The sequence below is a fragment of the Eptesicus fuscus genome, chromosome 1 (genome assembly GCF_027574615.1).
Source record: "Eptesicus fuscus isolate TK198812 chromosome 1, DD_ASM_mEF_20220401, whole genome shotgun sequence".
NCBI lineage: Eukaryota > Metazoa > Chordata > Mammalia > Chiroptera > Vespertilionidae > Eptesicus > Eptesicus fuscus.
Genome location: NC_072473.1, coordinates 99,868,024 through 99,940,112, shown reverse-complemented (window position 1 = coordinate 99,940,112; position 72,089 = coordinate 99,868,024). Strand labels below are relative to the sequence as shown.

At 40.7% G+C, this 72,089-nt stretch overlaps 1 protein-coding gene across 1 annotated transcript; it reads left to right on the top strand.

Annotated features, from left to right (window-relative positions):
• Positions 1-40,565: 40,565 nt before the first annotated feature.
• LOC114227657 (phospholipid scramblase 3-like) lies at positions 40,566-40,939 on the top strand. The gene is made up of 2 exons (XM_054717431.1): positions 40,566-40,774; positions 40,810-40,939. Exons 1-2 carry the CDS (start codon positions 40,566-40,568, stop codon positions 40,937-40,939), a joined length of 339 nt encoding a protein of 112 aa, XP_054573406.1.
• Positions 40,940-72,089: the final 31,150 nt, after the last annotated feature.

Genomic DNA, 72,089 nt, shown 5'->3' with positions numbered 1-72,089 from the left:
ATAAGAAAGCATAAAAATTCAATCTAATCAACATTCAAGCAAACAACAACAAAAGGCCTGAGAGAAAAATAATTTTTTTAAGGTAGCGTAGAGAGAGGTATATATGGACTTGGAGTAGGGGGTTGGGAATTAGATATATAAGTAGGGTGAAATTTTAGCAGAGGTTAGACTGAAAATGTAGTGAAAATCTAAAGCCAGAAAGGGTTAAGATAAACAGGAGACCAAAAGGGGAAAGGTTAGGAGCAGAGTGATGGCATAATGTTAGCGTTGAGATAGGGTAAAACGATTGTAAGGGAAAGATGCAAATAGAATGTAGGACACTAATCCCAAAATAAAAGAAAGAGAAAATCAAATGACATTTAAAAAAAAAGTAAAATAATAGTAATAATAATGCTGATTGAAAATGAAAATGTAATAATTAAAAAGGTGAAAATCGAGTGAGAAAAAGAAAAAAAAATTAGTTTCTTTAGTAAAAGATGCAAAAAATGAAAATAAAAAATAAAAAATTAGAATAAAAAATTAAAAAAAATAATTTAAAATAAAAAATAGGAAGACTAAAATGTGTAGTAGCAGCTGTCATTCACTTCCTCTATTATTCTGTTTGGTACGCCTGTTTCCAAGTCTGGGCGGTATTTCAGTTCAGCTTCGTTCCACTGCTCCTCAGTGTTGGAAGCCAGTCCTGCTTTTTAAGCCGGCCGTGTCTTAATTTCTCGTATTTATTTTTTATTACACCAGAGGCAATTAGCGTTTCAGCCCCTGGGTGGCAGTGTTTCTGAATTGACTTCCAGGCCTCTCTAGCTTTTTTTTTTTTTCCCCCTCTATGGCACTCACTACAGGTTTGTGGAGGTGTGCGCCTCAGAGCTGCCTCTCCGATGGTCACACCCAGCTCTGCTCCCCAGGTTCCGGAAAAACAACTTCCCCCTGCAGCCTTTCAGGGTATTCCCCAACTGGGTTTTCCTATGTATTGGGCTTAGTAATCAGAGTCAGAAAGAGCCCAAGTATGCTGACAGTGGGTTTGCGCACAAGACTAAGGAGCCTGCACTCCTTTGAAAATTCTTAGTCTGACCCTCCTCATCAGATTAAAATGAGTTGCTTTTAAGAGATCACTTCTGTTAGCAGCTCAGAGGACCCCCTTCCACATTTACGGGTCACGGCAGCTCCAACTGCCACAGATTTTTCTAGGCACAGACCTCCCGGGTCCTGCCGGTCCTGCGGCTCATGCGCTTCCCTCTCCCACCGTGGGGACGATAAACCACACCTTATTTCAGGCTAAATCTGACCTTTCCATGGTGCAGTGAAGAGTTCCTTTGAATCCGAATGTTTGTGCCGATAGGGGACCGGTGGTCTGGTGCTCACAGCTGTTCAGTGTTTGCAGTTGTCACGGAAAGTCAGGTTTCCAATAAAATCCTCCTTTCCTTGCAAGATGGCGAGGCCCCCGGTGATCCCGCAGCTCCGGGAGGGGACCCAGCCCCTGTGGGTGATGCATGGTCAGGGGAACCCTGCCCAGCACTCCCCTGCCTTCTCCTGGAGTTTAGCTGTCCCTTAGTTTGCCAACATACACTCCCCCTGCGAACCACTGCCGCTCCTACTCTCCGCCCCAGAACCAGACTCCAAACATGACTCTATTCAGCCGCCATTTTGACTGTAATGGAGTTACCAATGAGATAATATTCCTTAAAGTATCTTGGCACAGTGCCTGAAAAACAATCAAGATTTAGTATATGCCATATGATATTGAGACTTGTCCCTGGCAATATATGGCAGTGTGCAAATCATTTCTCCACTTTAGACCTGCACAACATTATCTGTAATATGAGGGGTTGGAAGCCTGTAAGTAATACTGCTTTAGGAATTTAATATTCCTATTTTGGATCATTTTCTAAATTTTAACTGTTCCAAGATAAAGTGCAGTACTTTGCCTCTTACAGTGATTTGCCATGTAAATAACAAGGGAACCATAGAAACACATATAATTGCCGCATTTTTGAAAGCTTTTTAAAATGAATTTTCCAAAGTTTTGTATAGACAATATACTCCTTGACTGTTTCCTTTGGGTGTAGTTTTATTTGCTTTGTTTCAAGTGCTCTTTTGTGTTAGACATGATTTTCTCTAGTAGAAAATGTACTGGCAGGTCTTGAAATTTATACTCAATAATGTGCTCTTTAGAGATTTTCCTTATCTACTCTTATTGACATCAAAGCCAGATGCCTAATCTACAATTCCCAGATTCAGTCTAGCTTCGTTTTCAAAAAAAGATCAGTAGTCAGCAATCATCCAAGCCAATGCCTGAGAAGCTGTTGGTAATAATATGTTGCATCTTTTTGTAGAGGGAGTCCAGCTGGGTCCCTCTACAGAACTTCACAATGAAGGCCATCTGAGGCTCACACTTTCCTTGAAATTTAATTTCTTAAAATTGCCATCATTTGCTTTCAATAGACTTGTTGCTGTATAAAATATCTGTTCTTTACATCAAAAAAGTCACATCTGGGCAGTTTTTATTGAACCCTTATGCATGACATTCTTTTCCACATCTGTGGTATCTGTCAATGACACAAATGACCACACAGTTCCAAGACTTTAGCCACATATACAGGTTACGGTATGGCAAAAATGGAGAGTAATAAAAAATGATAGTGCCCTAATCTATAGAATATTCTGTAAGGATATGGGGCTGGAATTGTACCTTTTTGAAATTATGTATATATATTTTTTGTTTATTCATTCATTCATTTTTTAAAGATTTTAAAATTGATTTTTAGAGAGAGAGGAAGGGAGAGGAAGAGGGAAACATCGATATGAGAAGAAAACATTGATATGCTGCCTTGTGTATGCCCCTGACTAGGGATTGAGCCCCCAACCTGGGTATGTGCCCTGACCAGGAACCGAACCAGCAGCCTTTGGTACATGGAGAAACACCTAACTAGCCAAGTCACACTGGCCAAGGCATTCATTCGTTTTTCTAAAACACATATCTAATTGTGCCACTACTTGCTTAAGTAACTCAATCCCTTTGCCTCTGCCCCCTGTTCCAATATTATCACCACAAATATATCGATAAGATAGAATCAAATCTCATTAGTATTGGCCTAAATAGTTTTTTCCCATATCTCCCAACCTACTTTCTTACCTCAATATTTGCCAAACTCTCTAAGCTCCATCCACACAAAGATTCACTCTATTTTCCACTGATATCCCAATGCATAGCATATTATCTTCCCTTTGCTTGAAATGACTCCCACTTAGCTGTTTACTCCATGATTGCCCTAGAAAGTTATGTGAACAATTTTGTGTTCTAACATATGATGCATACTTCTCTACAATGGCCCTTATAACTAGCTGAAATTATAATAATATGTATTTATTGTTCTAGTAACAACAAATATGTCTTACTTATCTTGATGTCTCCAGCAGCACTGTTAACCACTAATAAAATAATGAAAATATCAAACATAAATTGCAACTGTTCATGAATATCATATCAACCTATGGTTTATAAAAGTGTAAAGAGATAAGTACCAGGTAAGGATAAGTCATGGACATAAGTCAAATAGAATAATAATTACATATGGGCAATAAGGCCAATATTGAAACTATTGCAGCAGGGATTTGGTCAAAATTCAGAAATTGGAAGAACAATTTGTTAAATCCAGACATTAAACTCAGACAGATTTTACACCCTTAACACAAATTTACTCAACATGAATCATAGGCCTAAATTTAAAATGCAAAACTATAGAACTCCTAGAAGATAACATAGGAGAATACCTAAATGACTTTGAGTGTAGCAATGAATTTTAAAATACAACACAAAAGACATGATTCACAAAATAAATAATTAATAAACTGGACTTCATTAAAATTAAAATATTCTCTGTGAAAAATAATGTCAAGAGAATTAAAAAACAATCCACAGATGGAGAAAATATGTGTCTTTGCAAAAGACCTATCTGATAAGTGACTGCTATCCAAAATCTATGAAGAATACTTAAAATTCAACAATAAAGAAACAACTGGTTTTAAAAAATGGTCCGAAGACTTTAACAGACACATCAACGAAGAAGATATACAGATGGCAAATATACAAAAGCATATGAAAAGTTGTCCATTTCATATGTCATCAAGGAAATACAAGCTTAAACAACAAAAAAAGATACCACTACACACCTATGGCCAAAATACAGAACCCTGTCAATACTAAATGCTGACAAGGATATAGAATATCAGGAGCTCTCATTCATTTCTGATGGGAAGGCAACATGGTACAGCCACTTTGGAAGACAGTGTAGTGGTGTTGTTTCTATAAACTAAACATATTCTTGCCATATGATCCAACAATTATACTCCCTAGTATCTGTCCAAAGGGGTTGAACATATATCTATGCAAAAACCTATGCATGGATGTTTATAGCAAGCTTTATTCATAATTGCCCAAACTTGGAAGCAACCAAGATGTACTTAAGTAGGGGAATTGTCTACTGTAATATATGCAGACAATAGAATATCATTAAGCCCTGACAAGAAATGAGCTATCAAACTCTGAAAATACATAGACAGACCTTAAATGCTTATTACTAAGTGAAAGAAGCCAGTCTGAAAAGGCTACATACTGTATGATTTCAACTATGTGACATTCTGAGAAAGGCAAAACTATAGACACAGTACAAAATTAGTGGTTGACAGGGGTCAGAATAGTGAGGAGGTATGAATAGGTGAGTACACACAGAGGATATTTAGGATAGTGAAAGGATTCTGTGTGATACTATAATGGTGGATACATGTCCTTATACATTTATCCAAACCTACAGAACCCTAATGTAAACTAAGTAGTTTGGGTGCTAATGATGGTGATGTTGATAACAGCTACCTAAAATATAACACTAAAATAAGCCTTACCATTGGATCCCAGGATTTGACATTTTTAGACATTGTTTGTAGTACAGAATATTGTTATTGTAATTTTTAACAGTTATAAATGAACTACAATTAAAAGTTGCCATATGTTTATTCCCTTACAAATGACTGAAGGAATCCTTTCTTCTTTTTGGTTGATATTATGTATTTGTTTTCTTAGGTAATGATGACATGTTTCTCTGCTGTACATCACATTATCAAAACTAATCCCCTGGGCACAGCCCTTATCTGAGAATAGAGCAGCATTACAGAGACTCAGTTCAATCGCTTCCTTTTCTCAGAAGATTTAGATCATAAACTGAGGGATAATTAATCATCCTGAGGACTCAATACCTTTATTCAGTCTTTAAAATGTGCACATCATCATCTTGTGTGGCTTTGGTATCTTAAAAAAAAATGTTGTCCACTTTTCTATACCGAGAAAGGTAGTCTCAGAAACCATGTACTGCTCTGATATTCTGTCCTCCAGGGGATCTTCACATGTATTGATTTAGTTTCTGGAGTTCCAAAAGACCATCTACATTTTGGAGGATATATAATGCTCTCTTTTGTTTAGGATATAACTGATATTGTTTCTGGATGCAGAATAGGGGATTTGGTCTGGTGTGAGACAGTTCTTCTTGAGTGTCTGAAAGTCATATTGGAACATGGATCCAAGGCTTGCGCTAAGTCTGACCTGCTCTCCCTGGCACTGAAGTGTGTTGTGGCTGTCTGTCACCAGAGCAGCTGACCTGCAGCTTTGCCACACGACTTCTCCTTCTACCCCCTTTCCAAAAAGTAGAAGGGAATGAACATTTCTTGAAACTCCTGATACCCTAGTATCAACACATACATGCACACTGATAATTCTGTGTTGTAAAAGTTATTGCCATTGTATATAATAAGGAAACTGAGGCACAGGAAGGTGAAACTTGTCAAGAATCATTTGCCCTAGTTCTCAGGGCTGGAAAGTGGTGGAATTAGATGTGTAACTAGTTCCCTCAGGCTCCAAAGCCCTGTTCCGCTTCAAGCGCATCTCACTAATCAATAGCTTATGTACTGTGCTTATGAGGGAGCCTTATAAGGAGTGCATAAACAAATGTTCTGGAAAGGAAAAAGGGGAGGAAAAAAAGCAGAAGTAATTCGCTCCCTGTCTTGTTTAGGATCTTCCTGTGAATTTGTGGATAAATTTGTGTTAACTTTCGTGGTTTCCTATTCCACATCCAAATTATTTATTTTCCTGTGTAAATTACTTTAAAAAAAACTTAGGTGAATACTGTGAGTAATTACCCTTGCAGCTTCTTTTTATAGTTTCAAAGAACTCCACAATCTTTAATTACTCCCCTACATCCGGAAGTCAAGGCAAGAATTATTGCCTTCATTGAACCAAAGGAAACTGAGAGGTCAAGAAGTCCCCTGTGGTCCCACAGCAAACAAATGATATAGTGACTCAAGAACTGGAAATCATACTTCCACATTTCAACTCTATATTTAGACATTGGCCTTTTATTTTCTGGTATAAGAAGGATGGTGCTGCTAAGGATATTGAGTTATTATTCTGCCTATCACTCAAAGGAAGGCATCTTTCTTAGAGACAGGAGAAACAAGAAAAGATTAACAGAGAGAAAGAGAACTAAAGAGATGGGCAAAGAGACAACTTTCGGGCAAAGTGAATGAACTGTAATATTCCTTGTGTAGGGGGAAAGGGGTGTAAGGAGCTTTGTGGAAGAAGGGAAAACTCGAGCTAAGTAGGAGAAATGTTGACCAGGGGGCAAGCAAGATGGCCAGCAGGCCACACTTTTCTTCACATCACAGTTGCTACTACCCAGCAGACAAGCATAAAAAGGGATGGCTATACAAAACAGACACAGATGTAAGATTTCACAATGTTGACTTGAGTGAATCTTTGCCCATCACCACTGAAGTGTTCCTTAAACATCTCCAGGAACTATGAAGAAAAAAAGCAAAATTAAAAAGGCACATCATTTAAGAAGGGGAAAAATATGATGAGGGTCTATTCAGTAGGCAACAAACCTGGCCACAATTAGATAATACACAATTATTTCACATTCAGGAGCCAGCTTATGACCCAGTGACACATAGTATGCACTCATCAAATAGTTTACTAAAATAAAAGAATGTTTGAAATATTGAATAAATTAATTATTTTGTTATTCCCAAATGAATTACATTACCAGAGTAATACTTGCATTCTCAAATATTTCCCACCTTATCTGCCTCCACAAAATGGTTATTGCCTAAAAAAGTTATAGTATATTCATTCAACAGAATACAATGTGGTAAATTTATATGTAATATCTTGGGGGAAATATCTAAAATATATTAAGTTAAAAATAAATTGCAAAGAGTATGCCTAATATGAGCCTGTATGTATTTGTAAAGAATTGGTATTCATTTTATGGGTAGAATATGTTTGAGAGTATATGCATATAACTCAAATGGGAACCGAACACTGGCTGATCATCCTACTACATTTCCCTTATGGGTTTATTTTATTAATTTTCAAATTGACTTCTGACATTGTCTTTTCTCAAGTACCTTATAATACCCCTCTGAGCTAATGACTTGACTTGATATTTTATTGAGAAAATGGAAGCCCATGGATGAGATTGTACCAGTCCACAATCAAACCTATCAAGTTACCTCTGCTTTCTATGCCCATTTTGCTGCCTTCCCTCTTTTCTGCTACAATGGAGGGTTTTTATTGCCATCAACCCTCATCCTCACCATTTGTGCACTGAATTCCATCCCCTCTTGATTTCTCAAAGATCTTATTTCAGTTGCCATTCATTCATATTCATTCATTTTTATTACCTCTCTCTCAACAGTGAGATGAACTCCATGTCTGTGCTAATCTACCTGGCCCTCAACCTGGCACACCATTCCATTGGGGAAAATAAAACATGGGAAGTCAGTGCTCTTTCTGTTTTAGCTTCTTGCTTATACTATCACATCAAGTGATTAAAAATTGGATTGATATTTTAGTTTTGGTTATTGTATTAATCAATGACTCCAACACTTGTTTATTTCTCTCTCCAGCTCAGATGAATTCCTAACAATAGCATTATATGAAAGACAAGGGAAGTAGAGAACCAAAATACCTTTAAAATGAAAAATACAGTTGGTGAATGCATAGTACTCTGTATTGGTTACTGTAGCTACCAATACAGAGATATGACAATTGATTTTCTATAATGATACAAAAATTTTCAATGGGGAAAATACATTTAAAAATGGTGTTGGAAATATTGGACATTCATATGCAAACAATGAGCCCTACACATTACATAAAAATTAAGTCATAGATCTGAATATAAAATGTAAAACTATAAAATCTCTAAAAGAAAACACTAGAGAAAATACTTGTTACATATAGTTAGGCAAAGAGTTTTTAGGTTTTATAACACCATAAGCACAATCAAAAGAAAAAATATGCTAAATTGGAATTCATTAAAATTAAAAACTTTGTCTCTGAGAATGACACTGTTAAAAAATGGAAGGGAAAGCCACAGAAAAATGTACCACACATGTAACAAAGGACTTGTATCCAGAATATATAAAGAACTCACTACATCAACAATTAGAAAACAAAACAACAAATTAACAAATGAGCAAAATACTTAAAGGGACAATTCACTGAAGAGAAAATATAACTGACACATAATCACATAAAAATATGTTCTACATTATTAATAATTAGGTAAATGCAAATTAAAATCATGATGATATAGTTCTACACACATATTAGAATACATAAAATTAATAATTATGACAAAACCAAATGCTGATAAAAGTGCAGGGAAATTGGACCTTTTATTTATTGCTGGTGAGAATGCAAAATGGCACACCCATTAAGAAAAACATCTGGCAGCTTATATAAAGTTGAACATGAATTTATAATATAACCCAGGAATTTCACTGCAAGGTATTTACCTAAAGAAACAAAAAAAAATGTTCATATAAATTATTGTTCACAAATATTTATAGAAGCTGTATTTATAATCCCTAAGCACTGGAAATATTCCAAATGACCTTCAAGGGATAGATGGATAAACAAATTGCAGTATATCTACACACTGGAATACTACACAGCAACACAAAACAAACTATTGACACACATACACAACACATATAACAATTTGGATAAATATCAAATGAATAATGCTGAGTGAAAGAAGCCAGTCTCAAAAGAAAACACATATAATTTCAACTATATAGCATTATTTAATAGTAGGAGCCTAGCGCGATATTGCGTGACCCACCCACCCACCTGCTGCCCTGCCTTGACACCCGAACCTCTCCACGCAGAGCTCCAGCGCACCTGGCCCAACCCCCAACCCCTCTGGCCTTCTTTGGCAGCTTCAAACCCTGCCCTCAGTCCCTCCAGTTGCCTTGGGCTGGTCCCGCCTTCTCCCAGTGCCTCCCCGCTTCTGCCCAGTCCCTGGAGCAACGCAGTGGCTCCACCTCATTATGGCACTGGAGGAGAGCATGGAAACCTCCCACCTGCTGTGCTATGCTCCTTCCCCAGGCAGGCGAGCAGCGGGGCACTCTGAGTGCGAGCGGTGGGTGGCGAAGGACTGGTGAGGGGGGCGCTATGGGCTCTCACCCCCGCCCTCTCGGGCACGGGATGGCCCCGCCTCCTCCAGGCACCTCCCCACTTCCACCCTGTCTCTGGGAGCAACACCCTGCTGCACATGCTCAGGCAGCCTCCTCCTTAGTGGTCATGACTGTTGCAGCATCCTGGCTAATTAGCATATTACCTCTTTAGATATATATAAAGCTATTGTGATGGAGAATAGATCAATAGTTAATAGGAGTTAGAGTAAAAAGAGGATGTAACTGCAAAGGGGGAGCACAAGGGAATTTTGGAGGTGAGGGAACTGTTCTGTATTTGATTGTGATGGTGGTTACACAAATCTATAGATGTGTTAAAATCCAAAGAGCTGTTAGGTAAAATATATTTTATATTACAGTAATTTAAAAATAAAATGTCAAAAGTGAGTTATTACTCTTCCTCATTCAATCAGCGTCATTTAGATTTAAATGCCACTTATTACAGGGCTGAATTTTTTAAATAAATTCAGCTAAAATTACTTAAACTAATGTAGGATCCATTCAGGCAATTATTACTTACTAGAGGCCTGGTGCACAAAATTTGTGCACTTGGGAGATGTCCCTCAGCCTGGCCTGCGCCCTCTTGAAATCTGGGACCCCTCGGGAGCTGTCCGCCTGCCAGCACCCAGACAACCCTCTCCCAGTCCAGGGCTCTTGCAATCTGGGACCCTTTGCTCCTTACTGCCTGCCTACAGTGGAGGTGGGAGAGGCTTCTGCCACCACTGCTGTGCTTGCCAGCCATGAGCCCACCTTCAGGCTGAGTGGTGCTCCCCCTGTGGAAGTATATTGGACCATCAGGGAGCAGTTCCTGCATTTAGCGTCTGCCCCCTGGTGGCCAGTGCACATCATAGCGACCGGTCATTCCACCATTGGGTTGATTTGCATATTGGGGTTTTATTATATAGGATATTCATTTTGATGGATTAAAAAAACAACCAATTATGTAAGCTTTCTTTCAAAAACTTAGTCATTTCAACATCCCCACACCTCTACCATGCAGCCTCAAGCAAGAGTTATTGGTCAAGGGGGATTAGTCATAAGATCCCCTCAACGAATTTTGCATAGATATTTCAACATATATGTTTTTTGTTACACATTCTTACAAGTTATTTTGTTTCTTCCATTTTGTTATGAGCCCACAAAAGCTCTTCTGTGAACTTTTTTTTTTTTTTCATAAAGTTGAAGTGAACAACTTCACAGCTTTGTTCTCCTCAACACTACTGAGGAAAGAGTATTCTAAACTAAGGCTGACATTTAAAATTGCACTAGTTATTACCTTGCATTGCATTCACATACATAATAAGTAGTTTAAAGCTAATAATTAATTTAATAAAACTTCACCATGAACCTACTAGCTGTCACTTGCTGTGTTAAGTGATGGGAATATAGAGATGAACAAATTATGGATCCTGACCAGAGGGATATAAAAATCTAATGTAGGGTATAAAATAGTGATATGAACAGAAACTACCAGTGGATAAGCTATTCTTGGGATATAATTTTGTCACTTCTTTAATCTCAAAGGGCACTGGTGAACATACCTATTAAATGCTTCTTGATTGAGTGTCAGTCAAATTCAAATAAGCTGTTCACATGGTAGTTTTCACCAGGTTCATGATTTATTAACTAAACCCTTCTGAGATTTATTTACATCATTACAGTGTTTCCCTCAAAGCCCAATAGGATGTACATGTGAGAACAAATGTCAATATATAACTTAGCATATGTCCCTTTATTATTGGACTCCTCTCACCCATTCAGTTTTATAGGAATTAGATATGCCTTTATTTTTTCCTTTAGAAAGTCATGTCCTTGATAAAATATAGTCTACTGATATAAAATAAACATAGTTCATTTAAGATGCATTCAACTAGCCCTTTGTTACAGTCCAAGCCCTGTGCTTGATACCAGGGTCATGCAGATAAAGAATACAATTATCCTTTAAGTGGCTCAAGATCTAGTGAAGAAAATTAGACACACATTTACAGGAAAGAAGTACACATATATACAACATGTAGAGGTAAAATAAAAGAGATTGTGATCAAATCTTCTGAGTGGGAGGCAAAGCAGGACTTGAAAATTTATAGTCTAATGTCTTGAAAGACATTGCAGCACTTGACATTGTGGATATCTATCACAGAAACTTTCTTTTAGCTTCTGGATACCACATTGACCTGATTCTTAGCTGGTCTTTATTGGTCCTCTCTCTATTCTCCTTTTCTCCTGCTATCTCTGATCTTTAAATGCTACTGTCTCCTAGTGTAATGGACTGAAAGTTTGTGTCCTCCCAAAAATTTATATGTTGAAATTATATTACCCTCAATTAGCAGGTGAGGTCTGTCTTTGGAAGGTAGTAAGCTCATGAGGGTGGAGCCCTCATGAGTGAGATTGGTGCCCTTATAAAAGAGCTCTCTTTCTCTGATTGTCCTACAGGTCACTATGACGTGCACTGACCACCACGAGGCAGATGCTCAACGCAGGAGCTACCGAGCTCTCTTTCTCATATAAAGATAATGTGAAATGGGCAGTCTGCAACCTGGAAGAAGGCCCTCACCAGAACATGACTATACTAGCACACTGGTCTCAGACTTCCAGCCTCCAGAACTGTGAGAATTAAATTTCTGTTGTGTATAAGTCACCTGGTCTATGGTACCTACAGAAATCTCCTTGGAAGTTTCAGCCAATCCTATTGCCCATAGTACCATATTTATTATCTCCTTCCCTAACTTCTTCATGGGTATGGTATGTATATCTAATTGTCTGCTATATATCTTATACATTCACTCATGTATCTATGTGTCTGAAATTATGTATCTTAGTATAGTGGTGAACAAAAGCAGATGTAATCATTGTCACATAGATATTGCAAAAGCTTCTAAATCTCAGCATACTCAAACCTGAACACGTGCATTTTTTTCTCCTAAAGCAGGGGTGAGCAACAGTTTCTCTGCCAAGGGCCATTTGGATATTTATAACATCATTTGCAGGCCAAACACAATTATGAACTTAAAAATTAGCCTGGTGTATTTAGTCAAACATTTAATTAACTCATCCATAATGCCTTGGCAGGACCAGACCAAATGATTTCATGTTCCCCACCCCTGTCCCAAAGGAATAGTAACAGTTAACATTTATAGAGTAGTTATTGAGAGACACTGTTCTGATAATTTTATATTCATGAATTTATTTAATCTCAATAGCAAACCTCTGAGACTGGTACTATTTTATCTTTTTTAAAGATGAGGAAACTGAGACCAAAAAAACAAACAAACAAACAAACAAACAAAAAAAAAAAACACATTAAATGTCTTTTCCAGGTTCTCACAAAAAATAATTGGCAAAGTTTGGCTGTAAGTCAAGGTGTTCTCTTTCCAAAGTCTGAGTTTATATCTTCTACCTTATACCTCTTTTGGAACTTCATCCAGTATTTTCTTTCTCAGAGACACCACTGTCTGTCCTCTTATTCTTGAACTCTCCCACTTACTTACCCTTACCCCTACCCTCTCTCTTTCATTCTTATTCTCTCTCCTCCCCTCCTTTCTTATTCTTCCTTCTTGCTTCTCTTTTTCCTCCTCCTCCTCCTTTTCTTCTTCTTCTTCTTCTTCTTCTTCTTCTTCTTCTTCTTCTTCTTCTTCTTCTTCTTCTTCTTCTTCTTCTTCTCTCTCTCTTCTCTCTCTCTCTCTCTCTCTCTCTCTCTCTCTCTCTTCTCTCTCTCTGTCTCTCTTCTCTCTCCTCCCCATGTGTTACCCAAGCAATCAATCACAAAATCCTGTAAATTTGACCTCTTTTAATAATTTGTATTGTCATATTGCCCAGCCTCTATATTTATACTAATTGTGCCACTTAAGGAGCCCTCTTCACCTTTTGTTTGGAACGCTGTGACTGCTTCTTCACAGAGATTTCAACTTTAAGCAATTCTTATTTTTAATTCAAATTTTATAAAGCTGTTATCATAATTTATCTATGTTACCATTCATTCATATTTTATCATTCCTTTGCTTAAAAGCCTTTATTTCCCTTTTCTCTAAAACATCAGGATATAGAGGGAGCCCTCTATGATCTGGTTTCTGACTTTTCCCCCAACATCATTTTCTCTCAGCTCCATTCTCCTGGGTCATTTACTAGAAATTATTATAATTCCCCAGGTGTGTCATGTGTTTTCTGATCTTCACACTTTGCCCGTGCTCTCCTCTCTGCCAGGAATCCTTTCTCCAACTCCATCTAGTTCATTTCTGCTCATATGTTCAAAAGTCAGTTGAGGTCAATGTGGGAAAAGAAGATATATGTAATACTTTATACAATAAAGAATTTAAATTAAAATTGAAAAGGTCAGTTGAAGGGAGGATCCAATATGGCGGCATAGGTAAACACCTAAACTGCTGCCTCGCACAACAATTTCAAAACTACAACTAAAAGACAAAATGCCTATCACCCAGAACCACAAGAAAGCTGGCTGAGTGGAACTTCTACAACTAGAAAGAAAGAGAAAAGAGCATTGAGATGCACAAGCGCTGAAAAGCTGAGGTATGGAGGTGCGCAATCCAGGCTGGCGGCAGGCCTTGCTTTTTTCAACCTGAAGGGAGACAAGCTACCGATTACTCTGAAATCCAGTTTCTGGGGAGACACAGGGGACCCAAACTCCTACGGGGAGAAGCTGGACTGTCTGCCATCAGGTAAGAAAGTGAGGGTGGCTTGCTTGCAGAGCTGCGCGCAGGAATACTTGTTTACTGCGCTGGGGCATGGGACGCGGGGACGTGGTTGGAGACGCAGAGACGGCTGACTGGCAGCCATCGCTGTTTGCCACACCCTAGCCTAGTAACGCCCTGAGACCCTGCCCCGCACAACCTACAAACTCACCCAAGCTCCAAGCAGCGGCTTTTGCATATGAATGGCCTGCCCTATTGCAGCTTAACCTAGCAAACTTGCAGCCCAGGTCAGACAGTTCCAAAACCTCCAAACCCCAAGCAAAGAGGAGAAAACTGTAGTTCTCACTGTAGCTCCTGCTGGGTGGCCTCAGACAGAAGCTGACCTGCACCACATTGGAGATCCAGAAGCCAGTGTACCTAGTGGTCAGTGTGAGACACCAGATTTCAACTCCTCACATCCATAAGTGACACATTCAAGAGGCAGACTCAGTGAGCACCAAAGCCCCACTGATACAAGTCCTGCACCATAAGCATGTCTCCAGAGCAGCAGTTCTTACATTATAGACACAGCGGATCCTCACAGCCAATTGGCCTAGAGGTCAATTCCTCCCAGTGTACCAACAGCAATCAAGGCTTGACTACACCAAGACTTTGCACTCAGCCCAAAAAGGGGTGTACAAAGAGTGTCCACCTCAGGTGATTGGGGAGGCTGAGCTACTGGCCCCTATAGGTCACCTATGACACAAAGCCACTCCATCAACACAGGGAAGCAGCCAAAATGCAGAGACAAAGAAACATGTCACAAATGAAAGAAATGGAGGAAAGCAAACTACTGGACGACATAGAGTTCAAAACCTCATTTATAAGGTTACTCAGGAATCTTCTAGAAACCTCTGAGGAACTTAGTGAGACCTTAAATGATCTTAATTAGAATGCCAAAAAAAAATGGAAAAGGACCACTCAGAAATTAAGCATACACTGTCTAAAATAAAGAATATACAGAAACTCAATTGTAGATCAACATACCCCAAGAATCAAACCAAAGATCTGAAATATGAGGAAACAAAAAACACCCAACCAGAAAAACAAAAAGAAAAAAGAATCCAAAAATATGAAGATAGTGTAAGGAGCCTCTGGGACAACTTTAAGTGTACCAACATCTGAATTATTGGGGTGCCAGAAGAAAAGAGAGAGCAAAATATTGAAAACCTATTAGAAGAAATAATGACAGAAAACTTTCCCTACCTGGTGAAAGAAATAGACTTACAAGTTCAGGAAGCACAGAATCCCAAACAAGAGGAATCCAAAGAGGACCACACCAAGACACATCATAATTAAAATGCCAAGGGAAAAGACAAAGAGATTCTTGAAAGCAGCAAGAGAAAAACAGTTAGTTACCTACAAAAGAGTACCCATATGACTGTCAGCTGATTTCTCAACAAAAACTATGCAGACCAGAAGAGAGTGGCAAGAAATATTCAAAGTGATGAATAGCAAGAACCTACAACCAAGATTACTCTACCCAGCAAAGCTTTCATTCAGAATTGAAGGTCAGATAAAGAGCTTCACAGATAAGAAAAAGGTAAAGGAGTTCATCACCACCAAACCAGGATTACATGAAATGCTGAAGGGTATTCTTTAAGAAGAGGAAGAAGAAGAAAAAGGTAAAGATAAAAATTATGAACAACAAAATGACATCAAATACATACCTACCAACAAGTGAATCTAAAAATCAAGTGAATAAAATATCTGAAGAACAGAATAGACTGGTGAATATAATAGAATCAGAGACATAGAAAGGGAATGGACTGACAATTCTCAGGGGGAAGGGGGTGTGAGGGGTGCGGGAAGAGATTGGACAAAAATCTTATGCCTATGGATGAAGACAATGGCAGGGGGTAAGCGCATGGGGTGGGGTGGGGAATCAAGTAGAGGGGAGCTATGGGGGGAAAAAAAGAGGAACACCTGTAATAATCTGAACAATAAAGATTTATTAAAAAAATAAAAATAAAAATAAATTCACCTAAGACGGGGAACAAGAAAAATAAATAAATAAATAAATAAATAAATAAATAAATAAATAAATAATAAAGACTTCCTATAAAATCCTAAAAAAAAAAAAGGTCAGTTGAAGAATATTCTTCTGATAACCTTTTCTGACAACCAGAGGGTTTAGTGCCTTCCCTCTGGGGTTCCACAGCACCCCATACTTTCCTCATCCTTGCACTTATTATTGTGTCTCCTAATTGTCTGCAGACTTTTCGCAGATGCCCCTGAAGATCATAGGTGTATTATTTTTCATACTCAACATCCCTACCTCATATTGCTTATTACACAGAATTAGTTAATCTCTGTGATTATTTAAGTAATGTCCATATCCATATTGGAATGTAAGGGCTATCCATGATGGCAAGAATTATGTCTATCATTGTACCATACTGTGTTCCTAGTACCTAATGCAGTGTTTGGAATAGAATATATGAAAGACATAATGAAAGCTTCACTTGCATGACAACTTTTTGCCAAGCAGAGTGTTAAGCACTAGGAACCCAGAAAAAGCAGAGGGCATCATCCCTGCCTTATGGCAATTTAGTGCCAGGGACATAAAACTAGAGCAAATATCTAAGTAGTAAATCATCACAAGCCAACTGCTGTGGTTCAGTTCACACACTCATAATTATAGGTGAGAGGACAGGTGCATACGAAATAAAGGTGATAGTTGTATAACATTAGAAAAGAGATATTGAAGGAACTGAGTCTTTAAATGACTGCCAGAAACAAATCAGTTTCAATAAAAGAGAGATGTTGACAGGAAGCCAGGAAGGCTGGTCAACAACCTTAATTGCTCTAACCACTCACCCTTTAGTTGAGATATTGTTAGCTGAAGCAGCTTCCACCTTGGTTTGTCCCATCAAGTTTTTGTTATTTCCTGCCTAAGGGCTACATGTATATTTCTGTTTATCCTGGCTAAGATGTTTTCCCCAAAGCCTCAATAAAAGGGATGGCAGGGCCAGAGAAGAGAGTAGTTCTCCCACTAGAGGTGGACTACTGCCTGGCCCCCCATTTCGCCAAATTGAATTTCTTCAAGTCTCCTTTCATTTGTGTGCAGCCCTTCTCCAGAACTCGAGCCCTGAACCGGAACCCTGGACCACGCGGGACGTGGAAAGGGATTCCTACATTCTGGCGCCTACCGAGGGACTTCTTGAGGAGAAGGTATTTTTCGCCTAAGAGCGAAGGAAGGAAAAAGTACACTGAGGAAAGGTGTGGAAAATTCACCGGAAAAAGATGAGGGAAGTTCACCGCACACAAAAGCCCACGGCCAGCTGCAGAGTCACGAACTGTAAGTAGGGTGGGAACATCTTTTTCAGCCAGGCTAATGGGGAAGAATTAGGTTATAAATATAAAGTAAACTTTATTATTAGAATTTTGGTTTGAATGCTTAAAGAATGTGGTTTCTTGTTCAAATTGGAATCTTGATTGATATTTGGAGTCTGAAGTCTGTAAAGGGAAGTGGGACTCCACTGTTGAAACCACTTCTGATGCGGAGAAATTCAAAGGTGGCAGGAGGGGGCAAGGCTATCTGCTCTCCTGCAATGAGATTACTTAAGGTTTCATTTAAAAATTATAAAAGAACTAGCAGAGAAATGCAAATCTTGGCCAAATTGGGTGCTAGTTATTATTTCGGAAAGCGAAAAAGAAAGAAAACATTTGAGATTTGTCTTTATCTTTTAAGCATAAAAAGAAATTTGGCCAGATCTGTTCCTGAAACTTCCCCCAAAGTAGGCAGGGAGTGGGGAAGGAAGGGAAACAAGTGGAGATCCTATATGGAAGCCCACTCTCCCTGTATGCTAAGAAATGTGGTAATTTACATTCGAATAAACCAAACCTGGTTTTCCAGAGCCACTGGCAAATGAAAAGTAAAGTTTAAATTTGCCTCATAAAAAACCTAGAGGACAGAATTGAAGCTCTTAATTGATTATGTCTTGTATTTATTCTTAGAAATATAAAGTGTTATTGTGTTATTAATCTAGGACATGCTAAAAGTATTTGACTTGCCAGCTTTATAAGTTCAAAGTGCAAATTAAATTAGGAGAAATTATATAGTTGTGGTAATTTAAATGCCTAAAGTATAAGACCTTATTTTTGAGAAAATAAAAATGTTGTGTTTTCTCTAATAATTAGGAATTCAAAATAAGTTGCTTATTATTGGTCTAATTAAAATAGAGGATTAATTCTGTGATCCCAACCAAAATTTTTCTATGCAAAAATTAGTTTAAAATCTAATTGATATCTTAGGATAATTATAAAAAGTATTATAATCTTTAAATTTCATATATATATATATATATTTGATGGGTTTTTTTTACCATGTTAAAATTTCAAGGTCTTAACAGAGATGATTCTTGGAAAGCTCCAAGGGCCCAGAGTAATACAACAAATTTACTCTCTCTGCTTAAAGGAAATCTTTTTAAAAAGATCTAATATACTTGAAATTGCATGGAAAGCCTTATCAAATAAAAATTAATAAATATATTTTAAATGTTATGAAGGTTTTTGGCCCCAAAAAGGGCAAAACGGAGTAACTAAATAATTGACAGCCAGTTTAAAATTGAATTGCCATGGCCTAGAACAAAGAAAATCCTTACATGATATTATTCTACAATGTCATTATAATTTTTGATATTTTACAACAGCATATACCAAACAAACTTATAAACTAATTCTTTGAATGTTTGGCAGCAATTTAAAAGCACATGAAAGGATTTAATCCCTTTCACTCTGTGGAAGGCCCCCTGGGAAGGCATTTTAGCATTCTATATTAGCCCTTCTTGCTCTTTTTGCCAAGAGGGACCCTCTTCTCACCATCCAATTGCCCACAGCTGTTGCCTGAGCTCTCTGTTCCTGCTGAGGTTGAAGCCTCATGGCGACTGGTACCGTGGATCTGTCTCTTGCACAATGGTGTGAGCTGGGCCCTCCCTGGAGAAGAAATCTGGGTTCCCCAAGATATGTGATCAATGCCAGGGCCCCACCAGCAGGCGAGGGGATCCCAAGGCAGGTGCTGGGCATGGAAGCCATAGGGGCATAGGCTACCAAGGAGACAAAATTGAACCTCACATCACCCTGCTTGGCCCCGGAGGATGGCTGGTTAGTCAAAGATGGGTAAGATTCCTCAGGGGAGGAACAAGCTAAGACAGGCACAGTCGCAGAGGGGCCATCAGGAGAGAACTTGGGGGTCAACAGAGGTGGGGCACAGATCCTCAATCCCCCAACATTGCAGGGGCTTGAACACTCGCCCCTTATGAGGGAGGTCTCCTGCCCCATGGCTGCTTCGTGCTTCCCATGTCCAGCTCAGATAGGGACCCAGGTGGCCGACAGAGACTTATTGGGACCCAGGTGACCGACAAAGATTTGTTCAGCTCAGATTGAGACCCAGGCAACAGAGACTTGGCTGACAACAGCTGCCCTATATCTAAATCCAGTCTAATACCAGGAATGCTTACAGCCTTCTCAAGGATGCAAATAATCCTTTGCATTAATACTTACAGGGTAAACTAAGATTATTGTTAGAGTATTAAATTTGACAGTAAAATAGTAGTCAAATTTTCAGATTAATTTAAATTGGCTAATTGAAATAAGTAAATATTCAAGAAAAATTATACTGGACAAAAAGCTGTTTCTACAGTATTAACTAAAAATTATTTTGGTAGTTCATTTCATGGTAACATTGCTTAACATGCAATGAACCTAAAACAGTCATATTTTTGTGCAAAAAATTAAAATTTAAAGTGATCAAGAATGCATTATAAAAATTCCAAAAGCCTCCTAACAATTAAATCAAAAACTGGGGGATAGTGGAAAAATATTATGTAAGGAAAAATATCCAAAAATTTTTTTTCTTTGAAAATTAATTTTCATTTGTAATACTAAGAGCAGGACACCTATGAAAAAACACACATGGTGTCAGAATAAGCCAAAGGAAAATCGTTTGGGCTCAAATAAAAAGGATCCCAAGTAAAATTTATAGAAAAGATTCCTTTATTAACTTTTGGTGGAGAATATGTTTGTATATTTTCAGAAAACAACTCCAAGACCGTGTGGATTCCTGCAACAGAGAGGAATTGACAGGAATGCTCCGGCCATAAAGACAGAAGAGAAGCAGTCCAGAGATGGAAGACACTGACGACACCTTGCCATGCTAGCAGTCAGCAGCAGTGCATCAATGCAGGTTGCCCAGGACCAAACCAGAGGTCGGACCTGCATTAACACCATCTGTCCACCATCCAGATACCATTGCTGACATGTTCTCAAAAAACTGTTGGACATTGAAACTGGGATTCAAAAACTGTTGGCCCAGAAAGAAACTTACTGCAGACTGATTTCATTTGAACTCTCAGCATAGCCATTGTTGCTTGTCTCATTTTTTGTTCTTATATGTTTATTTCTAGTCTGCATATGCAAGATTTTTTAAGGAAAGAAAACAGGGGAGATGCCGGAAACAAATCAGTTTCACTAAAAGAGAGATGTTGACAGGAAGCCAGGAAGGCTGGTCAACAACCTTAATTGCTCTAACCACTCACCCTTTAGTTGAGATATTGTTAGCTGAAGCAGCTTCCACCTTGGTTTGTCCCATCAAGTTTTTGTTATTTCCTGCCTAAGGGCTACGTGTATATTTCTGTTTATCCTGGCTAAGATGTTTTCCCCAAAGCCTCAATAAAAGGGATGGCAGGGCCAGAGAAGAGAGTAGTTCTCCCACTAGAGGTGGACTACTGCCTGGCCCCCCATTTCGCCAAATTGAATTTCTTCAAGTCTCCTTTCATTTGTGTGCAGCCCTTCTCCAGAACTCGAGCCCTGAACCGGAACCCTGGACCATGCGGGACGTGGAAAGGGATTCCTACAAATGACACTTATTAACACATCTTTGGATGAGAGGACAGGTGAATATAAAGCAAAGCTGATACTTGTATGATGTTAGAGAAGAGATATTGAAGGAGCTGAGTCATTGAATGACACTAATTAACACATCCTGAGCACTTAAGAATAAAGGAAAGTAAAAAATTTTAAAGGTTAATGAAATAAAATGGCCACTACACCCTACAGTCTATTATGTCAAGCAGGGGAGGAAGAAAATACAATGTATGTTTCCACTTGTTCCCCACATTTTCTGGTAGCCATTGTAGGTAAGAGAAGTAAGATCTCCAAAATTGGCCCTAGATCACATGACCTTCCAAGATACATTTACACTAATAAAAGAGAAAGATGCAAATTGGCTGTATCTTCACGATGCCCACCAGCCAATCAGGAGTGAGTATGCAAATTAACCCAACAAAGATGGCGTGTTAATTTGCATATGCAGGCACCAAGCAGCTGGGGGCGGGATGCTTGCATCATTGCCATGGTGATGATGCAGGCATTCTGCACTGCCCCAGCCACTCAGGGCCTCTGGGCAGCGTGGGAAGATAGGGCCGGAGCAGAGAGAGGCAGCTCCGGGGGCCAGAGCAAAGAGAAGCGGCTCCAGGGTCCTGAGTAGAAAGGTGGTGCAGGCATCCAGGCAAAGGATGGCCCTTTCTTCATGCATCGGGTTTCTAGTATATGTGTGTGTGTGTGTGTGTGTGTGTGTGTGTGTGTGTGTGTATATTTATATATATATATATATATATATATATATATATATACACACTAGACCCGGTGAATGAAATTCATGCATGGGGGGTGAGTCCCTCAGCCCAGCCTGTACCCTTTCCAATCTGGGACCCCAAGAGGGATGTCCGAATGCTGGCTCCCAATCACTCGCCTGCCTGCATTATCAATGCCTAACTGCTTCCCTGCCAGCCCGATTTCCCCTAACTGCCCTCCCCTGCTGGCCTGGTCACCCCCAACTGCCCTCCCCTGCTTGCCTGATCACCCACAACTGCCCTCCCCTGCCGGCCATCTTGTGTCCACATGGGGGTGGCCATCTTTGACCACACGGGGGTGGCCATTTTCATATTTTCTATGGCTCCTTTTGTGCTTCACTGGAGTGATGGTCAATTTGCATATTACCTCTATTATATAGGATATATATAGATAGAGAGATAGATAGATAGATATAGATATATATATATACATATAGTATATAGTATATATTATAGTGTCCACATTTGTACAGCATTTCAACAGGTTTTCTAGCTCCCGCATATTTCCCTTTTTATTTTATTCTTACATATTTCATATGGTTTCTAAGTCCCAGAAAGAAACCTTTCAAAAGGTTTCTTTAGCCTCTTTACATAGACTTCTATGACATGGGGACTTGCTGATGCCAGAGTACCCCCTTCAGAAATTGCAGTCCAGACAAAATTAGTTCATTGCCTAGGGTTACAAAAGTAGTAAGTAGCAGAGTTGTGATTCAAAGGATTTGGGGATTAGAGATATTATGTGGAACATGTCAGGCACACAGTAGGCACTAGATATATCCTAGCTATTACCTGAATTAAACCTGTCTGTAGATAAAAGGCTGAATAATATACCCTTTGAGGTCCCCTTCTGTGCTTTGAAATGTGATATTTTTACAAATAACAAAGGGTATTATAAGGATCATAGTTTATCTCCCTAAGTAGAGCCTATTATGAAGTATGAGTCATGCATGTGTTGGAATTCTTTTTCTAAATTTTAGTGGAATGTATTTACTACAACATAATGATTCTGCATAATTTTTACTTTTCTTTCTGATTTAATTAGCCTCGGTCTTTTCTATTCTTTGTTTTGACTAGTGCCCTCTCAATCTCTGCAGCTTTTTATTATGAACACTTAGTAAGAGACAATACATATTCATATGGTTGTCAAGCTTGGACTTGGTATATTAGAGCATATTTTCCTTTTAGTGTGCATCATAAATAATATAATTTTTAAAATATATATATTTATTGATTTCAGAGAGGAAGGGAGAGGTGGAGATAGAAACATCAATGACGAGAGAGAATCATTGCTTGGCTATCTCCTGCATGCCCCTGACAGGGGATTAAGCTCGCAACCTTGGCGTGTGCCCTGACCAGGAATGGAACCATGACCTCTTGATTCATAGGTCAACGCTCAACCACTAAGCCATGCCAGCCCGGCTAGATTATAAATTGTTAAATATTGTACTTAGGTGCTTGAATTCCATATGTAAGAGTGGGAATTGTGTAGATCTTTAAAAATTCTTCTTCTCCCCTCATGATACCTGACCACAATCATTATTGATTTTTGTTGCTGTCATTTTAATTATATTCTACCTTCTGAGTCTACAGACTTATAGTTTGTATTTATTCTACTCTTACGGTTTAATCCAAGGGTTGACACATTAGGGAACATGGGCCAAGTCTGGCTTGCCACCTGTTTTACTAAATACAGTTGTTGTTTTCTTAACCACATCAACATCCATCATTTCCATATTTTCTATGGCTCCTTTTGTGCTACACTGACAGAATTGAGGAGTTGTGACAGAGACATTATGGCTCACACTGACCATCTTTATTATATGGATCTTTACAGAAAAAGTGTATTGACCTTTGATTTAGCCCATTCTATGCTTCATATCATTCTATAGAATATAATCTTGTGTGAATTTAGAGAGTTAAACATTTTCCATTCTTACAACAGTGTTAATATTTTTACCACTTCAAATAATCACTGCCCAAAATACACAACATTCTTATTGACATTCTGAAACTCCTCTTTTCAGAAATTTTAATGAGGAAACTGCCCAATGCCTACCTAGAAAATCTCGCAGCTGGATATTTCTGCAGTGATTGCTTGTCTTGTATTACATCATCACATTTATAAATTCACAAACTTTTCTTGAAAGAAACCAAAGTTTCTTGACCTTCGTTGAATTATAGAAACCTGGACTTCACTACTACTCTATTCTTTGCTATTTCTGCTGACTTTACTTTACTTTAAAATGTTGTACATATTTCAACAAAAAGATTCAGAAAGCAGTTGCAGATCAATTTAATGAGCCCATGAGAGAACATTTCAAACTTGGATTACATTTGATAAACACAGTCCAATACTGACTTTAAAATAATTTTAAAATTCTAGATTAATAAAAGGACTCTTAGAAAATGTAAAGAATTACTAGAGAATAGTTGTTTTAATAGAAGTTAACAGTTATGAACATATGACATGTCATATCCGTAATCAACCTGTATTTTCTTAAGTTCAGGTTTCCTATTACTTGAGGTCCTGCCTCTTGCTTCAACTCTATAATGAAAACATTTTCTTTATACTGAGCCATACAAAGGCATAAATCTATAATACATTCCCATTTTTAAAAGAGCCAGGATAAGAGTTATGTGTTGCTCTTAGTGTAAGTGTATAATTCATAGTAATGTTACATATAAAGGAAACTACATCTTAAAGTTCCGTATTCTAACTGGGATAATTACATCCACACTTATCTAAATTTCCTTCTGCTGCCTTCAATTGATAAGTTATCATATCCAGTTACATGAAAACTCAGAATTCCTTAAGGCTAACTGTTTTAAAAACCAACCAAATAGAGGTATTATTTATTATTTTTTGTCTGTTGAAGACAAAAATCCATAGTCACTTTAAATAGCTATCTTTCATTTATTACCTCTATTTGGGTGCTAAGAAAAGATGAAGCATAGCATAGTGCATACTTAATGAAGTCATACTTCATGAAGAGGAAACTTATTAGTGCCTAAAGCAGTTCAGCTGTATATGCATTCTTCAAATGTGCAATGTATTTTAACTTTCCTTGTTTCCCCACTCCCACATGGAGATAGGTTAGTCTGTTCCATGCCTTCATGTTTTGAGTCTTATTTTGTTAGTCAATTAGTTTTGTTCTTTAGATACCACAATAGGTGAGATCATGTGATATTTGTCTTTCTCAGATTGGCTTACTTCACTTAGCATAATAGTCTCTACATCCATCCATGTTGTCCCAGTGTTTAAGAGATCCCTCTTTTTTACAGCTGCATAGTATTCCATTGTGTAAATGTTTCACAGCTCTTTTATCCATTCATCCACTGATGGACACTTGGGCTGTTTCCAGATCTTAGCTATTGTAAATTACACTGCTATGAACATAAGGATGCATATATTCTTTCTGATTGGTGTTTCATAATTCTTAGGTTATATTCCTAGAAATGGCATTTCTGGGTCAAACAGAAGTTTGCTGTTATGTTTCCTATTGTCCCAGAGCTTCCTTAAGCTGTCCTGCTTTTTAATTATTTTTTTCTATTTGCTGCTCTAATTGGGTGTTTACTTCTATCTTCTCTTCCAAATCATAACCCATCTGTTTTGTATGAGGTAAATATATGTGATTATTTTGTTTTAATATCCAGTCAACATCCCAACACCACTTTTTATTAAAACAAGGCAATTTTTACCACTTTTTAGTGATCCATTCTTAATTATAAGTTGAAGGCTTTTATTTTTATTTATAAATTATATCAAAGACATAATAGGTATGTATAGCATACCTATTAAAATCATTTGAATACATGGAAATTTATATACCCACTATTCAGGGTGAGAAATAGAACATTAATAGCATATTTGAAAACCTTGTATGTCCCTTCTCATTTGCATCCTCTTCATCCAATGCAAAGTAACCACTGTCCTAAGTTTCTGCTAAGCATCCCCTTGCTAACTTTGTGGTATGAGCATGTATGTATTACCTATTCCAATATGTATTTTTTACCTATTTTTAGTTATTTAAATAGAGTTGTATACACTCCTCTAGATCGTGATTTTTGCTAAATATTATTTTAAACATTCTTATTGATGTATATAGCTATTTTTCACTGCTGTACAATATTTCATTGCAAAAACATGCTACATACTTACCTATTTTAGCATAATTATGTTTTATTTATTAATATCATTATCTTTCTCCTACATATGAATGTGAGCTCCAGAGAGAAGGTATTTTGTCTGTTTTTTTTCACTACAGTATCAACAAGAAAAAATTGAGCCCACTGTTGAAATTTAAATAATATTAAATATCAAATACAATTAAAATTATTTCTTATATAAAAATTTTAATGTGCAGAAAACACAAATAGTTATTTCACAAAAGTCAGTAATTATTTTTATAAAGTGTTCAATATCATTTGCTATAAAAAAACACCAATTAAAAACCACAACAAGATACTTTTCCAAACCAAAAATTTACTTTAAATTACAACAAAAAAATGATTGTCAAGATGGGATACAAACCAGCTAACACAGTACTGATAGGGGTTTAGATTGGAATGTTACAGGCACCCGAAACACTAGATAAAGAGTTATCAGACAGCCCCCTGAGTTGAAGGGAGAGGGCTGTCCCCTCCTAAGTTCTTGTCAGTCTCTTAGGATAGGTTTCAAAACAAGTGTCAGTGGTCAGTAGTGTTGCAGTAAGTGAATTTATTAAAGAAGTAAAGCAAATAAATTTATCTAAGAAGCAAGGCAAGCAAACCTATCAAAACACATATGGCTTAAATCACAGATGGGCTTCTTCTCAGTTAATCTGAGCAGACTGCTTGGTAAAAGTTTAGCATTTTATATTATTTTTCTGCAGGTTTTAAAATTCCTCTGCCAGATATCTTGGTATAGACTAGATCTCAAGGTCTCCCTTTGTGGGAACCCCTTTCATGTCCTGCGTGGTTCAGAGTTCTGGTTCAGGGTTTGGGTTCTGGAAAAGGCCACACACAAATGAAAGAGATTAGAAAAGTATTAATTTGGGAATATTGGGGGCCAGGCAGGAGCCCACCTCCAGTGAGAGGACTACTGCCTTGCTTTGGCCTTGCAATCCTTTTTATTCAGGTTTTGGATACACCCATTGCCCTTAGGCGGGTAATTCCAGTAACAGGCAGATTATCTTATCAGTAAGGATTTACATGATTATTTGGTGGGGAAGTTGCCTCAGTTACCATTATCTCTATTAGATAGGGAGTGGTTGGCTCTGACTTTTCAGAGCTTAAAGGTTGACCAGCCTTCCACGTCTTTCTATTAGTGAGACAATGATCGGTTTCTGGCATTTCCCCCATTTCTTTCCTTTAAAAAATCTTGCATTGGCAGACCAGAAATAAACATATAAGAACAAAAAATGTTTGAGTCCCAATTTCAAATGTCCAACAGTTCTGAGTCCCAGTTTCAATGTCAAACAGTTCCTTATGTGTACATGTCAGCAATGATATTTCAGTTCTGGATGGTGGGCAAATGGTGGTAATGCAGGTCTGACCCTCTCTGGTTTGGTCCTGGGCAACCTGCAGCGATGCACAGCTGCTTAATGCTAGCATGGCAAAGCGTCTTCACCATCTTCCATCTCTGGACTGTTTCTCCTCTTGTCTTCATGGATGGAGCATTCCTGTCAATTACTCTTTGTTGCAGGAATCCACATGGTCTTGGAGATGTTTTCTGAAAATATACAAACATATTCTCAAACAAAATTAATAAAGGAATCTTTTCTATAAATTTGACTTGGGATCCTTTTTATTTTTGCCCAAATGATTTTCCTTTTGCTTATTTTGACACCATGTGTGTTTTTCATGGGTGTCTTGCAGTTAGCATTACAAATGAAAATTAATTTTCAAAGTAAAAATTTTTCTAGATGTAATTTACTTACAGGATGTTTTTCCTTGCATAATATTACTCCACAATCCCCCCTTTTTTTATTTAATTAGGATGCTTTTGGAAAATTTTTATAGTGCAGTCTAGATAACTTTAAATTTTTATTTTTTGCACAAAATTATGACTGCTTTAGGTCCATTGCATGTTACACAATTTTACTATGAGATGAACTACCAATATAAATTTTAGTTAATACTTTAGGAACAGCTTTTTGTCCAATACAATGAAATTTTCTTGAATATTCACTTATTTCAATTAGCCAATTTAAATTAATCTGAAAACTTGACTACTATTTTACTGTCAAATTTAATACTCTAACAACAATCTTATTTTACCCTGTAAATATTAGTGGAAAGGGTTATTTGCACTCTTGAGTAGGCTCTGAGCATTCCTGGTGCTAGGCTGGATTTTGATATAGGGCAGTTGCTGTTGGCCAAGTCTCTGTTTGTTGCCTGGGTCCTGATCTGAGCTGGGCCAAGTCTCTTTCTGTTGCCAGGGTCCCAATCTGAGCTAGGCATGGGAAGCGAAGCAGTCATGGGGGCAGGAGACCTCCCTCAGAAGAGGCTAGGGTTTAGGCCCCTGCAAGGTTGAGGGGGTGAGGGTCTATGCCCCACCTCTATTGACCCCCAAGTTCTCTCCTGATGGCCCCTCTGCGACTGTGCCTGACTTAGGTTGTTCCTTCCTTGAAGAATCTTACCCGTCTCTGGCTAACCAGCCATCATTAAGGGCCAAGCAGGGTGATGTGAGTTTCAGTTCTGTCTCCTTGGTAGTCTACAACACCCAGCACCTGCCTTGGGATCCCACCTTGGTCGTCGGAGGGGCCCCGGCACTAATCACAGATCTTGGGAAACCCAGGTTTCTTCTCCAGAGAGGACCCAGCTCATGCCATTGGGTGAGAGACAGATCCATTGTGCCAGCCACCACGAGGCTTCAACCTCAGCATGAGCAGAAAGCTCAGGCAACAGCTGTGGGCAATTGGATTGTGAGAAGAGGGTTCCTCTTGGCAAAAAGGGCAAGAGGGGCCAATATAGAATGCTCAAGTGCCTTCCCAGGGGGCCCACTACACAGTGGAAGGGATTAAATCCTTTCATGTCCTTTTTAAATTGCTGCCAGACATTCAAAGAATTAGTTTGTAAGTTTGTTTGGGATAATTCTACAATATGCTGTTGTAAAATATAAAAAATTATGACGACATTGTAGAATAATATCATGTAAGGATATTTTTTGCTCAAGGCCATGGCAATTCAATTTCAAACTGGCTGTCAATTTCTTTTTGTAACTTTATATAAACTTTGTCATTTCTCCTGTAGAGATCTTCAGATAAGGTCTTAACCAGTTAATGTCCCCTAATAATTTCTGAAAATCATTTAAAGTTCTAAGACAATCTTTTCTTATCTCCACCTTCTGAGGCCTAATGCATTGGTTATCAATTATAATCCTTATGATATTTGAAGGAAACCTCTCTTTATTTCCTTCCAAAATAATTTTCAGGCTACAGTTTCATTTAAAAATCTTTGTCACGTGAAACAATTTCTCTTAAGGTTATGTTGACCACTAGTATGGATTAGATTTAATATTTTAATAACAATCCTCAGTTTATCCTGTAAATACCAGTGAAAGAGATTTCAAAATTTTCAAATTTCTCCTTTTTATTAAATTAGAATTTTATTTTTAAAGAGTATCCCCTTAGGAAGGGGTTGACCCCTATGGCTTCCAAGATGGTGGCCCCCAGGGGACCGGCAAGCCATGTGGCCATCATGGCGGCTGTCTAATCCATTCTTTTAAACGACAGTAACATTTATTTTTTTATTATATATATATATATATATATATATATATATATATATATATATTATTGATTTTCTACAGAGAGGAAGATAGAGGGATAGAGAGTTAGAAACATCGATGAGAGAGAAACATCGATCAGCTGCCTCTTGCACACCCCCTACTGGGGATGTGCCCGCAACCAAGGTACATGCCCTTGACTGGAATCGAACCTGGGACCCTTGAGTCCGCAGGCCGATGCTCTAGCCACTGACCCAAACCGGTTTCGGCAAGACAGTCAAATTTATATTGCAGACAAACAAAAATCTTACTAGCTGTTTCTGGTCTTTATTAGAATTGTTTATAAAAATATTGGCTTTTCATTTAGCTTAAAACCTTGATTACAATTTAAAAAGCTAATTTATTTAAGTAATTAAGGTAGGTATCTTCATTTTAAAAATCAAAGCAAATTTAGTAACTGTTTAAGTCTGATTCGCAAGCTGAAAATGTTGCCCCGCCTCTAGCTTACTTAAGAATGCAGGTGGCTATGGGCTTTTTGTCATTTTAAATTCTGCTGTTGGATTATAAGAAATATTTAGTTACTTCATTTTGCCCTTCGTAGAGGCCAAAACCTTCATAACATTTAAAATATGTTTATTAATTTTTATTTGATAAGGCTTTCCATGCAATTTCAAGTATATTAGATCGGTTAAATTTAAAAAGATTTCCTTTAAGAAGAGAGAATAAATTTTTTGTATTACTTCGGGCCCTTGGAGCTTTCCAAGAATCATCTCTGTTAAAGCCTTGAAATTTTAACATGGAAAAAAACCATCAAACAAATATCTACATATGATTTAAATATTATAAGACTTTTTATAATTATCTTAAGATATCAATTAGATTTTAAACTAATTTTTGCATAGAAAAATTTTGGTTAGGATCACAGAATTAATCCTCTTTTTTAATTAGACCAATAATAAGCAAGTTATTTTAAATTCTTAATTATTAGAGAAAACACATTTTATTTTCTCAAAAATAAGTTCTTATACTTTAGGCATTTAATTACCACAACTATATAACTTTTCCCAATTTAATTTGCACTTTGAACTTTTAAAGCTAGCAAGTCAAATATATTTAGCATTTCCTAGATTAATAACATTTTACATTTCTAAGAAAAATACAAGACATAATCAATTAATAGATTCAATTCTGTCCTCTAGGTTTTTTATGAGGCAAATTTAAACTTTACTTTTTATTTGCCAGTAGCCCTGGAAAACCAGGTTTGGTTTATTTGAATGTAAATTACCACATTTTTCAAAGATGGTTCCTGGCGGGAAACTAGATTACCTGTCTGCTGGAGGAAGGGTGTCTACCCCTTCCTCCATTAACAAAGGGCATAGCCAGTTACCTAGGCTATTTAGATCTTTATAATTAATACATTATTTATCTATATCTCAACAATTTATTTGAGATTCTAGAGTCAATTATAATTATTTTAAAGCATCTACTTTGGATAAATTCTATAACAGAGACAAATTTACTTATTTTCCTGCAGGCCTTAAAAGTTAACTTTTGACTGAGGTTCATTAGCATTTTAAAAACTACTCTTTATTATGAAAATTCAAATTCTATTGCTGAAATTATCTTGAATTTCTTTCGAGAAGATCTTTTTGCTGTTTTTCTTAGGAAAAAGAACCAGTTCTGGGTTTCTCATTTTCTATAGCTTTTGCAGAGAGATTCCAGCTGAAGACAATCTAAATGTCCAAAATTGGAACATGCACATTCTGTCTTACAGCTAGGTTCTCTCCACATGAGCACAGAAATTACAGACACATTTCTAAATTTTTAAGACTTTTTCATGGCGAGAAAGGAAACTTTTAATTAGCATACTGGGAGAGTGGGCTTCCATATTGGCTCGCCATGTGTCTCTCCCTTCCCCCATATCCTGCTTACTTCGGGGGAAGCATTAGCAACAGATCTGGCCGAATTTATTTTCATGCTTAAAAGAGAGACAGATCTTAAATTTTTTCTTTCTTTTTTGCTTTCCGAAATAATAACTATCACCCAATTTGTCCCAAGATTTGAATTTCTCTGCAAGTTCTTTTATAATTTTTAAATGAAGCCTTAAGTAATCTCATTATGAGAGAGCAGATAGCCTTGCCCTCTCCTGCCACCTTTGAATTTCTCCACACCAGAAGCAGTTTCAGCAGTGGAGTTTCATTTCTTATTACAGATTTTAAATTCCAAATACAAACTAAGATTTTAATTTGAACAAGAAACCACATTCTTTAAGCATGCAAACCAAAAGTCTGTAATAAAGTTTACTTTATATTGATAACCTAATTCTTCCCCATTAGCCTGGCTGAAAAAGACTTTCCCACCCTACTTACACATTGCGACTCTGCAGTTAGTCAATGGGCTTTGCTTGCGGTAAACCTCCCTCACGACTTTTTGGTGAATTTTCCACACCTGTTCTCGGTGTATTTTTTTCCTTCCTTTGCTCTTAGGTGAAAAATATCATCTCCTCCAGATGTCCCGCATTCAGGCGCCAGATGTGAAAACCCCTTTCACGTCCCGCGTGGTTCAGGGTTCCGGTTCAGGGTTTGGGTTCTGGAGAAGGCCACACACAAATGAAAGAGACTAGAAAAGTATTAATTTGGGAATATTGGGGGCCAGGTGGGAGCACACATCTAGTGGGAGGACTACTGCCTTGCTTTGGCCTTGCAATCCTTTTTATTCAGGTTTGGGATACACCCATTGCCCTTAGGCAGGTAATTCCAGTAACAGGCAGATTATCTTATCAGTAAGGATTTACATGATTATTTGGTGGGGAAGTTGCCTCAGTTACCATTGTCTCTATTAGATAGGGAGTGGTTGGCTCTGACCTTTCAGAGCTTAAAGGTTGACCAGCCTTCCACGTCTTTCTATTAGTGAGACAATGATCGGTTTCTGGCATCTCTTTTACTTTTTTATGGCTTTCCCAGAATTTATGAGAAGCATCTGCCAATTTTGTCTTGACAAGTCCCAAGACTGCTGGGCTTCTTTGTTTAAGGAGTGAGATTAAAAACTCTACCTTCTCCCTGCAAAATGGCTGACTTATTTGTTTAGTGGGTGAAATGAACATCCCTTGCTGGCCTGATTTCTTTGGTTAGGGAGGAGAGGTATTAACCATTTATTCTCAAGTGTCCTTGACTGGGAAAGGTAATATCTTGTGGCAAACTGGCTGTAAGGTGCCCAAAATGTTTAGTCTTGTTTAATTTTCTTGCCTCAGTTTCCCTATTCCACTTGCTTAGGAGTTTTCTTAGCTTCTTGCTATCCTGTTACAGTAACAGCTTTGGAAAATATTTTGGTATGTTTGGTAAAAAAGAGATAAACGTATCATATAACCCCATAATTCCACTTCTAGGTATATGCCGTAGATAAACACTAGTACCAGGTAACAAGTATAAGAAAGCTCATATCTCCTTTTTAATAGAAAGGCAAACAAAAAACACAGTGGAAATAACACAGATTGTATTCATTTATTTACTGACTAGATTACCAGTGCATGAAATTCGTGCACTGGGGGGTGTCCCTCAGCCCAGCCTGCACCACCTCCAATCTGGGACCCCTCGGGGGATGTCGAACAATCTGGGACTGCTGGCTCCCAACCACTCACCTGCCTGCCTGCCTGATTGCCCCTAACCACTCCCCTGCCAGCCTGATCGATGCCTAAATGCTCCCCTGCTGGCTAGGTCGCCCCCAACTGCCCTGCCCTGTAGGCCTGGTAGCCCCCAACTGCCCTGCCCTGTTGGCCCGGTTACCCCTAAGTGCCCTCTCCTGCCAGCCTGGTTGCCCCTAACTGCCCTCCCCTTCAGGTCTGGTCTCCCCCAACTGTCCTCACTCCCCTACAGGCCCAGTAGTCCCCAACTGCCCTCCCCTGCTGGCCATCTTGTGGTGGCCATCTTGTGACCACATGGGGGCAGCCATCTTGTGCAAGGACATGGTGGTCAATTTGCATATTACCTCTTTATTGTATAGGATTACCTACTACATATCTGCTAAGTACTTCAACTATATTAATTCATTATAACCTTGCAAGAATCCTAAGAGGTAAATATATTAAATCATCATTTTAAAGGTTGAGAAAATGAAGCACAGAGAAGTTTAAGTAAAATAGTCATGATTTTAATCTAGGAAGTCTAACTCTAGAATCCAAATTCTAAAAGATAACTTCCTGAGAGTGACAATTCACATAAGAGTTTGTGAGAGAGTTCTAAAGGTAGTTAAGATGGCTTTAACTCTAATGATGTTTAAGCATTGAGTGAACCACTTCCAGTACATTTATTTCTCAACTATCTCATTGACATATTCTGAGTTATCAAGACATGTTGTTTTTTTTCAATAATCCATACCATCCAATTGTTCTTTATTTAGGCACAACCTGAAGTGAAATTCTCCTGCCAAGTAGGGTAATGGAACGAATTGTCTCTAGAGGGCTATTCTAGCCTGAAGGTTTTGTGATTGAAGTTTTATATCAAGCAGATTTTTTATGCCATCAAAAATGAAAAAATGTGTACCTATTAACACCCTGTAATATCCTTCAGACTATCACAGTTTAAAAAATCATGAAATAAACTGTGGCTTCTAGCAGAGTCATCAGTTTAGGTGTAGTAGCTGAAACATACATGTGTTTCAAGACACATCAAAAGAACAATTTCCCTGAAAGAAAAACAAAATTATTTAACATTTTTGATAGTCACTTATCCTTTCCTGGTTAGACATAAATATGTAATGATTATGTACATGTTTAGCTATTACTACTGTTTTTATTAATTACCTTCATTTACATTTAGGTGGCTTATGAAGGTTTCAAAATAATTCTATCTGTATTAGCTCCCTAAACCTCACACAAACCCTACTAGTTTTTATTCAAATCAGGTGTTATGTAGTAGACAGGCATGAGCAAAGCAGGAACCATAGGCCAGGTACAGAGATCATTGGAAGGAAAGTCCCCAGGTGCCTAGCCATGAACAATTGCAGTGTGGGACTTTACACCCAGGGTGACCTCTTCCTGACTAGCATACTGATAGTCATGTGGTAGACCTCCTCAGAGGAGGAACTAGGGGACCAAAGAACCCTATCTAATAAAAGAGTAATATGCAAATTGGCCATACCTCTGCTACACCCACAAGCCATGCCCACCAGCCAATCAGGAGTGAGTATGCAAATTAACCCAACCAAGATGGTTGTGGCCAAGGAGTGAACAGGAGGCTTGAGTTTCCCCAGCGATGGAGGAAGCCAAGTTCCTGGCCTGCCCTGGCCTCTGCTGAAGGCTACAAAGTTTCAATTGTAGAAGATAAATAAATCCCAGACACCAGGGCCTCTGCTTGGGTCGCCGGGGGGCGTGGTCAGCCTGAAAACCACCACAGGCCCCTCACCCAGGCTGCCCCATGCCCCAAGGGAACCCCCACCCTGATCCAGGACACCCTTCAGGGCAAACTAGCTGGCCCCCACCAGTGCACCAGGCCTCTATCCTATATAATAAAAGAGTAATATGCAAATTGACCATCACTCCAACACACAAGATGGCTGCCCCCATGTGGTCAAAGATGGATACCCCCATGTGGACACAAGATGGCCAGTAGGGGAGGGCAATTGGGAGGGATCAGGCCAGCACGGGAGGGCAGATGGGAGGGACCAGGCCTACAGGGAGGGCAGTTGGGGGTGACTAGGCTGGGAGAGGAGGGAAGTTGGGGGCAACCGGGCCTGCCAGGAAGGGCAGTTGGGGGCGGGGACCCAGGCCTGCAGGGGAGAGCAGTTGGGGATGACCAGGCCTGCAGGGGAGGGCAATTAGGGGCAATCAGGCTGGCAGGGGAACAGTTAGGCATCAATCAGGCTGGCAGGGGAGTGGTTAGGGGGTGATCAGGCTGGCAGGCAGAAGCAGTTAGGGGCAATCAGGAAGGCAGGCAGGAGAGCAGTTGGGAGCCAGCAGTCCTGGATTGTGATAGGGATGTCCGACTTCCCCTTTAGGCCTGATCCCGGTAGGATCGGGCCTAAACGCACAGTTGGACATCCCTCGAGGGGTCCCAGATTGGAGAGAGTGCAGGCTGGGCTGAGGGACACACACCCTGTGCACAAATTTCGTGCATCGGTCCTCTAGTAACCTCATAAGACTCCCATACAAACCCTGGCATTACCACTTCCTTAAGCATTAAGCCCTCAGGACAATGAGATTCTGACCAAATCAAATAATCTTAGGAATAAAGCCACAGGATGTTGACCACAAGGATACTTTTTGTGAAACTAGAGATAACGTCTAGTCTTCAGTTGTGTTTCAACTACAGGTCCAGAAAAGCAGCAAGGTCAGCAGAGCTGACAGCAGGACCAGCTGTGATGACTAATTACCCCCTGCCCTAGAACCAACCAATCAGTGGAGACTAGAACCCTTAGGAGCCACACCTGGAAATCTGATGAATATTCTGTTGAGATTCTCCCTTGAGAACTCCAGATAAAAGCACTTAAAACAAAGAATCCAGCTTGCTCTCTTTCTCTTTAGCATCTCACACCTTTCCTGACCTCCTTCTTTTTCCCAGGGTGCACTCTCTCTCTTGCTGGAGTATGCTCACACCTTTCCTTTTCTCCTTCCTCTGAGTGTGTTCTCTCTGACTTTTTTCTTCTAAGTTCCAAAGCCCTTCTTTTGCCTCTGCAACTCTTTTCCTGAGCCCATGCAGCCAAGCAGGTTCACCTTTTTTACATCTTTAACTTTCTAAATAAATTTTATCTTATAATTTGAGTTCCTTGGCTCTAAATTATTTCTTTGTGAAACTCAAGTACCTAGGTTGCTGAAATTAGGTCTGCTCTAACTCCGCCAATAACACATGTTGCCATTTCACTGCTAACAGTTATATATTTTACATGTTTTTCAGATAAGTATATTGATCTCTTTACCTAATCCTAGTTACAACAGGAAGAGTATTATTAATATTATTTAATTTTTATTAAATTGCAAAAAGAGTCCTAGGACCTTTCCTGAAAAAAGGAGTTGAAAAAAAATCTCACCTTTGGGCTTACAATGTAAGATACTGTGATTAAATTACAAATCATCAGGTGATGATAGGTGACTTCCACTGGGGAGATATATTTGGCCACTGGCTTCATTTTAATTGCCCATGTCCTGCAGAGCACAGACTTTTCATTCAGAGGGCATGGAAATTGATGGTCAGGGAGGACTCCGTTAAAATTTGTGCTTGAAGGACAGATTTGCACTTTGGTTAGAAGAGAACAAGTAGGCAGTGACAGATAGTGAACACCATGTTTTAGAAGCAGCCTGAATGAGGGCAAAAAAAAAAAAAGAAAGTGGAAGAAGTATATAAATGGTAAAGGGTTCATAAAATATAAAGATATATTTTATGTTTTGAGAATAATAATGGATATATGCATTTACACACTGTCATTCAAATTGGTAGAATGTTATAGCACCTATTATTTAATTTGTTCCTCACAAAACACTATGTAGACAGGAAAGGTTTTATGGTCAGACAAGTAGGGTTACAGGTTCTAAAGGTTAATTTCACTTGGCAAGCATCACATAGGTGGTGATTAATGGAGCCAAGACTATCACTCATGCCATCTGGATGCTTTTTCTAGGCACTATTCACTCTACTATTTTTTTTCCACTGTTGATTTTTCCCCTTGAATTTTTACTTCTGTAAATGTCAATAACATCATCTAGTTTGTAGTTATTAGTAATTTTTAAAACTATTTTCACATGCAAAAATGCATCGTGCATTTCTCTTTTTATTCATTTAGCAAATATTTCTTGAGTACCTATAACCATAATGAGCATTATTCAAAACTCTAGGGATACAGTAGCAAAAAAATACAAAGTTCTTCCTATATGGACCTTATATTCTAGTGGGGAAAAAGGTGTGATAATGAATGAATAAGACATATTATATGTTTATTTTAAATACTGCAGAGAAACCTAAAGCAAAGTACAGTGAATCTAGAGATACTTCGGTGGGAATAGGAAATTGTTCTTTTTTATATGGCTGTCACTGATACAATGATAAATGCGCAGAGACTTTAAATTAATGAAGATTTTTCCAGATAGATGAAAGAGTATATACAAAGGATCTGAGGGGGTGGGGGGGAAGAATTCCTAGAGTGTTCAAAGAACATCAGACTGATCTGTATGGTGAGGCAGAGTGACCAAGGGGAAGCATGGTTAGAGACAAGGTCAGAATAGTATATGAGAGTAAGGGAATTGTAGACCATGCACTACCTTGCTTATTACAGGAATGAGAGTGGTTGTTACTATCAGTGAAGTGTGGAGCCATTGGAGAGTTTGAACAGACCAGTGACAGGATCTCACTTAACTTTTTAAATGATTACTCTGCTGTGTTGAGAAGAAATTATAGAGGGACAAAGTGAAAGCAGTTGCGAACCTGAGACTAGATGAGAGATGACAATTTGGACAAGTTCATATCAGTGGAAGTAAGGAGAAGATATTGAATATTGGATATATTAATAAGGTAGTACTAACAGGTTTTGCTTACAGTTTGGATGTAAAAGAAAGTGGAACTAAGGGTTACCCAATAATTTTGTCCTGAGTAGCTAGAAGGATGAAGTCACCATTAAAATGGGAATATTATAGAAAACCAGTTGTATGGGATACAAGGCAGAATAGGAATTCAGTTTGAAAAAGTTGGTTTTGACATGAGTAAGATCTGTTTGTTACAGTTATCTACTTTCGGGCAACAAATGACTCCATCAGTTAGTGGCTTAGAACAATAACCATGTTTATTTTGTTCAAAAGTTTGCTATTTCTTATTGTTTGATAGGGACAGCTCAGCTTTGTTCCACTGTTAACTGAGGTGTCTCAAAATTAAGAGCTGGAATGATCTAAAACTTCTTACTCACATGTCTGATACTTTATATTAGCTGTTATGATTTGCCTTTTATGACCTAGCCTTGGAAGTTACACAATTTCAATTAGGCCACATTTTATCATGAAGGCAACCACAAAGACCTATTCAGATTCAAGCAGAGAAGAAATAGATAGGACCTCTGAATAGGGGAGTGGCATGGTTCTGTAAGAGTATGTGAGATCTGAAATATTGCTTGTTACCATTTTTTTTTTGTAAAGTATAATCTGTTTCAACATTCAAGTGGAGATTTTTGAAAAGGCAGATCAGTGGTCGGCAAACTCATTAGTCAACAGCCAAACATCAACAGTACAACGATTGAAATTTCTTTTGAGAGCCAAATTTTTTAAACTTAGACTTCTTCTAATGCCACTTCTTCAAAATAGACTCGCCCCAGGCCATGGTATTTTGTGGAAGAGCCACACTCAAGGAGCCGAAGAGCCACATGTGGTTCGCGACCCGCAGTTTGCAGGCCATGGAGGCATATCAATGTGGGAGTTTGGAATTCATGGTAGTAGTGTTGCCAGAGATATAGAATAGGAATTCTTTAACAAAAATATATTTAAACTAGAGGCTCAGTGCATGAAATTCGTGCACAGGGGTGTGTGTCCCTCAGCCCAGCCTGTACCCTCTCCAATCTGGGACCCCTTGAGGGATGTCTGACTGCACGTTTAGGCCCGATCCCGGTAGTCAGACATCCCTCTCACAGTCCAGGACTGCTGGCTCCCAACTGTTCTCCTGCCTGCCTTCCTGATTGCCCCTAACCACTTCTGCCTGCCAGCCTGATCACCCCCTAACCACTCCCCTGCCAGCCTGATTGATGCCTAACTGCTCCCCTGCCAGCCTGATTGCCCCTAATTGCCCTCCCCTGCATGCCTGGTCACCCCTAACTGCCCTTCCCTGCTGGCCCAATCATCCCCAACTACACTCCCCTGCAGGCCCGGTCCCCCACAACTGCTCTCTCCTGAAGGCCTGGTCACCCACAACTGCCCTCCCCTGCTGGCCATCCTGTGACAATGTGGGGGCAGCCATCTTGTGACAATGTTGGGAGGCCATCTTGTGATGACGTGGGGGTGGCCATCTTGTGACAATGTTGGGAGGCCATCTTGTGATGATGTGGGGGTGGCCATCTTGTGGCAGCCATCTTGTAATGATGTGGGGGCAGCCATCTTTTGATGATTGGGAAGGTCATCTTGTGAGGGCGTGAGAGTCAATTTGCCTATTACCTCTTTATTATATAGGATTATGATATTATATTATATATTGTAATAGTATATATTATCCTAATATATAAAGAGCCAGGGTCCATCACGACCTAAACAACCAGACAGATGACCAAACACCAGGCTAGGGAACTGAGGGAGCGGGAGCTGGAACAGCAGGCTAGGGATCTGAGGGAGCAGGAGCTGATCAATCAGTGGCAAGCGGCTGGAAAGGAGACCTCTTGGTCCCTCCTCCCAGCCCTCAGACTCCAATCAATTGGTGGCGGAGGTGGGGTGGAACTGAGGACTGGTTCCCTTAGTAGTGCTGCAGGTTCAATTTCAAGAGGACAGGACAGGCACCAATGGACCAGCACTGCCCGCACAATCCCAACAGCACTGCCAACTTCCTGGAACTCAGCCTCAGGCACTGCAGCTGCGTCCCCTCCTTAGACACTCCACAAGGAATAAAGGATACTGCCAGCAGTGCCAGGTCACTCGAGCTGGCCCCCACCCGCCCCGCTCCAGATGAAGTGCGATCACTGCACATGGAAGGAATGTAGTAAAAAAACAAAAACCAATGACCAAGGGCCCGCCTCCATGAGCTCTCGGGAGCCTCCGAGCGCTGGGTACCCCAACTATTTTAGGGCCCTCCTCTTGCCACTTCCTGGGATGCCTTCTGGCCTCGAATTCTTGGTGCTGATTGATCAGATTCTCATTCACCAGAGGGCTGCGTGAGTGGAAACGCTCCTAGGCTGGGAGACAAGTAACCGGTATGAACTGTGCTCAGGGACTGGACAGCCCCTGGTTCAAGTGGATGATTGGACAGCCCCTGGTTCAAGTGGATGTGCACTTCTGCGCTGCAGGGCCCACCATCCCCTTCACATCAGTCTGGTGGACTCCGGGTGGACTCCGGGGACCGAGAGATGGAAGTACATTTGCCACCAGGCACCACCATTGGCTATGTGCTGCAGACCTGGCATCCCTTCCTCCCCAAGTTACCTATTGAAGATGCTGATCGCCATATGATCCTGCGAGTGGTGGGGCCCTGCTGGACCTGTGGCTGTAGCACAGACACCAACTTTGAGGTAAAGACTCTGGATGAGTCCCGCAGTGTGGGCTGCATCAGCAAGCAGTGTGTGTTGGGGGGCGGGGGGGGGGGGGCGGGAGGCTGCTCCAAGAAGCCCTCATGGATGCAGATGGCTTTGGCTTACAGTTCCCGCTGGATCTGGACGTAAGAGTGAAGGCTGTACTGCTGGGAGCCACATTCCTCATTGACTACATGTTCTTTGAGAAGTGAGGAGGCACTGGGCCATCTGCCATCACCCGTTAGGCGGCATCTCAGGGTGAGGACTGACCATCACTTCAGCTAGAACTCAAGATGGTCACCTGGCCTGGCCTGGCCCCTCCTTAGAGGCAGCCCCTTTCCTCCATCTACACTACAGAGGACAGACAGGGATGCCTAAGAGCCTGGGGCCATGGTGCCCCATCCTTACCCTACTCCCCTGGCCTCCTTCACCTGTGGCCCCCACATAAGGGTATGTATGAGAGACCTTCCCCTGCTACCTCTCACCACTGTCTCCAACCATCCCTCAGCACACAGGCATATATGCTTTCAAACTTTCCCTACTCACTTCCTCTCACCCCCTTTGAGGGCCTCTGCTCTGGATGGGGCTCTGGGGTTTTACAACAGAGCTGGGGTGGGAAAGGGTAAACAGCACCAAAGATGGCTGATATGGCCATCCACCTCTGCATCAGCTTGACCAATTAGTTCAGCCTCAGAACGTGGCACTAAGAGGGGATCCCTATCCCCAGCAATGGCTCTAGGGCTTCGACCCCAATACCAACCTCCTCTCCCCATGGCCCTCCCCACAGTTGGTGCTTGCTGCATCTCCATGTGCTTTACTTAACCACCCCTTCTTTCCCTGTTCCTACAAAGGAGGCTGCACCTTTGTATGTTATATTCATACTAGGGGCCTAGTGCATGAAATTCGTGCACTGGGGGGCTCCCTCAGCCCAGCCTGTCCCCCTCTCACAGAGAAGCAGGCCTAAGTTGCAGTCTGGCCTCCCTCTGCAGGAGGCAACCGGGCTGATCAGGGGAAGGCACCAGCCCCATCACCCCACTGCTGCAGCCACTGTCAGTCACTGCAGCCGCCAAGGTGTTTTCATCAACACAGACCCCAGTCCCTTCACCATGAAAAAATGACAACTTTCTTTAGGTATTTTCAAGATGTGTCTTTCATAGGATATGACATTTCTTTCTTTCTTTTTTATCCTCACCTGAGGATATGTTTGCATTGATTTTTAGAGAGTGTGGAAGAGAGAGGGAAAGACAGAGAGAAACATCAATATGAGAGGGACACTTTGATTGGTTGCCTCCTGCCAGGGAGGAGCCTGCAACCTAGGTGCATTCCCTTGATCAGACTCAAAGCTGGACCCTGCATTCAGCAGGCCAAGGCATTATGCACTGAGCCAAACTGGCTAGGGCAGGCTATGACATTTCTTAGCCCTTCAGCAGTGGACCTTCGTTTTTTCCTCCAGGAGTGTGGTGGCAAAAACCTAGATCACCTTTTTGGATTCTTATTACTCACATTACCAAGAACATTACCAGTGGTGTACAGGGAGCTTAGCCAATGAGCAGTCAGAAAAGGTGTTTCCTTTGCAGCTCACACGCAAAGGCAGGACTGCTGGAAAGCCGAGGCTGGCACCCCCCCCTGTCTCTGGGCCTGCTCAGTCCTCCACTGCAGCTTGTGTAGGGCCCCTCCCCACTCCACTAAAGCCTCTGATACGGCTTGGGCAGGGCCCCCCCCCCCCAGCTCTGCTCAATCCTCTGCTTGGGCAGGGCCCCCTGGCTCTGATCAAGCCTCTGCTGTGGCTTGGGCAGGACCCCCCAACTCCACTCCAGCCCTGCTTAAGCCTCTGCCAACCCACCCCAGCTGCTTGGCGCCAAGGCCCATAGGCCAGGAGTGGCCAGGGGCGTTCTGGGACCCCAGATGCTCAGGGACTACATGGAGGCCTACAGTTTCAGAGTGGCCTGGGTCCCAAGGATGTTCCCGGGACCCAGGCCACTAGGCGCCTGTGTATGCAAATTAACCCTCCATCTTTGTTTGGTTAATTTGCATACTCACTCCTGATTGGCTGTTGGGTGTCAAGGAGGTACAGTCAATTTGAATCTTTCTCTTTCATTAGTGTAGATAAACTTTGTAACATTTTGGAAAAAACACACACAAAGAAACAATGACCAAAAGAATGCTGCAGTCAATGTCCGTCTGGTACACCCCGGGAACTGAGAGATGGAAGTACAGTCACCATCAGGCACCACCATTGGCCATGTGCTGCAGACCTGACATCCCTTCCTCCCCAAGTTCTCCATTCAAGATGCCAGAGTCCAGCTCAGGAGAACGGAGAGAAGGAAGCATTCCATAAGTTGGCCAATGCCAAGATATTTCTGAGTGACTGCTTGGTGTGTGATAGTTGTGCGACTACAGAGGAAGGAGTCCAAGTTTCTCAGCAGAACACCAAGGACTTCTTCCATGTTCTGAACCTTAATAAGAAGGAACCTTAAATGAGAAGGAAGAGATCAGTTGGCCCACAAACAACTACACAGAAAGATAGGGCTCATGGCTGGCAAGTGCAGTGGTGGTGGTGGGAGCCTCTCCTGCCTCCATGGCAGCACTAAGGAGCAGCGAGCCCAGTGGTAAGAAGCAGCGAGCAGGCAGGCAGTAAGGAGCGAGGGGTCCCAGACTGTAAGAGGGTGCAGGCTCTTCTGAGGGACCCACCCCCCCAGTGCATGAATTTCATGCACCAGGCCTCTAGTTTTATATATAATGCACACCAGACAATATTCTAAGCAGTTGATATATTTCAACCAATTTGATCCTCACAGTAGCCCTATGAGATTGGACTATTATATGCACTTTGATGCATGTGAGGAAACTGTGGTACAGACAGGTGAAATAATATATCTAAGGGCACACAATAAATAACAAGTGTTTGCATCCACTGTACTCTATAGTTTTCCTTTTGGATATTTTATTCTTGGTTGATTTGTGCAAATTCCAAGAATAAAATGGGATGATTTATTATATGATTGTATCTGCACCAAATACAGAATTAAAACTATCCTTGACTATGAATCTAAAGAAGCAAATTTACATTATATCACACTAGAGGCCCGGTGCACGAAATTCATACATGGCAGGGGTGGGGGTTGTCCCTCAGGCCAGCCTGCACCCTCCTCAATCTGGGACCCCTCGAGGGATGTCTGACTGCCCGTTTAGGCCCGATCCTGGTGGGATCGGGCCTAAACGGGCAGTCAGACATCCCTCTCATAATACAGGACTGCTGGCTCCCAACTGCTCGCCTGCCTGCCTTCCTGATTGCCCCTAACCCCTTCTGCCTGCCAGCCTGATCACCCCCTAACCACTCCCCTGCCAGCCTGATTGATGCCTAACTCCTTCCCTGCCAGTGTGTTTGCCCATAACTGCCCTCCCCTTCAGGCCTGGTCCTTCCCAACTGCTCTCCCCTGCAGGCCTGGGTCCCACCCAACTGCCTTTCCCTGCAGGCCCAGTCACCCCCAACTTCCCGCCTCTGCCAGCCTGGTCACCCCTAACTGCCCTCCCCTGCAGGCTTGATTGCCCCCAACTGCTCTCCTTTGCAGGCCTGGTCCCTCCCAACTGCCCACCCCTGCTGGCCATCTTGTGGTGGCCATCTTGTGTCCACATCGGGGCAGGATCTTTGACCACATGGGGGCAGCCATCTTGTGTGTTGGAGTGATGGTCAATCTCCATATTACTCTTTTATTATTAGATAGGATAGAGGCCTGGTGCATGTGTGAAGGCCAGCTGGTTTGCCCTGAAGGGTGTCCCAGATCAGAGTGGGGGTTCTCTTGCGGTGTGGGGCGGCCTGGGTGAAGGGCCTGTGGTAGTTTGCAGGCCGGCCACACCCCCTGGCGACCCAAGGAGAGGCCCTGGTATCTGGAATTTATGTATCTTCTACAATTGAAACTTTGTAGCCTTGAGCGGAGCCAAGCCTCCTGCTCACTCCGTGGCCAGCAGCCATTTCGGTTGAGGTTTGTGTATCTTCTATAATTGAAACTTTGTAGCCTTCAGTGGAGGCTTAGGCTTGCAAGGGCAGGCGGAAAGCTTGGCTTCTTCTGTTGCCAAGGAAACCCAATCCTCCCTCCTGCTCTCTGTGGCTGTAGCCATTTTGGGGGGTTTATTAGCATATTTGCTCCTGATTGGCTGGTGGGCGTGGCTTGTGGGCATGGTTGTGGGTGTAGCGGAGTTAGGGTCAATTTACATATTACTCTTTTATTAGGTAGGATAAGGGCAACTATTGGTTAATAATTAAAAAGGTTTGCATTTATAATGTTGAGTTTATAATTTTTCTCATGTATATTATTTCATTTATTCCTAATAAACACATGTGAAAGAATAGTACACTTATTTTAAAAATGTGTAACTGAGGCCCAGAGAATCTGAGAGATTTTTCTTTAAGATCATACAATAGATGAAATTGGCCTCTCCACAAATTGAGTAGATGTTGATTATGAAACTTAGTGTCTCAATGGAAATTTTTTTCTACTATTTCTTTTAAAAAATATTTTTATTGATTTTGGAGAGGAAGGGAGAGGGAGAGAGATATAGATATATCAATGATGAGAGAATCATTGATCGGCTGCCTCCTGTATGCTCCCTACTGAGGATCGAGCCCGCAACACAGGCATGTGCTCTTGATGGGAATCGAACCCCAGTCCCTTCAGTCCACAGGTCGACCCTCTATCCACTGAGCCAAACCAGCTAGGACTCTACTATTTCTTAAACAGTCTTCTTCTTCTCCTGGCCTCATAGTAGTAGCTATAACCCCAAATTGGTGTGTGTTTTGATGGGGAATAAATTACTAGATTACTATAAATGTCCATGCCTGTAGTTCTATGATTTTCTGCACTCCGAAACCATGACCTGATTGAACACATTAATAGATAATATGAACTATATTTCTTCAGAAGCTCAATTAACCTTGGGATTTATTGTAGAGGAAATTTTATTAAAAATGTATCTGTCTGATTATTGTCAAAGATAGGGTAACAAACATGTAGTACAGACCATGACGTTTGAGAATTTATGTTAATCAGAGTAATAAATATAGCAGGTTTAACAATATAAAAACCTAAGTGTCTTAACATAATTATTTTTCTTTAACTCAGTACAAGTCCAAGGCTGTTTCTAGTGGGCAGTTCTTCTTTATGTAATAACTCACAGCTCTGCCATGTCAGTCTCCAATTGTAATCACAAGGAGAGAGAGGAGGTGGCAAGCAAGAGTGTGGAATTTTGAACAGAGGATTTTAGAGCCAGAAATAGAAATGGTGCTACACATATTTTATTACCAAAGCTCAGTCACATTAGAGCAAGGGAGGAAGGAAGGGCATTCTGATTCTGGATAGTTTTGTCTTCCTGTGTTGTAAAGAAGAAAATAAAAATTTGTTGAAGCACATAGTATTCTCTCTGCCACAGAAGAGGCATATCAAAGGTTCTACATGCCCTAAATATATGCCCTACCAGTCCCTCCCACATGATGACAAATTCCCATTTTTAGAGTTAAACATGCTTGAACAACAAGAGCATATGTTTATGTGTCGTATGCATGGTTGAAATGATCTTGGCTACCTCTATCATCATTTTGGCTTACTAGAGAAGAATCAGCTGTAGGGCATTTATATCATTTAATGAAAGCTCCCTAAAATTATGTTGCTGTGGTCCTCTTCCATCATCTTCAGCAACTTAGTGCATATATTAAGATATATTATTTTATAATTCACAAACTTTACAGACTTGATGTCATTTATAGTAAGTTTCACAATTATTTTCTGACAATGGGGCAGGAAGCATTTCTCTAATTTATAAAACAAAAAACTGAAGTTCTGAGAGGTTAATAAATCTTGCCTAATTTAAACCAGCTAGGAGGGAGCCACACTGAAATTAACCTAGGTCTCAGATACTTGGAATTTAGTATGGTGCCCTTCCCATCATAGTGATTTACCTCTCACATTTAACAGCATATGTATAGAGAGTTCTATGGAAGGTCTAGACAAGAAGGAACTCTTGAATATAGGTATTGAAATAGATATTTTTTTCAGTCTGAGCTTCATCAAACAGTCAAAGACACTTGTCAGTCAATAAGTATTTATTGAGCACCTACAAAGGAAATAATGCTGCTATGCAATGCCTTTGGAAGGAATTTATAATTTGTTAAGTATTTGAAAATTCACTTTCACAAGGTAAAAACTTCTGCCATACATGTGAGCTGAATATTGATCTGAGTACAACAGCTTTTTGAATGATTTCAATACAGCAAAATTTTACTTTGTTGATAAGTCAGGCAAGTTTTTCGTTTAGCCTGACCTGAAGACAGTGACAATAGAAACAAAAATCAATTAATACATTGGGAGGAAATTTCTTCCACTGTCCACACAGATAATCAGTACACTTACATTAGGCTGAGATAAAAATAAGAAGTCACACTGTGCCCCAGGTCCGGGTGAGGCTGAGCACCCCTGGGTCCGGGTGAGGCCGCGTGCCCCCGGGTCCAGGTGAGGCCGTGCGCCCCTGGGTCTGGGAGAGGCCACGTGCCCCTGGGCCTGGATGAGGGTGGGTCCCGGGCCCGGGTGAGGCCGCGCTCCCCCGGGTCTGGGTGAGGCCTCGTGCCCCCAGGTCTGGGTGAGGCCACGCGCCCCTGGGTCCAGATGAGGCTGGATACCCTGTCCGGGTGAGGCCATGTGCCCCAGGGCCCGGGTGATGTTGGGTCCCGGGTCCGGGTGAGGCCGCGCGCCCCTGAGTCCGGGTGAGGCCGCGCCCCTGGGTCTGGTCAAGACCAAACCAGAGGGAGTCGGGCCTGCATTACCACCATTTGTCCACCATCCAGAACTGAAAAGTCAGTGCTGACATGTACACATAAGGAACTGGTGGACATTGAATTGGGTCTCAAAAGAACTGTTGGTCCAGAAAGAAACTCACTACAGACTGATTCATTTGCCAGTCAGCATAACTATTATTGCTCGTCTCACATTCAGTCCTTATAAGTATATTTCTAGTAACACATGATCTCACTCATCTAGGGGAAATGATGAACAACATAGACTGATGAACAAGAACAGACCCAGAAACAAGGAGGCATCGATCGGACTATCGGGCCTCAGAGGGAGGATAAGGGAGGGTGGGGGTAGGGGGTAGAGATCAACCAAAGGACTTGTGTGCATGCATATGAGCCTAACCAATGGTTAAGGACAACAGGGGGGTGGGGGCATCCATGGGGAGGGGTGTGGGATGGGAAGGGGGGGATGAGGACAAATATGTGACACCTTAATCAATAAAGAAATTTTAAAAAATAAAAACCCTTAAAAAAAAAAAAGTCACATTGTGGCCAGGGGCACATACCCAGGTTGTGGGTTCAGTCTCTGGTCAGGGTGCATGCAGGAGGCAGCTGATCTAAGTTTCTCTCTCACATCACTCTTTCTCTCTTTCTCTCTCCCTCTCTTTTTCACTCTCCATAAAATCAATACTTAAAAAAAAAAAATTCATGTTGTAAACAAATAGGTGAAAAGGTGAAAATAGCTAGAAGCTGACAACCTTGCCTGACTAGAACACTTCTGGGCTGCCAGGTGTTGGCAATGCCATTATAATGGCAGATCACAAGGTGCACATGTCTTGAAGGCAAAAATCAATTGCCTACTCTTTCCCTTTATGTCCAGGACTTGAATCTTAGATTACATTCTCTGCGTTACACTGTAGAACTCTAAAACAACCTCTGATAGGAAATATCAGCAGTCTACAGACACCCCCTCCCCCCAGAAAAAAGAGGTAACTAATACAATGCTTATAAACTTTCACTCTCAGAAGATAGGTGTGTCATCCATAGAATCAAATAATATAAGCTACATTAATTAAACACCTGCAGTGTGCCAGGCATATGATAGTAATGTTTCATGCATAGGTTTAATGAATCTTTGTGTTACAACTATTGATTAAAGTAAGCTCTTTATCACCCTATTTTAATATATTTTTATTGATTTCAGAGAGGAAGGGAGAAGGAGAGAGAGCTAGAAACATCAATGATGAGAGAGAATCATTTATCAGCTGCCTCCTACACACCCCCTACTGGGGATCAAGCCTGCAACCCGGGCATGTGCCCTGACTGGAATCAAATCCGGGACCCTTCAGTCCGCAGGTCAATGCTCTTCCACTAAGTAAAACTGGCTATGGCTATCACCCCCATTTTGCAGAAAAGGCAGCCAAGTTTTAGAGTGACGAAATGATGACTTTTCCAAGGTCACAATGATAGTAAATTATGAAGTCAAAATCAGTACTCAGATACATGTGGATCAGATTTCAGAACTTGAACCAGAACTCAAGTGGTTTGCCATCTGCCTGCTCATCAGAATCACCCATGGAGCTTGAAAATACAAAGGCCTCTGTCCTGCCTCATGTGTACTGGATCTGAATTCTAAGGATGGAGTGTGAGCACCTATAATGGAAATATCTTCAAGGAGAGTGTATGCTTCAGTCAGAAGAAAGAACTACAGCGCTAGGCTATATAGTATAGAGAAAGGAAAGTCTCTGTGGTTAGAAGACTACTAAGTTGGTTCTCAAGATTCTAGTCTCCTGGTATACACACACTGTATAGTCTCCTCCCTTTTGGGGTGGAGAGGGCTGTGAGTATGATAGGGTAGAGCATGACGATTAAATTACATGTCAAAAATATGGGATAATCTTTCTTGTGTTTGTTACTTTTTATATAAGACTCTGTTTTAGCAGATTGGAGGATTCTTCTGTTAACCTTGAAGAAACAAACAGTCACATTGTGTCAGGGCCATGTGGTAACAAATTGTAGGAGGCTTTTAGGAGCTGAGAACAGTCTGCTGACAACCACTAAGAAAAGGGGAACTTACTCCTACAAATCAGGAAACTGATTTGCTACAATCTTGGAAGTTTGGAAGAGGATTCTTAAGTTCCAGAAATAAACCCAGTTCAGCCAACACATTGTTTGTAGGAAAGGAAGGACCTAGTGAAGCCATGCCCTGACTCCTGACTCATGAAAACTATGAATAATAATTGTGAGTTATTTTAAGTTACTAAGTTGTACAGTTTGTTATGCAGCAATAGGTAGTCAAAACAGTTATCAAGGAAAAATTACGTTTGTTCATTCAAGCATTGTTCAGGAGGGAGACTGCCCTGGTCTAAGAAGGCTACCAGTGTTAGCTGTGTTTTTATTACAGGGACTAGAGGCCCGGTGCATGAAATTCGAGCACAGAGGCGAGGTTTCTCAGCCTGGCCTGCACCCTCTCCAATCTGGGACCACTCAGGGGATGTCCCTCTCACAATCTGGTATGACTGGCTCCTATGCACTTGCCTGCCTGCCTGCCTGATTGCCCTAACCCCTCTGCCTGCCTGCCTGATTGCCCCTAACTGCCCTCCCCTGCCGTCCAGATCTCCCCCCTAACTGTTCTCCCCTGCTGGCCTGATTGCCCCTAACTGCCCTCCCTTGCAAGCCTGGTCGCCCCCAACTGCCCTCCCCTGCTGGCCTGATCACCCCTAACGGCCTCTGCCTTGGCCCCCACCACATGGCTTTATCCAGAAGGAAGTCAGATGTCTGGAAGATGGCTGGTTGAACCAGTGTAATTAGCATATTACCATTTTATTAGTATAGAATGGTTATATAGGATAGGATTGCTTAAATAGTGGGGGGGGGGGGAGGAAGCCTTTTTCAGCAGGAGGAGATGCTCTTGGCAGACAAAAACACATAACCCCTATATCTGGACTGATAGCCAGCCATATGCACTATACTGCCAAACCGATCATTAAAAAATTGAATCACTTTCTTACACCTTACACCAAACAGCTATTGCCCTTAAAACCCTTCCTCAGCCTCCACCTTAGGTTCTGCCTTTGCAGTTAACCCAGCCAGATTTGGTTCTGATTGGTCGGTTTCTATACTAGTCAATGTCAAAAGCTCCCCCTCCTAGGCAGCCATTGGCTCCTCGCAGTTCACCCAGTTTTGGTTCTGATTGGTCGGTTTCTATGCCAGTCAATGTCAAAAGCCTCGCCTCCTTGGCAGCCATTGGCTCCTCGTAATTCACCCAGATTTGGGTCTGATTGGTCAGTTTCTATGCCAGTCAGCATCTCCAGGCCTATCTCCGGGCCTGATCATAGAGGCGGGGCTGATCAGCAGCCTCCCCAGGCTGCTGGCAAGCAGGCTGAACTGCTGACCTCTGGGAGAGAGGGTTGGCTGCTGGCGAAGGCTGGGAGAGAGAAGAAGGTTACAGCCTGGCGTTCAGTCGAGCCTCCAGTCATTATGGATGTTACGAACCTGGCTCTTTATATATATAGACTAGAGGCATGGTCATGGAATTCGTGCATGGGGGTCCCTCAGCCCGGCCTGCACCCTCTCAAATCTGGGACCCCTCAGGGGATGTCTGACTGCGGGATGGGTCCTAAACTGGCAGTCGGACATCCCTCTCACAATCTGGGACCACTGGCTCCTAACTGCTTGCCAGTCAGCCAGTGTGATAGCTGCCTAATCACTCCCCTGCCAGCCTGATGGCCCCCAACTGCCCACCCCTGCTGGTATGATGGCCCCCAACTGCCCTCCCCTGCAGGCTTGATGGCCCCCAACTGCCCTTTCCTGCCGGCCTGATGGCCCCCAACTGCCCTCCCCTGCCTGCCTGATCGCCCCTAACTGCCTCTACCTCAGCCCCCACCTCTGTGGCTTTGTCCCGAAGGAAGTTGGATGTCCGGTCACCCTGTCTTATTAGCATATTGCCCATCTATTAGTATAGATGGTTACTAAGCAGTACCTTCTGGGGAACATGGGAAAGAAGCCTTATGACTCAGAGACCAGGGACTTGACAGGAAGCTGGGAGATCTGGTCTCACTCAGCATGGGATCATGGGCAAGGCCTGGACTATGTTTAGGTCCGAGGAGCCTCCCTCCTCCAGCCACCACTTGCTCAGTGACCTCCTGTACACACCCTGACATAGGCTCAAACCTGCAACCTTTCAATGTACAGGACGAAGCTCCAACCAGCGAAGTCACCTGGCCAGGGCACTTATTCTTGGCTTTTATTTTCTTTTATTTTACTTTTTTATTTTATTTTTTACTCTTTTTATTAAATCTTTATTGTTGAAAGGTTTACATAGGACCCCTTTCTCCCCAGTAACATTTTCCAGCCTACAACCCCCCCTAGGCTCTCACCACCCCATTGTCTGTGTCCAGGGATGATGCATATATGTACACAGACCATTGGTTGATCTCTTCCCACCCTACCTTCCCTCTGAGGTTCCACAGTCCGTTCATGTGTCTGTGTCTCTGGGTCTATTTTTGTTCATCAGTGCATTTGGCTCATTAGGTGTTAAAAGTACTCTGGTTGTGATCACTTGGGTTTTCTAAAGATGCAGTCATATCATGTACAAATCATTTTTCTTTTTCCAAATTTACTTTTGGATACATTGGGAATATAGATACCAGTAATAGGAGTCTGTAAATAAGTTGGGAATAGGATGCTTTTTCTTTCATGACGTTGTGTACGTGATCCTGTGCTCCTGCCACGTTGAGAACACCAAGTACTGTGGCAGCAGGGAGGCTCTCATTGGCAACTCATCCACATAGAGCCATAGCCTCCCTCTCCATCAGCCTCAGCTCCCAGGACAGACGCATGCACCCCTTAGCAGAGGTGGGGGCACTTGGCTACCTCCCGCAGGCTTGCCCCCTATCATCACCCGGTGGGGCTCACCTTCTGCATATCACCCTCTTGTTTCTACTCCCAGGCCTTTCCATGCACTTCCTCTCACCTAGCCCTCTCCCTCCTCCCGTCATGTCTGGAGCCCCAGGTGCTGTCCTTGCGAGGTCTGTGACACTCCCTACCAGACCGTTTCATCTTATTCTTCCATGACGTCCAGTGTTTCTTCTGCCTCGTTAACTTGGTTTGAATCTGAACAGAAATGGCTTCATTTTCTATTCCATTAGTGTCCTTTCCACCCCTACGTTAATGTTGTGTCCTTAGTATGTGGCTATGAGATGTCTCTGTGACTGAGCTGAGGAACCTTTCACGTTTCTCTTTCCTTTTCTTTCATCTCAGGATAACTGAGCTCTGCGGTTTGTGTGGGACCAAAGGCCCTGGGAATACAATGCTGAGCCCTCTGAATTCATTTTATTCTTTATTGCATTATTTGATTCCTGGGGTTGAATTAAACATGAAAACAGAAGAAAATATACCCTTAGATATACAATCTGAGTTATTACTCAGAGATTTCCGCGGGAGTTGACACTGAGACATGAGATACATGTGTTTATTGGTCAGTTTCCTCAACTATGGAACGAAGGTTGAACCTGCCCCTTGGATCCTTTGGAAGTTGGATATGATGCATCCAGAGGGATTAACTGGTGGCTCAGAGAGTAAGATTGGAAGTGAACAGATACTTGTTTCCTTTACCTGGACAGAGTTAGAAAAACACAACTCTTTTTATTATTTATCATAACACCAGGAATGGCTATGCCTGTGGGAGGAGGTGCAGGGAACCAGGGCTTCCCCTTTGCTCCTGCCCCACCCTCCCTCCCTCCATTCCTGCACTGGCCCCGGCCACCATCACAGGACCACTCAACTAAGGCTCTGGCCCCGCCCATCTCACAGGGATGAGCATGTGCAGTTTCTTGCAGACACAGAAGCAGCTGTGGAGTAGGGAGGTGGCAGTTCCCCCCCCCCCCAGGAGGTGCTGAAGTCCTTGTTGAAATCTTGGCTCCAGAGCCTCTCACAGCAGTGAGTCCATGTCCTGGGAGGCTGCACATTGGAGGCGCCATGTTCCTTTCAGAAGAAACTGAGGATTGATTGGAGCCTGCTGGCTGGGGGGAGGTACCAGGAGGTCTGCCTTGTGCCCACTCATCAGTCCCCAGTCCCGCTCTGCTGCCACCCAGCCCGGTTCCCCATGGCTCTCCATTGGCCATCTAGTGATGGGAGCCTGCGGGCCCAAGGGTGGGGGTGGGGGTGGGAAGACTGGTCATCTGTTTGGTCGTTATAGCACCTAGCTCTTTTATATATTAGGACTAGAGGTCCTTTGCATGAAAGATTTGTGCAATAGACCTCCCTTCACCTGGCTACTGGCACTAGTTTTCTTCCAGCACCGGGGACCCAGGCCTTGGCTCTGGCCACGACCTTCTGCCTTCTTTCAGGGTGGGGGCTTGGACCCCAGCAGCAGTGGAAGCATGGGGTGGGAGCTGCCGGGCCCCACATCGACATCCACGATTGGGGTGCTGCTGCCGCCCAGGTCCCTCAGTGATATGGGGGACCCAGGCGCCGCCGCCACTCCCACTGCAATCGCTGAAGGGCGGGACCCGGGCGCTGCTCCAACCACGATCGCTGACAGGCGGGACCTGGGCGCCGCCGCCACTCCCACCGTGATTGCTGAGGGGTGGGACCAGGAGCCGCCACCGCTCCCACCGCAACTCTCGCCAGCTCAATCGGCCATCCCAAGTACTGCCCCCCAGCCTCCCACCGGCCCAATCATGGGCATAGCGGAGTGATGATTAATTTGCATATTACCTTTTTATTAGGTAGGATAAGCTCATACCCAGTGTAGCTATTTAGCTACACCCCTACTGGTTCCACACTAACCGTGCACACTTCTGAATTTGATTTGACTTCTCCAATAGATACATCTAAAATAGGTCTTGCCCTAGCTGGTTTAGCTCAGTGAACAGAGTGTTGGCCTGTGGACTGAAGGGTCCCGGGTTTGATTCTTGTCCAGGGCATGTACCTAAGTTGCAGGATCCTCCCTGGCCCAGGACTTGATCAGGGTGTGTGCAGGAGGCAACCAATTGATGTGTTTCTCTCACATCGATATTTCTCTCTGTCTTTCCCTCTTTCTTCCACTCTCTCTAAAAACCAATAGAAAAATATCCTCGGGTGAGGATTAAAAAAATAAAATGTCTTAACTAAAAGACAAGAGAGGTTTGGTCCCTTAATAATGTCATATTATAGGACAATGGAATTAAAGTTAGATCTCACTGTCTATGATCTTGATTAATGTGGGCATATCAGTTAGAGAGCACCATTTTGGGTATTAATGAGGCATGCTTCTGAAGCTGCTTCCTCTGATAAGAGCCCTGTGCATCACTGCTCCTCAAATGGTTAAAGGTCTATCAAGTGTCTACTTACTACATGCTGGACTCTGTCAGCTCACACTATAGGTGCTTTTATTGAAACTTTTTCATTAACCAGCTACTCATTTGACAAAAGTTCGCCAAGTACCTAAACTTAAGGAAACACCAAGTGGAGTGGTATGTGGAGGCAGAGAGATGAATGATTAAAAATGACGTATGTAAAAATTAGTAGTGTGCATTGTCCAAAACCTGAAGTATCTGTGTGTGTGTGTTTTTTTTTTTTTCCTTTTACGAGAGATCTTCCTAGCATGGCATTCACAACTTTGACATTCACTATATTTTATCTGGCATTCCCTTGCTTTTAAATATCTCAGTGAGCATTGTGCACTGGAATTATGTCTCTATTTGTTTTAATAGCCAGTTTAATGAAGAATGCCAGTACCCACGTCCTCCATTTGTCCTCTACTGCAATCATACCTGGCAAGCTGCAGGAAGCAGTACCAAAGCTAATTTCTAGATAAGTTATCTTAGGACACCATACAAAAATCAGCTGCAAGTTTGGACTGCCAGATTGAATTTTCTAAGCATAATAGCTTAGTTGTAGCAGCAACAAAATAGATATGTATTCTCTGGTGCATTTCTGTCCACTGATACTGGAGATGGGCATTTAAAGGAATGAAGCTTATTATTACCATCCTCCTGCAAGTAGATTTATCATGGATTCACACATTTCCCTGCCTATCTTAGGCTCAGTTACTAGGATGCTTATGAAATGTCACTAAAAGGACAAGGGAGGTGCTTGAGTAATAATGAACAAATACTTTCTCAAGTATTAGCTGATACCAAGTTCTAAAAATATGATATAGAGTGTTGTACTGTTTGCTATAAAATGCAGCAATAAAAAAGAAGGATCTTTCCAGGCCAGTGTGGCTGAGCATTGACCTATGAACCAAGAGGTCATGGTTCGATTCCTGGTCAAGGCACATGCCTGGGTTGTGGGTTTGATCCCCAGTGTGGGGCTTCCAGGAGGCAGCCAAACAATGATTCCCTCTCATCATTGATGTTTCCATCTCTCTCTCTCCCTTCCTCTATGAAAGCAATAAAAATATATTTAAAAAAAAAGAAGGATCTCTTACCCTTTGAGACAGCATGGAAGGATCTGGAGAGTATTATGCTATGCAAAATAAGCCAGTCAGAGAAAGAAAAGTAGCACATGAGCTCACTCATATGTGGGACCTAATGAAAAAAATAAACTGATGAACAAAATAGATCCAGAGACATAAAAGTATGGAACAGACTGTCAAATCTCAGAAGGAAGGTGGGGAATGGGGTGGGGTGGGAAGAGATCAACCAAAGAACTTGTATAAATATATGCATAACCCATGGACACAGACAATAAGGTGGTGAAGGCCTTGGGTGAGTGGCAGGGGCGGGCTAGATGGGGTCAGTAGTCTCAATGTTTCCCCCTAAAATTCATGTGTTGAAATCCTAATGTCCAATGTAGTGTTTTGAGAATGTGGGACTTTTGGAAAGTGCTTAGGTCATAAGGATGGAGCCCTCATGAATGGGATTGGTGCTCTTATAAAGGAGACCCCACAGAGGTCTAAAGCCCCCTTCTACCATAGGAGGATAGAGTGAGAAGGCATCTGTTAAGAACTAGAAAAGGACCCTAAGCAGAACATAACGTGCTGGTGCCTTGATTTTAGACTTCCCAGAATACAGAACCATAAAAAATAAATTTCTGTTGCTTATAAGCTACCAAGTCTGTGTTGTTTTGTTATAGCAGTCCAAATAGACTAAGTAAGACATGAGACTTGAGAAACATTATTTTTAAAATGTCTACAACCCAATGTTGTTTCTTTTGTACTTTGAAGCTTTGAATAACATGGATTCATTGCACTGAAAGGGCTCCACTGGTAGCCATTTAGAATGCCAATGGCCAGCAAAATTTTGAATATTTATATTAGACTGAAGAATATCTCCAAATATTTCTTTCTTAAAAATATTAATGATGAAAGAGAGTTCAGATTGGATTACTGTTCTGTCCCAGAATGCCCTGCAGAGAATGCCAAATAGGCCTAAATCACATACTGGAGGTGCAGCATGTGGCACTCTAATCATTTACCTATCTGTAATGATGACCAGCACATATCAAGGAACAATTTCTCCTTATAGTCCAGTATGATTGAAATCTAACTCTAACTTGTATGTGATTATGCCAAAGAATTCTATACTTTCTGTTGGTTATAAATCATAATAATGTTAGGAGTTGTTTTTCATATGGTCTTAATTTGCAGCTTTTGACTCCCTGTATAATTGATAAGTTAAGTCCTTTTGTGAGGAATCTATGACCTAAGAATGTCTTTGAGAGTCAAAAGCAATATGCTTCAATTTTCCACCTGGTTCCCCAGCAACCCATTAACCAAATATCTGTGGTGCAAGCTGATATGATTCAGCCCATCATAGATTCAACCTAGAGCCTCCTTACAGAGACATTTTTTACAAGCTTGTATATACTTATATATATGATAAGGGCCATATATATTTTTTTTGAAAAAGGTACTCTTAATCTCCAAGGGCAAGTTCAAAATCTAGAAGCTCCTGGAGGGATTTAGTTTTCCTGTTTAAGTATACACAAATCCCTTCACTCTAAAAAACCACTATAGGACTAAAAAAATTAAGAAATACCAAATGTGCTGGTAGAGGTTCATTTGTTTTAACTTTCTATTACATTCCATAACCTGTATCCTTAATAAAAACAAATTCCTACCATGAAAATTATAATATGTAGGCCAAAGAAGCCTGTGAAAAATATTATTTTGAGCCCCATTCTTGGTTGGTTCCAAGCATGGCTCATCAGGACATAGCCAACAATAAAAACTTGACCATTTGCTTCATCTTTTTTTTTTTTTTTTTACTTTAGAATAATGTGTAATGGGTATATATTATCCCCTAATTTAAATTTCTATACCTCAGTTGGATAGAGCTTTAGCTATGTTCTATGTTACAGCATGATGTCCTTCTCTTCTGTGTACATATATTTAAGAAAGGGCAGTCTATGACTGACTTCCAATAGCTGCAGACCCAATAATATTTAAAGTATCATATGAACCATGCTGAAATAGAGCAATAGAGTAAGAAATCTGATGTTTTTCTTTTGCCACAATCTATTTCACAGTGATTGCAAACCAAGCATTAGAACAACACTTCCTTTGCTCTTACCATGGTGTTAGGCTTTTTACTAAAAAAAAAAAAAAAAAAAAGCATAATTTAAATAAGGCCCATGGAATTATCTGTACTATAGATATGACTTATACTCTAACCCACATTTGTAACATTACTATAAAATGGATCCACCTACCGTACCATTTCTGATTGCCTAAGGGAAGGAGACTACTATTAGAACTGAATATTCACCTCAGAATAAAAGAGCATCAAGAGTAAACTAGATCCAGAGACATAGGAGCATGGAACAGACTGAGGAACCTCAGAAGTAAGGTAGGGGTGGGTGTGGGTGCAGAGAGATTAACTGGGGAATTTATATGCATACTAGAGGCCCGGTGCACGAAATTCATGCACGGAGGGGGGTTGTCCCTCAGCCCAGCCTGTACCCTCTCCAATATGGAACCCCTTGAGGGATGTCCGACTGCCCAGTGGGATCGGGCCTAAACGGGCAGTCGGACATCCCTCTCACAATCCAGGACTGCTGGCTCTCAACTGCTTGCCTGCCTGCCTTCCTGATTGCCCCTAACCGCTTCTGCCTGCCAGCCTGATCACCCCCTAACCACTCTGCTGCCAGCCTGTTTGCCCCCAACTTCCCTCCTCTGCCGGCTTGGCCACCCCTAACTGCCCTCTCCTGCAGGGTTGATCACCTCCAACTGCCCTCCCTTGCAGGCCTGGTCCCTCTCAACTGCCCTCCCTTGCAGGCCAGGTGCCTCCCAACTGCCCTCTCCTGCTGGCCATCTTGTCATGGCCATCTTGTGTCCACATGGGGGCAGGATCTTTGACCACATGGGGGCAGCTATATTGTGTGTTGCAGTGATGATCAATCTGCATATTACTCTTTTATTAGATAGGATAGAGGCCTGGTACAGGGGTGGGGGCCAGCTGGTTTTCCCTGAAGGGCATCCCGGATCAGGTGGGGGTTTCCTTGGGGTGTGAGGCAGCCTGAGCGAGGGACCTGTGGTGGTTTGCAGGCGGGCCACGCCCCCTTGGCAACCCAAGCGGAGGCCCTGGTATCTGGAATTTATTTTCCTTCTACAATTGAAACTTTGTAGCCTGAAGTGGAGCCAAGCCTGGGGCTCCCTCCGAGGCCGGTAGCCATTTGTGTTGGGGTTATAATTGAAACTTTGTTGCCTTAAGTGGGTGGGCCCGGCCAGGGTGTGCGGAAAGATTTGCTTCCCCTGTTGCCAGCGGCAACCCTGGCCTGATCTCTCAAGCTCCATTCTGCCGCCATTTGTTTGAATTTGTTTACCTTCTATAATTGAAACTTTGTAGCTTGAGTGGAGGCTTAGGCCTGGCAAGGGCAGGCAGAAAGCTTGGCTTCCTCTGTTACCTAGGAAACCTTGCTCTCTGTGGCTGTAGCCATCTTGGTTTGGGTTAATTTGCATACTCGCTCTGATTGGATGGTGGGCATGGCTTGTGGGCGTGGCTTGTGGGTGTGTCGGAGTTATGGTCAATTTGCATATTTGTCTATTATTAGATAGGATATGCATAGCCCATGGACACAGACAATAATATGGTGAAGGCCTGGGAGGGGTAGGGGAATGGGGGTCAATGGGAGAAAAGGGGGGGAATATCTGTAATATTTTCAACAATAAAGTTTTTAAGAAGTCAACTAGCCATACCCTGCATCACCATTTAGGTTTTGTAATGAGTATATTTATCCTAGGGTATGCATTATCATCCAGATGTTGCTCCACATATAAGTCTATATATCCTGAAATTTACTTTATTCTCATATTCCTTTGCAACTACCTGGGATTCATTGTTTCTGTTATATCATTCAGAATTTGTTTCTAATATCAACTTGTCTTTAAATTGATGCATACATTCAAAGAGACCAAACAATTCCAGTTGGCTTTTTTTGGTTTAGTTTAGAATTTGATAAGCTAATCATAAATTGATTGTTGAAATGCAAAAGATCTAGAATAACCAAATGTTTTGTAAAATAAGGAAAAAAATAGAGAACTTATGTTGATTTTACAATTTACACAAATCTAAATAGTGTAGTATTGGCATAAAGATAGATGTACAGATTGATGGAACAGAAGAGAGGTTTTAGATATAGGATCACACATATATGGTCAACTTATTTTTGATAGAGATGCTAAGATAATTAATTAGGAAAGGGTTTTTAAAAATGTAAAATTAGATATCTGTATGCAAATATTTATACATATATATGTATGTGTGTATAAATAAATATAAACATATCTATATATAGAAACATATATAATATTAGTGGCCTGGTGCACAAAATTCATGCATGTTAAAAGGGGATTAGTTAGAGGAAATATTTTAATACTGCTATTTTCCCTTTCTCTAAATAGAAGAGATGAAAGAAAATTAGTAAAATGTATATGAAAATCTTCCTCCTGTCAGAGACTGGGGCGCACCATGGGATCCAGAGTCAAGTCCCCGCCCACTCACATGCACCTCAAAATCACGCAAGACCCAGATCCGGCTGATGCCACCCTACTGGGATAAATCCAGACCCGGCTGGTCCCACCCTTGTCAAGCCCCACCGGGTGGGAGGTGCAGCCTCAGGTCCCCTGGCCCAGTACCCGGCAGGGGGTGCAGCCTGAGGTCCCCCGTCAAGACCTGCTGGGTGAGGGCACAACCTGAGATCCCCCAGCCTGGCACTGGGATGGGGGGTGTGGTCTGAGGTCTCCCGTCAAGCTCTGCCAGGAGGGGGATGCAGCCTCAGGTTCCCTGTCAAGCCCCTCTGGGCAAGGGGCACAGCCTCAGGTCCCCCAGCTCAGCACTGGATGGGGAGGCGCAACCTCAGGTCCCCCCAGCAATAGGGTGGGGGTCACAGCCTCAGGTCCCCAGGCCCAGCGCAGGGGCAGGGGGAGTGGCCTCAGTTCCCCTGGCCTGGTGCCAGGGGAGGGGGCACGGCCTGAGGTCCCCTGTCAAGCCCTGCTGGGTGGAGGGCACAGCCTGAGATCCACCAGCCTGGTTCCAGGGCAGGGGGCATGACCTGAGGTCACCCAGACTGGTGGCAGGGTGGGGGGCACGGCCTGAGGTCCCCTGTCAAGCCCCATGGAGGTGGGGAGGGCGCAGCCTCAGGTTCCTGCTGATTGCTCATTAAGGCTCATTAAGGGACTTTGGCCTCTGTTGTGGGTGCAGCCATCTTGTGTTACAGAAACCCTGCCTCCGCTGTGGGCGCAGCTATCTTGTATTACAGAAACCCCACCTCCACTGTGGGCGAAGCCATCTTGTGTTACGGAAACCCCTCCTCTGCTGTGGGTGCCACCACCTTTGTGATGGAGTGAGAGTCAATTTGAATATTCCCTCTTTATTATATAGGATGTATGTATGTATATCTCAAGCCATATACAGAAATTAAATTGATTGTATCAATGACCAAAATATAAGAATTGTAGCTGTAAACCTTCTAGGGAAATTTTAAGATAAAATCTTTGTGATTTTGGATAAGGCAAACATTTTTTAGAAAGTATATATAAAGAAACAAACATCCAAATTGATACACTGAACTTCATGCAAATTAAAACTTTTTTATTTAAAAGAAACTGTTAAAAATAAATTGGTAAACCACAGACTGTGAATAACTCAAATGTTCACACAACTAATGAATAGTTGGGTATTTCATATGATAGAATACAATTCAGAAAAAGAATGAACTACTGATATATGTAGCCATATGAATGAATTTCAAAAGCATTATGATAAGTGAAAGAAGACAAACATAAAACTCTAACTACTGTATGATTAATTTATATGAAATTGTAGAAAAGGCAAAATTATAGTTATGGAAGATCTATGGTCACCAGGTACTGAATTGGGAAGAAGAAAATGACTATAAAATGTCAGGAGGGAACTTTGGAAAATAATGGAAATAGATATCTTTATTGTATTGGTGGTCAAATTACTGTATGCTTTTTTTAACAACTCATAGAATTGTATAGCTAAAATTAGTAGATTCATTTTCTGAAAATTATACCTAAATGAAACTGATTAAAATATACTTAATGAAAAAGTTTTATATATTTTATATAGATGCATAAACTTCATATACACTTATAACTTTATATTTGTGTATATGTGCTTTATATATGTATGTATACTTAAAATTCAATAAAGATAAATGTCAGATGTGTAGCCCCCTTCTTTATGTACCAGCAGATATGATAGCTGCTAATAATTAAACTGCAAAATAAATTCCATTGAAATGAGTATATCAAAGTACTATTAATTATAATACCACATTTTTCAGTTTGAAGTACATATTTACAAAAGAATAAGGGAGTTTGCATAAGCCAGCTTGTTGAATGACTGACTGATTACTGCATGCATGCCTGAGTGACTACCTTGAGAGCAGCTCTAGTTGTCCAAAGGTCATGCTATATAAAGGAGTTCCATGACTGTAAAATGGATAATTAAAATATAAGTAAACTCAAATGCATATTCTATATGAAATCAACAAAGGATGAGCAGCAGCAACAAAAATAGATGGTTAATCAATGGTTGCCAGAGCTTGGGATACAGTGAAAATAAAAGAATTTAAAACCATAGAAGACCCATGCAGTAAATATATTCAAATATCAAAAAAAAAAAAATACAAAACAAATTAGGTTGAAAGCCTTTAAAGATGTACCCACACATGTGCATAGCATGATTTTGCTTCACTTCAGCTACATCTTACCAACTAGCCTATATAATAAAAGGCTAATGTGCAAATTAACCAAATGGCAGAATGACTGGTTGCTATGATGCACACTGACCATGAGGGGGCAGACAATCAATGCAGGATCTGCCCCCTGGTGGTCAGTGTGCTCCCACAGGGGGAGTGCCACTCAACCACAAGCCAGGCTGATGGCTGTCAAGCGCAGTGGTGGTGGCGGGAGCCTTTCCCAACTCTGCGGCAGTGCTAAGGATGTCCAACTATGACTTAGGCCCGCTCTCCGCAGGAAGCGAGACTAAGCCATCAGTCGGACATCCTCCAAGGACTCCCTGACTGCTAAAGGGCACACGCTGGGCTGAGGGACCCTCCACCTGAGTGCACGAATGTCGTGCACTGGGCCTCTAGTATTAATTATAACCACAAAGCAAAGATCTTAGCAGTGCATACCTGTATATAATGAAGCATCTGGTTATTCTTAGGCCTGTCCTTCCTCAGGCTAAAACTCTGTTAAAAAGCTGCAGCTGAGTCAGGGAACCCCAAACCTATCAATAAAAGGCCCCAAACTGGCACCACCTCCAGCCTGCCTTGCTTCACAGCTGGGCCTCATCTGGGCACTTCCAAACCTGATACAATGAGGAGGAATCTGCAGATCCCTTTGTAGCTCCAGCTGGATGGCCCCAGGCAGTGGCTGACTTTGCACTTCATTGGAGATCCAAGAGCCAGTGTACCCAGTGGTCACTGTGAGACCATACTAGATTACAACTCTTCACATCCTTAAGCAACACACTCAAGGGGAAGACTCAGTGAGCATTAAAGGCCCACTGAAACAAGTCTCCAGCACAGCAGCTCTCCCACTGTAGTCGCAGCTGGTCCCCACAGCCAATTGGCCTGGAGGTCAATTCCTCCCAGTGATACCAACAGCAATCAAGGCTTAAATACAACAAGACTGTGCACACTGCCCACAAAGGGGTGCACCAAGAGCATCCACCTCAGGTGACTGAAGAAGCTGAGCCATTGGGCCCTATAGGACACCTACCACACAAGGCCACTCTATCAACTCAAGGAGATGTAGCAGCTACCCAATACATAGAAACAAACACAGGGAAGCAGCCAAAATGCAGAGACAAAGAAACATGTCACAAATGAAAGAAATTGATGAAAGCAAAATACTGGACATAGAGTTCAAAACCACAGTTATAAGGTTACTCAAGAATCTTCTAGAAACCTCCGAGGAACTTATTGAGACCTTCAAGGATCTTAGTGAGAGTGCCAAAAAAAAAAAAAAAAAAAAAAAAAAAAAAAAAGAAAAGGAAAAGAACCAGTCAGAAATTAAGCATACACTGAATAAAATAAAGAATAATATACAGGGATTCAACAGTAGAGTAGAGGATCCCAAGAATCAAATCAATGATTTAAAATATGAGGAAGCAGGGCAATTTATTTTTATTCTTTTTTTTGTTTTCATTGAGCCTTTATATTTAATTTGGTTAGTTCTCCCTTTAACATTGAGAAAAAAAATGTAGGCCTCATGGGGATTATTTTATCTTTCTTATGTAATAGAGGTCCTTTGAGAACAAATTAAAATATCCAGTCTCATGTAATAATTAAAACTCTAAATTTGATATAAAGTTAAAGCTCTTCTCTCCCCACACTGTAGTCAGCAAAAGGGATACATTCCTTTCCCACATTGTTTTTCTATTTCTCTTCCCTGAACTTGTTATTTAAGGTTTATATTCTAAGTAGAGTTTGAGCAAGGGGAGGGAGGAGAGGTAATGGAGTAAGAATATGTTTGCATGGTTAATACTGACTGGGTGACCTAAGTCTGCAATTCTTTGTACTTAAGCCTGCCTTTCTGGTAGGTTGATTCCATGAGTTTCTCAGACATGCGTCATTTATGGAGATTCTCATGAGCAGTTTCCTTGATGAGGGCTGTACCATCAGAGTCCCCAAGATACAGATACCACACTCAGATCTGGGAAATTTGAAGAAGGTTCACTTTAAAAGGGACTATTTACAAAATTATAGGTGTAGCATAGGCAGACCATAAAGGAAAGTGAAGTAACCTGGGGTTAGTGACAGTGGGAGTTACTACCTCTAGGCCTGAATGGATGAGGGAGTAGCTACCAGCACTCAGAAAGAGACAGTCATGAAGAGACTGTCAATATAAAAGGAACAGAATGGTATATGACAGGCTCAGGGGAATTTGAGGAAAAGAGCCAGGAAATAAACATTCTGACCTAATCTTCCCCTTCCCTCAGATCTTCTGCTGTGGATCTCCATTAAAAATCTTTACTGGAAGCCAAAGGGTAAGGGATCCCTTTGATATAGTGTATCAAGGTCAGCCTTTCAAGACAAGGAGTAGATGTAGAAGGGTAGAGAGAGGATATTGAAGAGCAGGTGAATGGGAGCCAAAACAATGGTAGATTAACCTTTCGTTGTGTTCCTCTCTAATGGTTTTCAGCTCCTAGGAATCTTCTAATATTTATAATTTCTCTCTGTGAAAGTCTGTTACTACTACAGATGTCCCTCTTGGCTAGAACTGACAATAACATGGACATGACTCTTCAAGTCTATAAGAAACTCTTGTGCAGCCTCACAACAAATTCAGGAACTATAAATAGCCCTATAAAAATGTCTTTATTTTGGCTCACCAATAGGTAGCTAACTTGTCCTATGCCCTTTAGATCTCTCTGGTGCGATGAGAATTAGGCCAGATTATAAGGTACACAAATTAAGACATCCATGTTTATCTTGAAACTCCTTTCCATAGACTTGAAGTGAGGGGCAAGCACTTCTACCATTCAAGCAGAAGCTTGAATGTAAATAAAGCCTCAGACTCATTCTTCCAAAGTTTAGTGTCCTCAGCTGAAAGAGATTATATATTTAGCTTTCTCTAGAAGAAAAGTCATGGTGTAGACTTGAATTGTCCCAGTTTGTAATACATACTTGTTAGTGAACAATAGCCAGAGGTAGCAGTACTATCATTGTTTCAACCTGGGTGATGACATCCTCTGTGACTGGAGTTAGGATACATATTATTAAAAGCCCTACGTGTACCACATAGATACAGGGAGTAGATTCTCAAAGGAACCAGACATAAAATGATGGTAAAATCAGCTTGTTAGACAAACAGTACCTATTACATCTACTATAGTATGAACCCAGAATCTTAGAAATGAATTTCAGAAAATGTCTAGAAAAATAAAAATTATAAAAATATTTTTGAACAGATGACACCTAATACGTAATGCTACTTGATATGGGAGGATTCAAGGGCATACAAAAATTGAAATGCATGGTCAAGGACAAGTGTAGTGCATTAAAAACTATAAAAGATGATTTACTAGAGGTCCTGGAAAAAGGCATTGCTTTAACACCTTAAGCACAAAACCCTCGTGGTTCCCACAATTGCACTTTAAAATAGACTTTGACACTTGAAAAATTGACACATAACTAAAATGCACCATTCACTTTCTTATAAAGAAGGGTTTTTCAAATTTTCATCTTTATAACCATCACCTGAGGGACAGGTTACAAGAACTCAGAATCTTTGGCCTCTTCCTAGATATTCTGATATATTAGATATAAGATGAAACTCAGGAATCAGCATGTTAAATAAGAACAAGGTGATTTTAGGAGATGACCCATAAACTGAAAAAAAAAAAATGTGTTTTTTTTTTAATGATTTGCCCTTGGATCAAAGGATACATTTCTAGCTTTGCAATTTATGTCTACTGCATTTCCCTGATTTTTCTTTCTGTATGACCTAATGAAGGGATACCTTAACTTGACCAAAAGCCATCCAGCATCTTTTTGAATACCAGTTATGGGAAACTTACTACTTTTTTAAAGAACTTATTGGAGAGCTCATATGCAATAATTCAATCTGATTGTACTGTGCTTATTAAGATTTTCTTTTTTAGTTTATTTTCTAGTTTTCACATAAGATATGATTGGGTTTGTGAGTAGATGTACTTTCAGTAAAGATTATTGTGTTCTAAGACTTTGTACAAAGAGTGTAGCCAAGTATACTCTAGTTTCTAACTTCATTTGCATGTAATACCCATTTGTCAAACTAGTTAATCGTTTCAACTATTTGTTGAAATTATTACTTTTCCCCCATTGAATACCCTTGGCACTACTGTCTAAATTCAATTGACCATAGATATATCAGTTTACTCATGGACTCTAAATTATATTCCTTTGATATGTTTAATCTTATGCCAGTATCAGACTGTCTTAGAAACTGTAACTCTGTAGTAAGTTTTGAAACAGGAAAGAGTAAATAATCCAACTTCATGCTTTATTTTTTAGGGTCATTTTGGCTACTCTGGGTCCCATGAATTTGCATATGAGTTTTAAGATAAGCTTGTCAATACCTGCAAAATATTTTTTATTAGATTCAATTAAATCTATAGATAAATTTGGGGAGTATTTTTGTATTAAAAATACTGTATTTTGATCCATGAACATGGGATATATTTTCATTTATTTAGGTATTCTTTAATTTATTAGCAATATTTTGTGATTTTTAGAGTACAAGTTTCAGATCTCTTTCTAAAATTTTATTACAAAGTATTTTATTCTTTGGGGTACTTTTGTAAAAAATTGGATTAATTTATTAATTTTACTTATTTTTCCATTGTATTAATTTATTTTTATTTTTAATTTTAATTTTTTTAAAATTTAAGTTTAATGTATTACCTAAGTCTCCTTATTCCTCCATTGACCTTTCCCTGGCCGCCCCCCATCCCCAGCACACACCTTCAAATCCCCGCATCTGTGTCCATTGGTTATGCTCATATGCATGCATACAAGTCCTTTGATTGATCTCTTACCCCCTCAACCTACCCACTTTCCCTCATAGGTTAGACAGTATATCTGATGCTTCTATGATTCTGCTTTTGTTCATTGGTTTGTGTTGATCATTATACTCCACTAATGAGTGAGGTGATATGATATTTATCTTTCTCTGACTGGCTTATTTCCTTAGCATAATGCTCTCCAGTTCCATCCATGCTGTTGCAAATGGTAAGAATTCCTTCTTTTTTTACAGCAGTGTAGTATTCCATTGTGTAGATGTACCACAGTTTTCTAATCCACTCATCTGCTGATGGCACTTAGGCTGTTTCCAAATCTTAGCTATTGTAAATTGTGCTGCTATGAACATAGGGGTGCATATATCCTTTCTGATTGGTGTTTCTGGTTTCTTGGGATATAGTCCTAGAAGTGGGATTACTGGGTCAAATGGAAGTTCCATTTTTAATTTTTTGAGGAAATGCCATACTGTTTTCCACAGTGGCTGCATCAGTCTGCATTCCCAACCAGCAGTGCAAGAGAGTTCCTTTTTCTCTGCATCCTCAACAGCACTGTCGTTTGTTGTACTGCCTGGTACTGGCACAGCGATAGACATATAGACCATTGGAACAGAACAGAGAACCCAGAAATCAACCCAAGCCATTATGCTCAATTAATATCTGACAAGAGAGAAAAGAGCATACAATATTGTCGAGACAGACTCTTCAATAAATGGTATTGGGATAATTGGACAGATATAAGCAAAAAAAAATTAAAAATAAAAATAAATTAATACAATGGAAAAATAAGTAAAATTAATAAATTAATCCAATTTTTTACAAAAGTACCCCAAAGAATAAAATACTTTGTAATAAAATTTTAGAAAGAGATGTGAAACTTGTACTCTAAAAATCACAAAATATTGCTAATAAATTAAAGAATACCTAAATAAATGAAAATATATCCCATGTTCATGGATCAAACTACAGTATTTTTAATACAAAAATACTCCCCAAATTTATCTATAGATTTAATTGAATCTAATAAAAAAATGAAACTAGACCACCAACTTACACCATACACAAAAATAAACTCAAAATGGATAAAGGACTTAAACATAAGACAGGAAACCATAAAATTACTAGAGGAATCCACAGGCAGAGAAATCTCAGACATTTGTCATAGCAATACCTTTACTGATACAACTCCTAGGGCAATGGAAACTGTGGACAAAGGGGCACATGCTAACCTGACAAGCTCAGGGGAGGCCTGCATGGCAGTCTTGCAAACTCAGAGACCTAAAGTAACCACAAAGGATGGTCTGAAATTAAACTAACTAAAAGCAGTTATGGTGGGTAGTTACATCCTAGGCTGGTATCTTCACTGACAAGGTCAACATTTATCTTAACTAAGACTATCTGTCTTTTTGCATCTATAATAAGAGACTCACACAGATTGAAAGTGAAGAGATGGAAAAATATCTTTCAGGCAAATGGAAATGAAAAAAAAGCTGGGGTAGCAATACTTATATCTGACAAAATAGACCTCAAAGTAAATGCCATAACAAGAGATAAGGAAGGACACTTCATAATACTAAAGGGAGAAATCCAACAAGAAGAAATAATTCTGGTAAACATATATGCTCCCAATATAGGAGCACCCAAATACATAAAAAAAAAAACTCCTGGAGCATATCAAGGGAGAGATTAATAGCAACACAATCATAATAGGAGACTTTAATACCCCACTATCACCACTGGACAAATCCTCTAAACAAAATATCAGCAAAGAAACAGCAATCCTAAATGACTCACTAGACCAGATGGAATTAATTGACATCTTTAGAACATTTCACCCCAAAGCCACAGAATATACATTCTTCTCAAGTGCACATGGGTCATTTTCAAAGATAGACCATATGGTGGGTCACAGGCAAAGTCTCTTCAAATTCAAGAAGATAGAAATTATATCAAGCATCTTCTCAGATCACAGTGGCATAAAACTGGAAATCAACTACAATAAATACAATCCAAAGAAATCAAACATATGGAGACTAAACAGCATGCTATTAAACAAAGACTGGGTCACCAGAGAGATCAAGGAAGAAATAAAAAACATCATGGCAACAAATGACAATGAAAACACAACAATCCAAAATCTATGGGACACAGCAAAAGCAGTCTTGAGAGGGAAGTTCATAGCTCTACAAACCTATTGCAAAAAACAAGAAACAATGGTAATAAATTACATAACCCTACAACTCAAAGAGCTAGAAAAAGAGCAGCAAGAAAAGTCCAGTGTAACCAGAAGGAAGGAAATAACAAAGATCAGAGCGGAGATAAATGACATAGAGACCAAAGAAACAATACAAAAGATCAACAAAACCAAGAGCTGGTTCTTTGAAAGGATAAACAAGATTGATGGACCTCTAGCCAGGCTCACCAAGAAGCAAAGAGAGAGGACCCAAATAAACAAAATCGGAAATGAAAGAGGTGAAATAACAACAGATTCCGCTGAGATACAAAGGATTGTTACAAAATACTACGAACAACTCTATTCCAACAAACTGGACAACCTGGAGGAAATGGAGATATTCCTAGAAAAATATAACCTTCCAAAAATCAATCAGGAAGAATCTAAACAGCTCAATAGGCCAGTAACTATGGACGAAATTGAAGCAGTCATCAAAAAGCTTCCGGCAAACAAAAGCCCGGGGCCTGACGGCTTCACAGGAGAGTTTTACCAAACATTCAAGGAAGAACTAAAACCTATCCTCCTCAGACTATTCCAAAAATTCAAGAGGAAAGAACACTTCCAAGCTCCTTCTATGAAGCCAGCATCACCCTAATCCCAAAACCAGGTAAAGACAACACAATGAAAGAGAATTACAGACCAATATCCCTCATGAACATAGATGCCAAAATCCTCAACAAAATTCTAGCAAATCGGCTCCAGCAGTACATTAGAAAGATCATACACCATGACCAAGTAGGATTTTTCCCAGCAATGCAAGGATGGTACAATATCCGCAAATAAATAAACGCGATACATCACATAAACAAATTGAGAGATAAAAATCACATAGTCATATCAATAGATGCAGAAAAAGCATTTGACAAAATCCAACACCCTTTCTTGATAAAAATTCTCAACAAGGTGGGAATAGAAGGATCATACCTCAACATAATAAAAGCTATATATGATAAACCCACAGCAAACATAATACTCAATGGGTAAAAACTAAAACCATTTCCGCTAAGAACAGGAACAAGACAGGGATGCCCACTCTCACCACTCCTGTTTGACATAGTACTGGAAGTATTAGCTATCGCAATTAGGCAAGAAGAAGAAATAAGAGGCATCCAAATTGGAAAAGAAGAAGTGAAGCTGTCCTTATTTGCAGCTGACATGATATTGTACATAAAAAACCCAAAAGAATCCATCAAAAAACTAATAGACTTAATAAATGAATTCGGCAATATAGCAGGATACAAAATTAACACCAAGAAATCTATGGCCTTTCTTTACACCAATAGTGAACTTACAGAAAGAGAGACTAAAAAATCAATCCCATTTACCATCGCACCAAAAAAATTAAGATACCTAGGAATAAACTTAACTAAGGAGGTAAAACCTATTCGCAGGACACTGAAAAAAGAGATAGAGGAAGACATAAACAGATGGAAGAACATACCTTGTTCATGGATTGGTAGAATCAATATCATTAAAATGTCCATACTACCCAAAGCAATCTACAGATTCAATGCACTCCGCATTAAAATACCAACAGCATATTTCACAGACCTAGAAAGAACTCTCCAAAAATTCATCTGGAATAAAAAAAGACCCCGAATAGCCACAGCAATCCAGAGAAAGAAGAATAAAGTAGGAGGGATTTCAATACCAGATTTCAAGCTGTATTACAAAGCCACTGTTCTCAAAACAGCCTGGTACTGGCACAAGAACAGACATATAGATCAATGGAACAGAATAAAGAATCCAGATATTGACCCAAACCACTATGCTCAATTAATATTTGACAAAGGAGGCATGAACATACAATGGAATAAACACAGTCTCTTCAATAAATGGTGTTGGGAAAATTGGACAGATACATGCAAAAAAATGAAGCTAGATCACCAACTTACGCCATACACAAAAATAAACTCAAAATGGATACAGGACTTAAACATAAGACGGGAAACCATAAAAATACTAGAGGAATCCACAGGCAGAAAAATCTCTGACATATGCCAAAAGAACTTCTTCACCGATACTGCCCCTAGGGCAATTGAAGAAAATAAACAAATGGGACTACATCAAAATAAAAAGCTTTTTTACAGCAAAAGAAACTATCAACAAAACAACAAGAAATCCCACTGCATGGGAGAACATATTTGCAAATAGCATCACTGATAAAGGTTTAATCTCCAACATCTACAGGCAGCTTATACAACTTAATAAAAGGAAGATAAATGATCCAATAAAAAAATGGGCAATGGACCTAAATAGAATCTTTTCCAAAGAAGACAGAAGGAAGGCCAAGAGACACATGAAAACATGCTCAACGTCACTAATTATCCGAGAGATGTAAATCAAAACAACAATGCGGTACCATCTCACACCTGTCAGAATGG

What these genes read in the sequence shown, in the direction of transcription:
- LOC114227657 (XM_054717431.1), top strand. Translation starts at nt 40,566, where the DNA reads ATGGAAGTACATTTGCCACCAGGCACCACCATTGGCTATGTGCTGCAG. An exon ending in GTGGGCTGCATCAGCAAGCA is followed by an intron (nt 40,775 to 40,809) that starts GTGTGTGTTGGG and finishes GGGGGGCGGGAG; the next exon opens with GCTGCTCCAAGAAGCCCTCA.